Source organism: Mobula hypostoma, chromosome 20, assembly GCF_963921235.1.
Source record: "Mobula hypostoma chromosome 20, sMobHyp1.1, whole genome shotgun sequence".
NCBI classification, from domain to species: Eukaryota; Metazoa; Chordata; class Chondrichthyes; order Myliobatiformes; family Myliobatidae; genus Mobula; species Mobula hypostoma.
Window position 1 is genome coordinate 9,725,715 of NC_086116.1, and position 72,089 is coordinate 9,797,803.

At 41.5% G+C, this 72,089-nt stretch overlaps 1 protein-coding gene across 2 annotated transcripts; it reads left to right on the forward strand.

The window, feature by feature from the left end:
* The first annotated feature begins 6,059 nt into the window (after positions 1-6,059).
* On the forward strand, positions 6,060-34,238 carry LOC134359320 (N-acylneuraminate cytidylyltransferase-like). 2 transcript variants are annotated; one of them, XM_063072371.1, is made up of 9 exons: positions 6,060-6,550; positions 9,022-9,164; positions 9,538-9,690; positions 17,327-17,350; positions 20,499-20,632; positions 24,521-24,615; positions 27,609-27,750; positions 29,375-29,471; positions 32,318-34,238. In XM_063072371.1, the coding sequence occupies exons 1-9, from the start codon at positions 6,276-6,278 to the stop codon at positions 32,614-32,616; spliced, it is 1,362 nt and encodes a 453-aa protein (XP_062928441.1). In that variant the 5' UTR covers positions 6,060-6,275; the 3' UTR covers positions 32,617-34,238. The 2 variants fall into 2 exon arrangements, with proteins under 2 accessions (XP_062928441.1, XP_062928440.1); XM_063072370.1 differs by having other exon boundaries at positions 17,324-17,350; positions 32,318-34,236.
* Positions 34,239-72,089: the final 37,851 nt, after the last annotated feature.

Genomic DNA, 72,089 nt, shown 5'->3' on the forward strand with positions numbered 1-72,089 from the left:
CAACTTCTCCTTCCCGAAATAATTCAAAGTGCATGTAGTGTGCAGCACAGGGAAACAATAAACATCAAAGAGCTCGATGTCCTAGTGAAGAGATCTGGGTGGAGATAGGGTACTGATGAGTCTCACAGCCTGAGGGAAGAAGCTGATACCCAGTCTGTCAGTCCCAGTCCTGATGCTCTTGTATCTGTCTCCTGACCAACATTCTTTCTAATTGTTTTTTACAGCTGGGTGGACCAATCATTGCTCTGAGCAGGAAATTTTTGCACAGCCTGAAAACTGCACAGCACTTTGTAATATACATAACGAAAAAACACAAACAACAACTCACAAGTAAACAATATTAGACAGACAAATAAATTTTCCACCTAGCCATTCACCAATCCCACATATTCATCAAAGTTGCCGTGATGATCGTAGATAGCTGCCTTCCTCGGTACACTCCAGTCTGTACTTTCAAGACAGTCCTTCAGCGCTGAAGTGGCACTTTCTGGACAAGTCCAGATCCCTCTGTAAACTGGTTTGATTCATTTAAACAGTGGTCTCTGTGCAGGGTACGTGGTCTGAGTATATAATGAGAATTGGGAGGGGGGGCAAAATTTTAGGCTCCACAAGTGTTGGTCCAAACCAGGTCTAATAGATTCTCTACTCTGGCTGTGAATTTGACATGCTGCTAGAGCTTTGGCAGAGCTATTACGATTGAGACATTCACGCACCACATCTGATTGATACAGACTCACAGGTCTCCTCCATGGGTCTTACCGGAGATCGCAGTATTTCCAGCCACCCAAAAGGAGAATAGGACTGCATAGCCGAATCCGTAGTGGTGTCCTGGAGCCATGTTTCTGAAAGGACGAGTGTGTAGCAGTTCCTCATCTCTTACTGCTTCAAACACAGACGCAAGAAATCCATCAAATTTTTTTTTTAGCGATCAGACATTAGCGAGTAGAAATGTAGACATCTGCTTTAAGTCACGCAACACACATAAAAGTTGCTGGTGAACGCAGCAGGCCAGGTAACATCTCCAGGAAGGGGTACAGTCGATGTTTCAGGCCAAGACCCTTCGTCAGGACTAACTGAAAGAAGAGCTAGTAAGAGATTTGAAAGTGGGAGGGGGAGGGGGAGATCCAAAATGATGGGAGAAGACAGGAGGGGGAGGGATAGAGCCAAGAGCTGAACAGTTGATTGGCAAAAGGGATATGAGAGGATCATGGGACGGGAGGCCAAGGGAGAAAGAGAAGGGGGGGGAGCCCAGAGGATGGTCAAGGGGTATAGTGAGAGGGACAGAGGGAGAAAAAGGAGAGAGAAACAGGATGTGTGTATATAAATAAATAAATAACGGATGGGGTGCGAGGGGGAGGTGGGGCATTAGCGGAAATTTGAGAAGTCAATGTTCATGCCATCAGATTGGAGGCTACCCAGATGGAATATAAGGTGTTGCTCCTCCAACCTGAGTGTGGCTTCATCTTTACAGTAGAGGAGGCCGTGGATAGACATATCAGAATGGGAATGGGACATGGAATTAAAATGTGTGGCCACTGGGAGATCCTGCTTTCTCTGATGGACAGAGCATAGGTGTTCAGCGAAATGATCTCCCAGTCTGCGTTGGGTCTCGCCAATATATAGAAGGCCGCATCAGGAGCACCGGATACAGTATATAGAAACATAGAAACATAGAAAATAGGTGCAGGAGTAGGCCATTCGGTCCTTCGAGCCTGCACCGCCATTTATTATGATCATGGCTGATCCTCCAACTCAGAACCCCACCCCAGCCTTCCCTCCACACCCCCTGACCCCCGTAGCCACAAGGGCCATATCTAACTCCCTCTTAAATATAGCCAATGAACTGGCCTCAACTGTTTCCTGTGGCAGAGAATTCCACAGATTCACCACTCTCTGTGTGAAGAAGTTTTTCCTAATCTCGGTCCTAAAAGGCTTCCCCTCTATCCTCAAACTGTGGCCCCTTGTTCTGGACTTCCCCAACATCGGGAACAATCTTCCTGCATCTAGCCTGTCCAATCACTTTAGGATCTTATACGTTTCAATCAGATCCCCCCTCAATCTTCTAAATTCCAACGAGTACAAGCCCAGTTCATCCAGTCTTTCTTCATATGAAAGTCCTACCATCCCAGGAATCAATCTGGTGAACCTTCTTTGTACTGCCTCTATGGCAAGGATGTCTTTCCTCAGATTAGGGGACCAAAACTGCACACAATACTCCAGGTGTGGTCTCACCAAGGCCTTGTACAACTGCAGTAGTACCTCCCTGCTCCTGTACTCAAATCCTCTCGCTATAAATGCCAGCATACCATTCGCCTTTTTCACCGCCTGCTGTACCTGCATGCCCACTTTCAATGACTGGTGTATAATGACACCCAGGTCTCGTTGCACCTCCCCTTTTCCTAATCGGCCACCATTCAGATAATAATCTGTTTTCCTATTTTTGCCACCAAAGTGGATAACTTCACATTTATCCACATTAAATTGCATCTGCCATGAATTTGCCCACTCACCCAACCTGTCCAAGTCACCCTGCATCCTCTCAGCATCCTCCTCACAGCTAACGCTGCCACCCAGCTTCGTGTCATCCGCAAACTTGGAGATGCTGCATTTAATTCCCTCATCCAAGTCATTAATATATATTGTAAACAACTGGGGTCCCAGCACTGAGCCTTGCGGTACCCCACTAGTCATCGCCTGCCATTCTGAAAAGGTCCCGTTTATTCCCACTCTTTGCTTCCTGTCTGCTAACCAATTCTCCACCCACACCAATACCTTACCCCCAATACCGTGTGCTTTAAGTTTGCACACTAATCTCCTGTGTGGGACCTTGTCAAAAGCCTTTTGAAAATCCAAATATACCACATCCACTGGTTCTCCCCTATCCACTCTACTAGTTACATCCTCAAAAAATTCTATGAGATTCGTCAGACATGACTTCCCTTTCACAAATCCATGCTGACTTTGTCCGATGATTTCACCGCTTTCCAAATGTGCTGTTATCACATCCTTGATAACTGACTCCAGCAGTTTCCCCACCACCGACGTTAGGCTAACCGGTCTATAATTCCCTGGTTTCTCTCTCCCTCCTTTTTTAAAAAGTGGAGTTACATTAGCCACCCTCCAATCCTCAGGAACTAGTCCAGAATCTAACGAGTTTTGAAAAATTATCACTAATGCATCCACTATTTCTTGGGCTACTTCCTTAAGCACTCTGGGATGCAGACCATCTGGCCATGGGGATTTATCTGCCTTCAATCCCTCAATTTACCTAACACTACTTCCCTACTAACATGTATTTCGCTGAGTTCCTCCATCTCACTGAACCCTCTGTCCCCTACTATTTCTGGAAGATTATTTATGTCCTCCTTAGTGAAGACAGAACCGAAGTAATTATTCAATTGGTCTGCCATGTCCTTGCTCCCCATAATCAATTCACCTGTTTCTGTCTGCAGGGGACCTACAGTCTTTACCAGTCTTTTCCTTTTTACATATCTATAAAAGCTTTTACAGTCCGTTTTTATGTTCCCTGCCAGTTTTCTCTCATAATCTTTTTTCCCCTTCCTAATTAAGCCCTTTGTCCTCCTCTGCTGAACTCTGAATTTCTCCCAGTCCTCAGGTGAGCCACTTTCTCTGGCTAATTTGTATGCTTCTTCTTTGGAATTGATACTATCTCTAATTTCTCTTGTCAGCCATGGGTGCACTACCTTCCTTGATTTATTTTTTTGCCAAACTGGGATGAACAATTGGGATATCACCCCAACCGACTCATAGGTGAAATGTCGCCTCACCTGGAAGGACTGTCTGGGGCCCTGAGTGATAGTGAGGGAGGAAGTGTAAGGGCATGTGTAGCACTTGTTCCACTTACAAGGGTAAGTGCCAGGAGGGAGATCGGTGGAGAGGGATGTGGTGGGGGGGGGGGCGGGAACGAATGGACAAATTTAAGTCTCACTCCGGGAAATGCTACCACAGCATTAAAGCCAGGACAAGCAGGCTCCGGGACAGCTTCTTCCACCAGGCCATCAGACGGATTAATTCACGCTGACACAATTGTATTTCTAAGCTATATTGACTGTTGTGTTGTACATGCTATTTATTACAAATTACTATAAATTGCACATTGCACATTCAGACGGAGACGTAACGTAAAGATTTTTACTCTTCATGTGTGTGAAGGATGTAAGAAATAAAGTCAATTCAGTTCAATTCAATTCTTTTACCGGCATGCCTGCTGCGCGTCTGCATCCTCGCATAACACTTTCAATGTCTGCTTCTCCGAGTGTCCGTAGTATCCGAGGAGCGAGGGTTTGCTCCGCACGTTAGAGGTCATAACTGCAGAATACCGTCATTATCCTGATCACTATTGAGCTAGACCTGTAGATTTTAGTGGTCTTAATGATCAGCAGTGTTTTTCGGATCATAGAAAAGATGAACGGGAGAAGGAATCTCAGTGTTGATTAAACCCGGGGAGGCTGCTGTGTCTGGGCGCGCCGTCATCTTCCGACCTTGCCCGTGCTACCTGTGTGATTGAATATGTGACCGTTGCAACTGGGTGCTCCACCAGGTAGGTCTCCAATCATCTGAAGATCCTGCAACAGCAGAAATGTGAAAACTGCAAAACTAAATAAATATATAAAAATCATAAAGATCAAGAGCGAGTCTCTGCAACATGATTACAAACTAACACCCAATGAAGTCCTGAATTTCAAGGAAGAGAACCAAACGGCCTATTTAACTGCATTGCTACTCAGAACTTTTGGAAAGTAATGGAACCGATTTTTAGAAACATCGGTAATCATATTTGTGCATAATTAATTTAGTACCTAAACATCTGACATGGGCTTTAGAAGGTGAAGATTTGGCCCTAATAGCTTCTGTAAACGCTTAGAGGAAATGGCAGCGTGAGTGGATAGCATTTCGTTATATCTGATTTAGCTAAAACTAGTAATTTTGTGAATACTTTTGAGAGATGGTAGTCGGGATTAAGAAAACAACTTTACGTGAGCACCTGTTTATTGTGAGAACTCAATGAAACTAGTAAGCTTAATAAACGTGTGATAGTTTCATTAGATTCCGTAGCTACAAAGGTGAATAAGATAACAGATTTTTTTAAAAAAAACGGATAAACAGGACGCACTTGCTCCACTGTTTTTTAAACAAAACTGCGGAGCAAGTGCGTCCTGTTTATCTGTCACCTCACGCACCTTTTACCAGGTCATACATTGTAAGATCGCAAAATTTGCAAATGTCTACAGATGTGAAGAGCATTCGAAGGGTTGCATCACCGGCTGGTATGGAGAGGCCACTGCACAGGATCGGGAAAAGCTGCAGCAGGTTATAAATTCAGCCAGCTCCATCGTGGGCGCTGGCCTCCCCAGCATCTTGGACACACGCCTTCGAAAGGCGATGCCTCAAAAGGGCGGCATCCATCACCCAGGGCATGCCCCTTCTCATTGCTACCATCAGGGGGAAGGGGCGAGGGAGAGAAACCCGAAGACACGCACTCAAAATGTCAGCAACAGCTTCTTCCTCTCCGTCATCATATTTCTGAATGGACAATAGACCCATGATCACCACCTCAGTTTAATTTTCCCTCTCTTTTTGAATATATATATATATATACACATAATAAAACACTATAATATATTTCTTATTATAATTTATAGTGTTTTATTATGTATTGCAATTCACTTCTGCTGGAAAATAATATTTTTCTCCACAGATGCCTGTGAAATTAACCCTGACTTGATCCTGATTCTGATAAGGAATTTCATGTGATGTACATCTTTCTATATTAGTGCATTGTACTGCGGTCGCATAAAAATACAGCTCATTTTTCCACGTATAAGGAAGTCTAAGGGGATCCTGCTCCTGAATCTCTTCGTTCAGAAGAGCGCAATGAAAACTTGGGACAGCTGAGAGGGCGGATTCATTGGGGAGGAGACCGATGACGTAGGAACGGGGGGGGCGGGAGGGACTGGGACAGGGCTGAGGCCGGGATTGGACTAAGTACGAGTCAGTTAATTGGCTGTTCAGCCAATGGGCGCCGGAGGAGGCCTGAACCGGGGACGGATCCGCCTCCCGCCGATCTGAGGAGCAATGTTTGTCGGTGGACGCTCGGCCCATCCTATCCTGTTCTGTGCTCCTGCTGCTTCCGGGGGGCGTTGCTCCCCGCTGGGCTCGGCCGAGGGCGGGAGTGAGAGTGATCGTCGTTCCGGCCTTTCCCGGCTCACGGTTGCCTCTTGTGCCGGCGAGAGGGGTAAAGCCTGGACCCGAGGATGAGCTCAGAGCGCCTGCAGGAGGAAGCACGGCCGTGGCAGCCCCGCCAGGGTCCGGACTGGCGGATCTGGCAGCCGAGACAGTTACGGCCCCGCAAGAGACTGCCGGAGCCGGGCGGCCCGGTGACACCGGCTGGCAAGCGACACTTCGCCGCCCTGGTGCTGGCCCGGGGAGGGAGCAAGGGGATCCGGCTGAAGAACATCAAGCTGCTCCTCGGCCGGCCGCTCCTGGCTTGGGTGCTGATGGCCGCTGTGGATTGCGGGCATTTCGACAGGTGAGCGAAGCCGGGACGACCGTAGAACAATACGAAAGGAAGCTAGTCAATAACACTAAAGAGAATACCAGAGATTTTTTCAAGTACACAAAGTGCAAAAGAGAGGCGGGAGTGGATATCGGACCGCTGGAAAACGATGCTGGAGGGGTCGTAAAAGGAATCGGTCCCAACACAGACCCCTGTCGAACACCACAAGTCACAGGCAACCAGCAGAAAAGTTTCCTTTTATTACTATTCGTTGCTTCCTGCCAATCAACCACAACTTTATACATGCTAGAATCTTTACTATAATATCATCGGCTCGTAGCTTCTTAAACAGCCTCATATGTAGCACATTGTCAAAAGCTTTGTGAAAATCCAAGTACTGTATACACCAACCGATTCTCCCATGAAAAGATTTACCTTTGAGAAAACTGTGCTGATTACGGCCTATTTTATCATGTGCCTCGACGTACCATGGGATATCATCCTTAATGATAACATCTTCCCAACCACTGAGGTCAAACTAACTTGTAACTTTCCAGTCCTCTGGAACCATTCCAGAATCTAGTGATTCTTGAAAGATCATTACTGATCCTGTCCTGGTCGTCTGCCGGTGACTAGTGTTCCACAGGGGTCTGTGTTGGGACTGATTCTTTTTACGTTATATGTCAATGATTTGGATGATGGAATTGAAAGCTTTGTTGCAAAATTTGCATACAATATGAAGATAGGTGGAGGAGGAGGTACTTTTGAGGAAGTAGTGAGGCTACAGAAGGACTGAGACAGGTTAGGAGAACCGGCAAAGTGACAGATGGAACAGTGTCGGGAAGTGTATGGTCATGCACTTTGGTAGAAGAACTGAAAGGTTAGACTATTTTCTAAATGAAGAGAAAATACAAAAAAAGCTGAGGTACAAAGGGACTTAGGAGTCCTTGTGCAGGATTCCCTAAAGGTTAATTTGCAAGTTGAGTCTGTGGTGAAGAAGACAAATGCAATGTTAGCATTCATTGCAAGAGGACTAGAATATAAAAACAAGATGTAATGTTGACACCTTATAAAGCATTGGTGAGGCCTCACTTAGAGCATTGTCAGCAGATTTGGGCCCTTTATCTTAGAAAGAATGTGCTGAAATTAGAGAGGGTTCAAAGGATTGAATGGCTTGTTGTATGAAGAGTGTTTGATGGCTCTGGCCTATATTCAATGGAATTCAGAATAATGAGGGGTGACATTGAGACCTATTGAATGGTGAAAGGCCTTGAGACAGTGGACATGGAGAGAATGCTTCCTGTGGTGGGAGAGTTTAAGACCAGAGGACACACTGTCAGAATAGAGGGGCGTTTTTTAGAATGGAGTTGAGGAGGACTTTTTCTAACCAGGGAGTGGTGAATCTGTGGAATTCTTTGCCACAGGCAGCTGTGGAGGCCAAGTCATTGGATATATTTAAGGCAGAGGTTGGTAGATTCTTGGTTGGCCAGGGCATGAATGGATCCAGGGTGAAGGGAGGAAATTGGGGCTGAGGGGAAGATTGAATCAGTCATGAAATGGGCAAAGCAGACTCAATGGGCTGATTCCGTTTCTGTATCTTATGGGCTAATACAGCAAGATACAGGCCCTTTGGCCCATCCTATCAATTCTAACCCATGTGCTCGCCCAGTTAGTCCCAGTTTCCTGCATTCTGCTCATATCCTTCTCAGCTCAGTCCCTCTCTGTACCTATTAAAATACTTAATGATACTATCGTATCACTCTTAATTTTTACTTCTGGTAGCTCGTTTTATACACTCACTGCCTGCTGCATGAAGAAATTACCCCATTGCATCCTTTCCAAAACTTCTTCCTTTTATTCTAAATTTATGCCCCTTAGTTTTGAACTTGCGTACCCTGGGGAAAAAGACCTGCCATCCACTTTATCAATGCCTCTCATAATCTAAAACACTTTTATAAGATCGCCCCTCATTCCCCTATGTTCCAAGGTATAAAGACCTAGCCAGCTTCTCTCCATAACTCAGGCCCTCTCGTCGTGGCAGCATCCTTAAAAGACTTCTCTGCATCTTTCAGTTTAACCATGTCCTTTGTATAATAGGGTAACCAAACTGTACACAATGCACCAAATTTAGCCTCACAAACGACTTGTACAACGGCAACATAACATTCCAACTTCTCTACTCAGTGGCCTGATTGATAAAGGTTAGTATCCTATATTTTTCTCACCTCCCTGTCTACCTCTGACACTATTTTCAAATTATGTCCTAGTTCCATGAACATCCTTAGATAATGAATTACAGGTGTCCCAAGGGGAGTTTTAGGAATCAGTGTCTAAAGTTTAGGGGTGACTGGGGGTAGGAGTGCAATTTTTTTTGTGTGGAGTATTTAATTTTGGGTAGCTTTGCATGGACCTGAGATGCAGTACAAATCTCTAAAACTGTAGCATCATGGTAGTTGATAATGAAATGTTCTTCAACTAACCTCTTGTTTCTTTTTGCTAAATAGTGTATGGGTTTCCACAGACCATGATGAGATTGAAAAAGCAGCAAAAAAGTATGGAGCTCGAGTGCACCGTAGAAGTGCAGAAGTATCGACTGATACTGCAAGTTCTTTAGACACTATCTGCGAATTCCTTGAACACCACGAAGGTACAGTAATTGATAATATTGCCGATTATAATATTTAGCACATAATACTTGGCAGTTCTACATTCAAAGTTCCTGTATTGTAAAGATGACTCAAGTGATCTTCTTGTTGGATTTGTTGTTTGTATTATGCATGGGTCTTAGTTTGATTTCTTCACAGCACAAAATCTCTCTCTGTATTTCTCTTGGTACAATTGGTAAGTAGTGCTCTGTATGCTGATTTACTGTGTTATTCATACAGCAATACTGTTCACTCAAAGCTCCAGTGCAATGTGACCTGCAAGCTTCACGTGCCACACTGATGATCAGCTTGAAGTCCTCATTGCTCCTTGCACTTCACAAAGAATAACCATTCTCGTGTTAACTTCCATGACAGAGGTTGATGTGATCGCTCATATACAGTGCACTTCTCCCTGTCTCCATCCACGCCATCTCATCGAAGTGATAGAGATGATGAAGAAAGAGGGATACGATTCGGTGTTTTCTGTTATAAGACGTCCTCTTTTCCTGTGGCAGGAGATACCAGAAGGTAGAACAGTTTATTATTAGCTCAACAGTAAAATATGGATTTTGTAATCTACAGTTTGTGTATTTAAGGCTGTACTTTCTTAAAATGACATTAAACCAAAAAAAAATGTAAGTTTAGAGAGTTTGTTAATTAAAATTGCAAATGAGCTTCCTGATAATTATGTATGCTGAGAAATTTGATTCCATGATTCAGCGTGTTTTTCTGATTCTATGGAAGATGCCCATAACCTCAGTTAAGTGACTTCTGTGTTCCCTCTTTGCCCTAAACTCATAGAGGAAGCATTCGACAATCCATTCATTGCTGCCCTGCCTCACTTGTAATCCCAAAATGCTAGCAGATTTTGCATGCCTACTCATTTGTTGAACTTTTGAAAACTAGCACTGCAAAGTCAGGCAACATGTCCTTGTCCCTGTGATCACTCTTTCATTGTTAACAAACATTCTTTTCACAACTGTAGCCTGTATTCTCTCATTTCAGGAAGTTGTAATGGATACAGTGTAGAGGTTTAAAAACATGTCTGCAGTTAAAATGGAACTGTCAGCAAAGAGCATCTATGCTGAACAAGCAAGCTCATTTAAAAAAAGAGTAAATCATGTGGCTTTCAAGCAACACACACACAAAATGCTGGAGGAATTCAGCAGGCCAGGTAGCATCTATGGAAAAAGGTACATTAAGGGTGGGGGGTGGGGAGGATCACCAGAGGGAGGCAATGGGCGGGGAAGGAGATAAGGAGATAACACAAGGGAGGGATGAGGGTTTGGGAAATGGGAGGCGGGGCGGGGGGGGGGGGCTAGAGGCATTACTGGAAGTTTGAGAAATTGATGATATTCATGCCATCAGGTTGGAGGCTACCCAAATGGAATATAAGGTGTAGCTCCTCCACCTTATGGAGGAGGCCATGGATAGACATGAAGGAACGAGAATGGGAAGTGGAATTAAAATGGGTGGCCACTGGCAGACAGGGACTTCACCTGTCAGTCTGTTGGGGTCATATACTATGTTCGGTGCTCCCAGTGTGGCCTCTTGTATATCGGTGAGACCCGAAGTACAATTGGGAGACCACTTCACCGAGCATCTACACTCCGCCGGAACAAGTGGGATCTTTCAGTGGCCACCCATTTTAATTCCACTTCCCATTCCAATATGTCCATCCATCTGTGGCCGCCTCCACTGTCGGGATAAAGCCACACTTCGGTGGGAGGAACAACACCTTATATTCCCTTTGGGTAGCCTCCAACCTGATGGCATGGATGTCGATTTCTCAAACTTCCAGTGATGCTTCCACTACCCCTGCCCCCCACCATTTCCCATCCCCTGGTCCCTCTCTCATGTTTTCTCCTTGCCTGCCCATCGCCTCCCTCTGGTGGTGCTTCTCCCTCCTCCCTTTCTTCTTTCTTCCATGGCCTTCTGTCTCTTTCACCAATCAACCTTCTAGCTCTTTGCTTCATCTCCCCCACTCCAAGTTTCAACTATTGCCTGGCGTTTCTCTCTCCCCTCCACCCACCTTTCAAATCTACTCCTCAGCTTTTTTTTCTCCAGTCCTGCCGAAGGGTTTTGGCCCAAAATGTCAACCGTACTTAATTCTATAGATGGTGCCTGGCCTGCTGAGTTCCTCCAGCATTTTGTGTGTGTGTGTGTGTGTTGGTTGCTTGGATTTCCAGCGTCTGTATTCTCTCTTGTATAGGCTTTGAAGCATGCAACTGTGCAAGGACCCAATGTGGCCTCAAACCAGGAACATACAATAGTGGGATAAGAAGAGTGTCACCAGGACTAGCTCTGTCATCCTAGTGTAATTAATAAAGCCGATTTTCTGTTTTAAGCACACTGCTGTCTTAGGGCAGTGGCATTATGTGGGAGATCCCAATTACAGGAGCCTCTTTTTTTGGGGAAGCTTGTTGTCTCCATGTAATTAATAATTGAGCATGGTAACTTTTCTGCCTAAGCTTTCATCTCTCAATCCCAGCACTGAGGTGGTCCTCATGTAGCAACATGCCAATTCTGCTGAATTGTCTGTCCACCCCAGGACCCGAAGGGTCTTGGATTCTGGCCCTTTAGTCTTGCCCAACTCTTTTACCAAATCCTTCTGACCACACAATGTAATGGAATGTATCTAAGCAGGTTTCAGGGATTTGGCTGGAGAAACAACACGAACGGTATGAGGTTACAAATACTTAAATTTGTCATATATTTTCTGCTACCTTTAGTCAGGTCTTTTTTTGGTTCAATCATTTGATACACTTGCTGGAATAGAACAGGAACATTATAGGCAAAGTTTTGCAGATGATAGATCAGTTGTAGATATGGACAGAGTTGAAGTATCCAGCCATGTGTGAGGTATTGCATTTTGGGAGATCACGTCTAAAAGGGCAGTGTATAGTTAATATTAGGATCCTTAATAATATTGACGTACAGAAGAATCTTGGGGCCCAGGTGTAAACGTAACTTTGCTAGATCAAATAACGACAGCACAAAAAGATCATTACTTATCTTTCCACCCGTTTATTTCTTTGAGCTCAGCAGGTGAGTGAACTTGGACCCAACATCAGGGAAAGAACCTTTCTCATCTCCCCGGCGGTTCTACAAGTTCACTGCCCGATGTCAGAAATGTCAGAAATTATAAGGCCACTGATACAAAAGAACAATCGGTTTGATAACCATTCAGGCCAAGTCAATGGACTATTGATACAGAGAACAATCAGTTTGATAACCATTCCAGCCAAGTCAATGGACTATTGATACAGAGAACAATCAGTTTTGTTAACCATTCTGGCCAAGTCAATGGACTATTGATACAGAGAACAATCAATTTGTTAGACACTCCAGCCATCTTAATTAAAGAAAAGGATGTCCTAACCTGGTTTGCTGGAGCCACAACTTAATTACGAAGATAGGAACGTCCATCAAATTTATGCTTTAATTAAGAAATTAATTTCCGTCAGGTATTGCTTTTTGTCAAAATCAAAAGGTGTGAAAAGCCCAGAGACATCTATGTAGATCTGGGTGAACTTTAATCATCTTGCTCCAAAGAAGGCAGCTGTGAGACATTATTCAAACACACTGCAGTCACAGACATAGTCAGTACTTAATTCATTGTTTACAGGGATCTGAGAATCCCCCATTCCCTTAAACTTTATCACAGGTCCATAGCTCTTTGAAAGTGGATGCACAGGTTGATAGGGTGATAAAGAAAGCCATTGGCAAGCCTGATTTTATTAATTAGCAAGGTCCACTCCTTTCCTAGTGCCCTTCCTGGTACCTGGCTGAGCTCGTACTTTACTGGCCTCTGCCTGTGAGGCACTGCCAAGTTGTTTCCAATGAGCAGACATGGTCTCAGTCAGAACGCCTTCAAATTTTTGTCAGCTCCCGGCCTTCAACAGAGCATGAAACATTTTCTCATGGTAATTTTATTTGTATTCAAGTTCTTTCCTTCGCTTTGGTCTTGCTTTGTCAGGGATTTATTGTGACTACTTTAGGTTTAACCTATTCTCCTATCTCTTCTAGTTGTGAAGGTATGTTCACACTCCATGAACTCTATAAGCAGGCATCCGTTAGTCTCGTGAGACCATGGATTTGCGCCTTGGAAGGTTTCCAGGGCACAGGCCTGGGCAAGGTTGTATGGAAGACCAGCAGCTGCCCACGCTGCAAGTCTCCCCTCTCCATGCCACCGATGTTGTCCAAGGGAAGGGCATTAGGACCCATATAACTTGGCACCGGTGTCGTCACAGAGCAATGTGTGGTTAAGTGCCTTGCTCAAGGACACAACACGCTGCCTCAGCCAAGGCTCGAACTAGCGACCTTCAAATCACTAGACGAACGCCTTAACCACTTGGCCACACGCCAACACTATAAACTCTATAACCTCTGCTATGAACGTCCAATGCCTGCCCTAATAGTTGCTGTTTTTGCAAAAAGGGTACGCACGCAGCTGGTGAATCTTGGCTTTGGAATCCACAAAATACTGCCTGTACATCTTGCTGTATACAGCAAAATGTAGTGGGATCTTTCCCAGTAGATTTCGAGGATTCAGATCAATGATGGACATTACAAATATTAAAATAGTTGCAAGGTATTAACAAAGTAACAAGTCACTGGAGTGACTTTCCACCTAGTGATTATCTTGGACGTTTTTATTGGGATTGCAAGACCCTGTTAGACATTGGTAGCATAGAATATTTCAAGTTCATTCATTGGTGAGACTGATGGTGAGGGAGCTGTGTTTCCTTGCAGTGGCAAGGACTTGGTCTTGGCCAAGGGATTGCTGTGAACGTAGCGGTCTGTCACAGACCTCCAGGGGAGAGAGCAGAGGCCTTTGCTGGAATCGTGCTGGGTTGGGGCCTGGTCCCTTTTGTTGGTGCTGCCCTCCAGTGTTCACGCGGTGGAAGAACAAGCTGGATTAGCCGCAATCTACAGTTATGCCACTTGGATTTGGGCGATATTATTTTTTCCTGTGTGTGTGTTTTTTATGGGTTTCTAAAATCTTAAACATATGTGCTATTTACAGTGTGCTGTTAGTAATGTATTTTGCACCCAGGTCCCAGAGGGATGCGTTTTGTTGGCTATATTCATGTATGGTTAAATGATAATTCAACTTAAACCTGGAATGTTAACTAAGTAATGAGCCTGACACCGTTTTGCCTGCTGGTGATTCCACAGAGCCGGCCGATGGCTGGCTCAGAGATCTTAAATGATGGTGATCCCAGTCCAGGGAAAGGTCCAATGAGCTCATTTATAAGCTTGTCCTTACATACAGTAATCAATGAACAAACACTTAACCATAATTATCAGCTGCATTTTAAACTGCACATCAAATGATCAGTTTCATTACAATGGAGTTAGTTCCTCTGGGGAAAAAAAAACAAGTACTGCATGTACTATTCCCACACTGCATGTCCCTACAGTTCCGTGGTTTGAGAACCGATGATGTCCTTGCAGTTGTACGCTTCAAGGCCTCTTGATTTCATTACTTTTTTGACAACTGACAGCTCTGTTTTACCTGCAGGCATATTTTTAACTCTTCCACCACAGAGTGAGCTTTCAATTAACTTTCTGCCAAAATGCATTAGTTAATATAAACTGAACTTGCCAATATTAATGAATTCGAAATTAGGTGAATGTGCTCAAGAAATGCTGAGTATTTGGCATTGGGTTGGAATGCACTGAAACATACTTGGTGGACCCTCTGGCATTTTTCACCAATGGTACCAGCAGATTTAGGTCTCCTGTGTGAAAATGGATGGCCAACATTTTCTGCCTATCTCAGCAGTGGCCCTGCTGTGCTGTGTGGCTGGACTCTGTAAGGTTTCCAGAGTTTCAATTCAAACCAGTACGACTTTGGAATCTACTGGGTCCTATCTCAGCTGTTTCATAATAATAGTAACTTATTTCTAGAGTACTTTTCATACGAACGCCGTAGTTCAAAGTGCTTTACAATGGGCTAAAGTGCAAACATGAAAACAAAAGATAAAATGGTTTTAGTTAAAAGCAAGATTAAATTGGCTTTGAGCTGGTGTTTAAAAGTGTCAACTGAGTGCATTCCTTATAGTTTCAGATATTAAGTTCCACAGTTTAGGGACATTATTCAAAAAAGCTGACCTGCCAATATCTTTTGAGGAGATTTGTTTAAATTTTGGGGGTTGTGGGTGTTGTGGATAGACTTGGAGGGTTGACTGAGTTTACAGCGGGACATCGATAGGATGCAGAACTGGGCTGAGAAGTGGCAGATGGAATTCAACCCAGATAAGTGTGAAGTGGTTCATTTTGGTAGGTGCAACTTGAAGGCAGAATAAAATATAAATGGTAAGACACTTGGCAGTGTGGAGGATCTGAGAGATCTTGGGTTCCGTGTTGATAGGATACTCAAAGCTGCAGTGCAGGTTGAAGGCATATGGTGTGCTGGCATTCATCAACCGTAGGATTGAGTTCAAGAGCCATGAGGTAATGTTACAGCTATACAAGACCTTGGTCAGACCCCGCATGGAGTACTGTGCTCTGTTCTGGTCACCTCACTACAGGAAGGATGTGGATACTAAAGAGAGAGCGCAGAGGAGATTTACAAGGATGTTGCCTGGATTGGAGGGCATACATTAAGAGAGTAGATTGAATGTACTTGGCCTTTTCTCCTTGGAGCAACGGAGGATGAGAGGTGAATTGATAGAGGTGTGTAAGGTGATGAGGGGTATTGATCGTGTGGATAGTCAGAGGCTTTTTCTTCGGGCTGAAATGACTAACACAAGGGGGCACAGTTTTAAAGTGCTTGGAAATAGGTACCGAGGAGATGTCAGGGGTAAGTTTTTCACACACAGAGAGTGGTGGGTGTGTGGAATGCACTGTTGGTGGCGGCAATGGAAGTGGGTGGATACAATAGGGTCTCTTAAGAGACTCTCAGATAGATACATGGAGCTTAGGATAATAAAGGGCTATGCGCTAGGGAAATTCTAGGCAGCTTCTAGAGTAGGTTACATGGTCAGCACAACATCGTGGGCCAAAGGGCCTGTAATGTGCTGTAAATTTCTATGTTCTCTGTATGTAAATTTAAGAGACTGGCAGAAGGAGACTGAGAGTTGTTATTCTTGATCATTCACTCACATGACATGACCATCCCTACCAGCTAACAGGGTCCTGCCAAACAGATTGTGCATTCTCTTGATTAGTATGTTCATGCTTATAGTTACAGATAGAAAAGTGCAGGTTGATTGCTTTTTCTTTAACATTTTGGGTGGTGGGTGGATAAAAAAATGTCCCTCTAGAAAGTGACCACTCAGTCTCTTATACTTCAGGGAATAAAGTCTGAGAGTGTCCATACTCTCAGTAAAACTCAGGCCTGACAACACTTGTAAACCTTTGCCTTTTTTTTCCAGCTTAATAATGTCATTTCTATAACAAGGTAATGAAAATGGTATAGTATACTCCAGGTGAAACCTCACCAATGTCTTGAGTAACTGGAACGTAACATCCCATCTCTTATTCTCTGCCCTTACTGATTAACTCCAGCGTGTAATAGCTCACTTCACCACTGTCCACCCATGAAGCTACTTTTAGGGGGCTTAGTACTTGTACACCTGGGTGCCATTATTTTCAAATTCCCCAGGGTCCTATTGTCCACTGTGAAAGTCCTACCCTGGATTGACTTCCCAAAATGAAACACCTCACACTAGTCTGAATTGAATGCCATTTGCCCTCTTACCTAGCTGATCAAACCAGGTAGCAATTTGATGCCATGGTCACCCTGGTCCACAGGCGTAATGGGTAACTTTATTCTTGGTGCTTCATGGGACGCAAATATCACTGGCAAAGTTACAATTTTAGTAATCTCTAATTAAAGACAAGTAAACTGTCTTGAGGGACTGTTAAGAAACACCTTATCATCTTGCTGCAGTGTACTTGTAGAAAGGAAGGGCAAATTAGCAGATGAAGTTCACAAAATCACTGCAATTAGTGATCTAAAACAATAAAACTACATTAAAATGTTGCTTTCCCAGGGGGTGGGGCGGGGTGGTGTTAAACTAAAAATGTACCTCAGGATGTTTTTTTGTTGGCCTAAGTTTTACTTTGCTGATGGTGTTTATAGATTTGGGTGTGCTATCTGCATTGAAAATATTCTGAAATTCATCCTTTGTTCTTCTTTCTGATTCAGCAGCAAGAGGCGACCATAAGCAAAGAGGTACTGTATGCATATTCAAAGTTATAAGCAATTACTTTATTAGAGCAATATAAAGAATAAAATACAGAAAGAAAAATGCTTAATGAGTTAGTAAAAGAAACAAGATAATACTTGTAAATCAGTCACTGAGCCAAGCTATACACCCTCCCCTTCTTGATGTCTTTTTATCTGTCTCTGTCTCTTAGCAATATTTTTGACCCAACCTAAGAGAAGGTTCTCCCTTGCACAAAGAAATTGTCCCTTTTTTTTAATACCCTTCAAAAACCCCTTTCCCTAGTACTTCCCCATGGACCGATACCTGGTGGTACTGCACAATAATTTTTCCTTCCCAGGCAAACATATTTTTTATCAGCAACTCTGAGCTGTAGACTGGTATTTATGTTAGTTCTCAAAGCACTTGCTGTGGTCTTTTACTTTCTCAAAATATTCCCACATTCCTTCACAGCATTTTGTCTTACAAACTTCCATTTTGTGTTACACATTTTTGTATATACCAAGGAGGAATCAATTTTTTAGTTTTTTCTTTACATCACTTGAGTAGAATAGGCAATTACTTGCAGTGCACTTTTAAGAGGATTATGCTTGAAAACCATAGCCCATCAGTGGTAGAAAGAGGGATTGATGAGTGGGATACCACTTAAGTGAACTGCTACATCTAAGATAGAGTCTGGTCTCCTGCAGTTTATTGGAGCTGCACTCATGCCCCTTGGGTCTAAACCTAAGAGTCGATAGGTAGAGCTGGGGTGAATCTTCTCTTTCTCTGGTTTCTCATCTATTATCCTTATCTTGTCTGTGACATTTATACCTTGCTTGCTTGAACACATTCCCACTGGAGATGCCATTTCACTTCTAGGTCTTCATCTTAATGTCTATTTGAAGATTTCTGAAAGTGAGAGCAGACATGATTGAAATGGTATGGTGTCAGTTAAAGATTCGTCCGGCTTCAGGGGTACAGAATCCTCGGTGAAGAATAATGGAAAACAACAGGAGCACCGGTGTGGAAGCAGTTATTGTGGAGAAGGTGGTGACGCTGAGGAAATGAAATTGAACCTTTTCTGAGAACTGAAAGGAAGAATGTTGAACTAAGGTAGTTGCGACTCCAGGAGCTGCAGAGCTAACCGCTGCATGTGTTTGTTCTCAGGATATTAGTAGGAAGAGGATGAATTTGGGAAGCTAAGAACTTGTGGAGGAATGCATGAAGAAAATTGATGGAAGATTCCAGAGAAGAACAATTGATTTATCATTCTCAGATGTACTGAGATACAGTGGCAAACCTTTGTTTTGCATGCCACTCAGACAGACCATTCCAAAATAATCTAGGACCTCTCCCACCCCAGACATTCTCCCTTCTCTCCTGTCAGACAGAAGATACAAAGAAAAGCCTGAAATCACGTTCCACCAGACTTCCACATCTTTCGTCCCACTGTTATTAGACTTTTCTTTGTACTCCTTTATATATTGTTCTTGTGGAATGATCTGTATGGATAACATGCAAAACAAAATTTTTCATTGTGCCTTGTGTCATGTACACACAACCCTGTAAAAGTATCAGCAGCAATAGAACACACCTGGAGTCTGGTTTTGATGTTAAAATCCATTATCGTTACTAGTAACTACTAAATACAGTAACTTAACCAGGTGATCAAAAGTTAGCAGTGTTATGCATAGATAGGTGTATAGATAAAGTTCCCAAACTTATTCAAGCTCAGGTGGCAAGAGTTACAGTCTTACGATGGTATGTAAGAGAGTTCAGTTCAATCCTCAGGTTAATTAATGCGAGATATTTGTAATCCAAAGGCGAATGTTTTGAGAAGGCAATTACGTCGATATTCCACAGATTCCACGTCGGCAGTACAAAATAACAATAGCAGTAGGTTTTATCTCCGAAGTTGTTCCACTCCACACACGAAGTATCACCAACAGTGATCTTCAACGAATATCCTTTCAACACAAGTGGTACCACACCCGAATTCAGCTACGGGTCATCCCAAAGTGGTGGCCACAGGATACTCAAACTGAATCCATGTATGGATTATCACCAACAGTAGCTTATCACAAAGGGGACCCTCTTCCAGGGAGAACTACCACCCAGGCAAGGGTAGACACACCGGTAGATTCCACAAGGTTACCCCAACCACTCAACGTGATAGCCACTTATCCAGTTCCACGACATACGAAATAACTCCAACAGTGATTTGCCACAGGGGTTCCTTTTTCAGTGAACTACCACACCCAGACAAGGGTAAACACACATGTGGTATTCACAAAGGTTTTCCCTTCACCAGAGCACCCACTCCTGTGGATTAACTATGTGACAATCACACTTTCGTATTCAAATGCAATCAAACTCACCCCTTATGGGCTGCCTGGAGAGAGTCCAAACAGCGACCTTTTTGTCACTAGGTTTCTTCTGTTTCAAACCTTTCTCTCCCCTCTCTGCAAGTGCTTCTAGATGCAGCAATTTATGACAGTCATTTATCAATACTCTGGATCAATCTCAACTCACCCCTTTTGGGTTACTGAAAGTTTAAACCAGCGACTGGCTTACTGGTGTCTTCCATTGACCGAATCCGTCTTGACTCTGAGCATGTGTCTCCCTTTGTGTGTCTGTAAAATCTGACCCTGCTTATTCAAAACAAACCATGAGAAGCCGTAAACATTCATTGTCCATCAAATAACCCCACCTCTCTCACTATAGTAACCAAGCAATTTTGTGGTCAGTAGAAATCCAAAAGTCAGTCTCATTCTCTCGGCGCTTTAAAGTGACGGTCCACAGAAAAAAATGAACCCTAGGGGTACATAACAGTTGATACATGTAGCAATATTAAACCAATTGAGGCAAGAATGCAAGGACTGGTGCAGTTACAGAAGAAGGGCAGTGCAGGTGGACAAGAAAGATTGAGAGATTGAGTTTCTCTTCATCATTCACCAAGAGTTCATCTTTATAGACGTAAAAGTACCAGGGAGTTGTGTGTGTAGGCTGAACAGTATTGGAAGAAAGAATGTCTTGTGTCTCACATTAGTAGTTAGATAGTGTAAGGACGTGCATGTATGCCTGCAGTAATTACTTTGTTTTGTTTTTTTCCCCCCTATTGAAGTACAGTCAAAGGAGAAATTCCTTCAAACTGCTAACTTGGTTATCTTGCAGGAAATGAGATGACAAGACCTTTGAACTTTGATCCAAATAAGAAACCACGAAGAAGAGACTGGCCTGGAGAGCTCTGTGAAAATGGATCGTTTTATTTTACTACTACAGCATTACTTAGGAAAGGATTGCACCAGGTTTGTGACACGTATAAAATATCCACGAATGAACTTTACTAGGAACAATTTGACCTTTGATCTATTTCATGGCAACTGATTTTCTTTGGGCACAAGACAAAGGATATTGAAGTACAGCTTTATTATCCTCCACCCTGTTGTACTGCTCAAAGGTTTGAATGCTTTCTGTTTGTGATATAGTTGGATGTGCACTTGGAAAAGGTGCAGCTTTGGTGTGATGTGCTGTCTGGACTCTCCTCTCCTTTACCTTGAAACTGGAAGTGAAGATGTTAAGGAAAAAAAATTAGCTTGCATCCATGATTTCAAGTGAGCTATGTGGAGACGAGCTGTAAATATAAAAGAATATAAAAGAAAAAGATGTTGGAACCTTTGGCTATTGCACTTCGTGAAGCTAAAAATATTCAAGGAATTTCTATAAATGGGACTATTCATAAGATCTCCCTTTATGCGGATGATCTTTTGGTTTATGTTTCGAATCCCGAAGAATCTATTCCTAGTTTATTGAAATTATTAAATGAATTTGGATTGTTTTCAGGATATAAATTAAACCTGCATAAAAGTGAATTATTTCCTTTAAATGATTCTGCTTCTATATATGATGACATTCCTTTAAAAGTTACGGATTCTTTTAAATATTTAGGTATTATCATCACTAAAAATTATGGAGACCTTTATAGAGCTAATTTAGTTCCCTTAGTGGATTTTATGAAGCAATTTTTTTTCTAGATGGAATCCACTTACACTTTCGTTAGCAGGTCGAATTCATGCAGTTAAAATGATGATTTTACCAAAATTTTTATATGTACTTCAAAATATTCCTATTTTTCTAACTAACACGTTTTTTAATCAGGTTGACTCTATTATTTCATCTTTTGTTTGGAGTAATAAAAGACCAAGAATTGGAAAATGTCATTTACAAAAATTAAAAAAGGATGGAGGTCTTACTTTGCCTAATTTAAGAATGTATTATTGGGCGGTTAATATATGTTATGTGTGTTCTTGGTTATGTTGGACTGATAAAAAGGAACAACACCTTGGATTGATCTGGAATTGAAAATTGTGAAACAATTTCATTTCACTTCGTTATTAGGAGCTCCTTTACCTGTACAATTAGCCAAAATTTCTATTCTAAATATAAATCCTATGATTAATCAATCATTACGAATCTGGTACCAGTTTTGTAAGTTTTTTAATCTTAAAAAATTTAACCTTTTTAGTTTAATTTATGGATACTATTTATTTAAACCTTGACTTAGTCATCCTACCTTTTTTCTTTGGAGGAATAAAGGAGTTTATTCCTTCATGGATCTGTTTCAAGAAATTTGATTGATGTCTTTTGAGCAATTAGTAACTAAATATTCTCTCTCGCACTCACATTTCTTGCAATATCTTTACAAGAATATTTAAGTAATTTTCCATATATACAAGATTCTGACCTGTTAGACATTATTTTAAAAATAAATCCTTTAGTGAAAGGTTTTATTGGGAAAATTTATAATTTACTATTACAACAGTATAATTATCCTTTACTTAAGGTTAAGCAAGTTTGGGAAAGAGAGCTTAACATGACCTTGATAACAGAGAATTGGTTGTGAATGTTGAAGCTGATTAACTCTTCTTTGATTTGTGCCAGTCATTCTCTAATTCAATTTAAAATTGTACATCGTTATTATTTGACAAAGGAGAGATTGTCTAAAATATTTCTTAATGTAAATAGTCAGTGTGATAGATGCAAAACTGAGATAGCTACATTGACACATATGTTTTGGTGGTGTTCTGTATTGAAACAATTTTGGAAATCTATTTTTTCTACAATTTCTAAAGCTTTAAAAATCAATTTACAACCTAATAAATTGACAGTTTTGTTTGGTATAATTCCTCAACATATTCATGGTATTTCTTCATCAGACCAATACATAATTGCATTTGTCACATTATTGGCTAGAAGGGCTATTTTATTGAAATGGAAAGATGCCTCTGCTCTCACTTTGATACAATGGTTCTCTCAGGTGATGTTATGTCTTAGTTTGGAAAAAGTTAGAAGTCGAACTTTTGATCCTAGATTTGACTTTGAGAAAAGGTGGGGTTCTTTTGCCCGTTATTATCATTTGATTTGAGTTAATAAAGGTGGTCCTTTTCCGATGCTTGGATATATGGATTTGGTTAGTGGATTGATGTCTTTTTTTTATGGAAACTTGTATGGCGTACAGCTCCGGGTTTGTGCTCCAAATGGTTTTTTTTCCCCGTTTTTTTTGTTAATAGTTTTTTTTGTTTTAGTTAGTAGGGGCTCTTTTTTCTTTCTTTTTTCCAAAAAAAAGCTTTAACATTTTGTTTTTTTATTATTATTGATATACTGTTCAGTTTGGTTGATAGTTTAACTCTTATTCTACATATGGATATGATTATTTTGATGTATTTTTCTCTGTTGTTTTTCAATAATAATTAATAAAAAAGATTTAAAATAAAAGAATATTATTCAGCACAACCTGCAGATATGCTGAGATATGGTAAAGCTTTAAACTCAATGGGCATTAATGTTTAATGCTCATTAAACACACCAATAGCATTCTTTATTTCAATGTTTTTGGAGGTGTTCTTATAGTACTGTGTATTTACATGAGGAGCATATCTCAATTGACTATCTCTGAAATATTTCAGTTGAGAATTCAGATACCTAATAGAGCTTTTCTTTGCTATATTGTAGATGGATGGCTCTGTAGGTGACAGGCATTGATTGACAAAAGAAGTATGCCTACAATAGTCTGTTGAGTGGCAAGATGGAGGGTGATGACCCTCTCCTGAACATGTGCTGGGGCTTTCAATGTAGCCTAGTTAACAGATATTTGTCTGTTTCTCAGTGTGGTTTATAATGGCACAAAAGTCAGGGATGTTCTAGGGCTATTGGCTGATTACAGTATTGTTGGGTGTCATATTACTTAACTCAGTACCTTTATCGAAGTGAGAACAAAAGTTTCGAAAATTCCAAAATGCCGATCAGGCTCCAGCTGTGAGCCTGCTCTTTTTGCAGAGAATTTTGTGGTTTACTCGACTGTTCTTGTAATTTCAAAGTGAAGTATTGTGTGTTCCTTACTGCTAAAGATTATTTGAACCTGATGTTTAATATTACCGGCTGCTACTCCTGTAATCTCTGATCTTAAAGTTGCTTTCTCTCCAACAATTTGGTCACTATCACATTTCAACTTGTGGAAGCTTGATGTGTAGAAATGAACTGCTACACTTTTCCTTTGCAAAGGAAAATTTCATCCCCGCTACATGATTAATTGTTCAAAATTCTGAGTCGTGCGGGGTCTGGAGCAGGGGTTCCTGGCCTTTTTTATGCCATGGGCCAATGCCATTAAGCAAGGGGTCTGTGAACCCTAGGTTGGGAACCCTTGGTCTGGAGGGATGTGGATAGCTGAGACAAAGGCCTTTGGAAATCAGCATAAAACTAGCTTGCAGAAAGTGCAGAAGGCTGAATGAAAGACACGAGATCACTGAAAAGTCCCTTTCACTAATCAAGGGAAATTTACTTCCCAAGATGGATTTTGAAGTGATTTTCTTTTTAAGGGAATTTGCTGTGAAGAATTTTGTCTTAGCACAGCAAGTCGTTGTTCCTTTTTGTGCATTGTGGCTTATCAGGCGACATTTTTGCCGTTCCCGTAGCAATTGACTGTTTTTTCACTAGATCGCTTGATGCTCAACCCAGCACAGATAGAAAGCGTGCAAGGAGCCAGCCGTATTCAAACTCTGGACGATTTGCCGTAAAGTCCAGTGCTGATGCCACTAGACCACCGGCTGGCTAAGTGTAACAAGAAAAAGATAGTTACTTCAGGAAAAGGCTTTACAACATTGATTTTGTGATAACATTTCTCCCTTCTTTCTACCTAGGGTGCTAAAATGGCTTACTATGTGATGAAGCCAGAGCACTGTGTGGATATTGATGTAGACCTCGACTGGCCTGTTGCTGAGCAAAGAATGAGAAGGTAAATTTAACACATACAGTTGCAGTACCCTGCATCTGTGTGCACTGTGAATATTTTAAGTAGTTAAGTGAAGTATTTAATTCCTGTTACAGATGTTACTGAACTGCTTTGAGATGCCTTTGGGGAAGGAGCAATCTTCTGTTTGTAGATAGAGAAGTTACACATTGTATCGGAGGGATGGGAAGTTGGGCGGGGTGTGGCGTGGCTCTGCTAGTAAAGAATGGCATCAAATCAGTAGAAAGATCTGACATCGGATTGGAAGATGTTGAATCCTTGTGGGTTGAGTTAAAAAGCTGCAAGGGTAAAAGGACCCTGATGGCAGTTATATACAGGCCTCCCAACAGTAGCTGAGATGTGGACCACAGATTACAATGGAAAATAGAAAAAGCATGAAAAAAGGGCAATGTTATGATTGTTGTGGGAGATTTAATCATGCAGGTTGGTATTGGATCTCAAGAGAGTGAGTTTGTTGAATGCTTACGAGATGGCTTTTTCGAGCAGTTTGTTGTTGAGCCTACTAGGGTATCAGCGATACTGGACTGGGTGTTATGTAATGAACTGAGGGTGATTAGGGAGCTTAAGGTAAAAGAACCGTTCGGAGGCAGTGATCATAATATGAGAGTTCGACTTGAAATTTGATAGGGATAAAGTAAAGTCTGACGTAGTAGTATTTCGGTGGAGTAAAGGAAATTACGGTGGTATGAGTGAGGAGTTGACCAAAGTAAATTGGAAGAATATCCTGACAGGGATGACAGCAGAGCAGCAATGGTGTGATTTTCTGGGAAAAATGAGGGAGGTGCAGGATTGATGTACTCCAAAAACAAAGTAATACTCAAGTGGTGTAATAGTACAACCGTGGCCGGCAAAGAAATTCAAAGCTAATGTAAAAGCAAGACAGAGGGCATACAACAAAGAAAAGAATAATAAGAAGATAGAGGATTGGGAAGCTTTTAAAAACCTACAGAGAGCAAATAAAGAATTGTTAGGAGGGAAAATATGAAATATTAATGCAAGCTGGCAATCAATATTGAAGTGGAAAGTAAAAGCTTTTTCAAGTATGTAAAAGAAAGAGAGCTGAGAGTGGATGTAGGACTGCCAGAAAATGAAGCCGGAGAAGTAATAACAGCAACAAGGAGATGGCAGATGAACTGAATGAATATCTTACATCAGTTTTTACTATAGAAGATACTAGCAGTGTGCCAGATGTTAAAGGGTGTGAGGGAAGAAAAGTGAGTGCAGTTACTATTACAAGGGAGAAGGTGCTCAAAAAGCCGACAGACCTAAGTGTACATAAGTCATCTGGATCAGATGAACTTCACCCTAGGATTCTGAAAGAGGTAGCGTTAGAGATTGTTTAGGCATTAGTAGTGATATTTCAAAAAGCGTTGAACTCGGGCATGGTGCCAGAGGACTGGAAAATTGCAAATATCACTCCACTGTTTAAGAAAGAAGGAAGGTAGCAGAAAGGAAATTATAGACCAGGTAGCCTGACCTCAGTGATTCGGAAGATGTTGGAGTCAGTTGTTAAGGATGAGGTTATGGAGAACTGGGTGACACAGGACAAGATGGGACAAAGTCAGCATGGTTTCCTTAAGGGAGAATCTTACCTGATGAACCTGTTGGAATTCTTTGAGGAGATTACATGTAGGATAGATAAAGGAATGCAGTGGATGTTGTATATTTGGACCTTCAGAAGGCCTTTGACAAGTTGCCACACATGAGGCTGCTTACCAAGTTAAGAGCCCATGGTATTACAGGAAAATACTAGCATGGTAAGAGAATTGGCTGATTGGTAAAAGGCAGCAAGTGAGAGCGGAAAGATCCTTGTCTGATTAACTGCCAGTGACTAGTAGTGTTCCACAGGGGTCAGTGTTGGGGCCACTTCTTTTTACTTATGCTGTATATCAGTGATTTACATGATGAAATAGATGGCTTTATTGCCAAGGTGCAGATGGTATGAAGCTTGGTGGAGGGGCAGGTAGTGTTGAGGAAATAGGTAGGATGCAGAAGGACTTAGATTAGGAAAATGGGCAAGAAAGTGGTAAATGAAATACAGTGTTGGGCAATGCTGGTCATGCACTTTGGTAGTAGAAATAAGTGTGCAGACTATTTTTTAAATGGGAAGAAAATCCAACAATCTGAGAAGGGACTTGGAAGTCCTTATGCAGACACGCTAATGGTTAACTTGCCGGTAGAGCTGGTGGTGAGGAAGGCAAATGCAATGTTAGCATTCGGTTCAAGAGGTCTAGGATACAAGAGCAGTGATGTGATGCTGAGGCTTTGTAAGGCACTGGTGAGGTCTTGTCTTGAGTATTGTGAACAGTTATGGGCTCCTCATCTAAGAAAAGATGTGCTGGCATTGGAGAGGGTTCAGAGGAGGTTCACAAGGATGATTCCAGGAATGAAAGGGTTATCATACGAGGAACATTTGATGGCTCTGGGTCTGTACACGCTGGAATTTAGAAGGACGAGGGGGGATCTCATTGAAACGTTTCGAATGTTGAAAGGTCTAGACAGAGTAGATGTGGAAAGGATGTTTCCCATGGTGGGGGAGTCTAGTACAAGAGGGCATAGCCTTAAGATAGAGGGGTGTCTATTTAAAACAGGGGTGTGGAGAAATTTCTTTAGCCAGAATTGGTAACAAATTCCACAAATACAGAGGGTGGTGTATTTGTGGAATTTGTTACTACAGGCACCTGTGGAAGCCAGGTCATTGGATGTATTGAAGGCAGAGCTTGATGGGTTTTTGATGGGACACAGTATCAAAGGTTATGGGGAGAAGGCTGGGGAGTGGGGAGAAGGAGGGGAAAAAAGCATCAGCCATGACTGAATGGCAGAGCAGACTCGATGGGCCAAATGGCCTAATTCTGCTCCCTTGTCTTATGGTCTTATGAATTAGGAATGACGTTCTCTTAATAATATTTAATATTTCTGCTGGTTGTCTACCCAAGTTTTTGTTAGTAAGCTGAATATTATTTTTCTTTTCCGGATAGGCATGGTTACTTTGGCAAAGTGAATGAAGTAAAACTTGTAGTTTGTTCTCTGGACTCAGAGCTCAAGCGTGAATGCCAAGTTCGTGGATATGAGTTGAAAAACATGCCACAAATCAAAAAAATGAAGCAAAGTAGCATATGTGTAAGTTTTTTTTAATTGGACTGTTCTATGAAAAACTCTGATGCTTAATGGATAAGTTTCCAGAAGGCATTTGACCGCAAATAGAAACAGGTTTTGCTCATGTACACAATCTGGAAGTATTTATCTTGTGATAGGAGGGATCTGTGGGTAAAGCAATTGTAACCAATTGAGTGGAAGAGTTAGAATACTCGGGGGATCTTTTTACTTTGTACATTTGATAAATTAAAATTTTGATTATGGACTCAAAATGTAATTCAGTAGAATGAAAGAAAAAGGATAAAGGGGTTTGTTATACATTGGTTCCCACATGAACAAAAAGCTGTAATGCTGAATCAAAATTAAGTTTATTATCACTGCATATAGTGAAATTTGTTGTTTTGTGGAAGCAGTGCAATCCATTAAAGGTTACTATAAGTTGCAATAAGCATATATAAAAAACTAAACAGTGCAAAATGACAGCCATATATTGTCCAGAATTCTGATAGTGTAAGGTCTTCTGCATCCTGTACCTCCCTTCCGATGGTAGTAATGAGAAGAGGGTAAGTCCCAAATTGCGAGTGTTCTTCATGATGGATGCTGCCATAAGGCATTGCCTTTCCAAGATGTCTCCAGTGGTGGGGAGGTTAGTGCTCATGTTGGACTGGCAGAGTTTCCAATCCTCTGCATCTTTTTCTGATCCTGTGCTTTGGTGCCTCCATACGAGATAGTGATGCAGCCAGTCGCAATACATCTGTACAAATTTGCTGGAGTCTTCGGTGACATCTCAAAAATCCCCAAACTCCCAAAGAAGCATAGCAGCTGGCATGCCTTTGTACTTGCATCAATACGTTGGGTCCAGGATAGATGTTGACAGGAACCTGAATCTGCTCACCCTTTCCATTGCTGATCCTTCAGTGAAGACCGCTATGTGTTCTCCCAACTTCCCCTTTCTCAAATCCATAATCAATTCCTTGGTCTTATTGATATCAAGTACAAGGTTGTTGTGACACAATTCAACCAGCTGATCCTTCTCTCTCCTGTATATCTCCTCATCATCTGTGATTCTGCCAACAACGGTTGTGTCATTAGGAAATTTACAATGGCATTTGAGCTGTTTCTAGCCACACAGCCATGAGTATAGAGAGAGTAGAGCAATGGGCTAAGTACACATCCTCAAGGTGTTGGTTTTCAGTGAGGAGATGTTAATTCCTATCTGCACTGACTGTGGTCTCCCAGTGAAAATGACAACTTTGTATTTGTGTGTTCTACAGGTCTTTAAAGTTCACTTTCCCCAAATTGTAAACCTATGCAGATTCAGGGTGTCAATTCAGAAACATGATCACTTTTAATGTTGTGCCTGGAATTAGGTGAGAAAATGCAACAAAAATGGCCATGTCCAAAATGTTTGGCTACGCTAACAAATGGACGCACTGCTTCAAGTTGCAGTGCTCATCGAACTGTTGGTTAGTTGTCCTTATTGAAAACAGACTCCTTGGTCCATGGTGACAACCATTTATACTAGTTTTGTTTTATTTTCCCCACATTTCCTTTCATTCCCCCACATATTCACCACTTCCCTACACATTAGGGGCAACTTACCTTGTTTCATGAGATGTGATGTAGTTCTTTGTTCTGTGGATGACAGGTAGAATTGATTGCTGATTCTAAACAATTGAAGGAAAAGACAGTGGGAGAATGGATAAAGAAAATGGGCATTGGTTGGCAGAATGTGGCTTACTTCGGTAAGTGTTTCTTTCCTAAAACACTGTAAAGCCAGTGTAAATGGTTTGTCTATCTCGATTAAATGTTAAAAAATAGCAGGAGATTGTCATTTAGCACATAGAGTCTGCTTTGCCATTCAATGTGATTAGAGCTGTTTCCCAGTCTCGATGATATATATTCAGTCCTCACCTTTTTCTGTTCAGAAATCGTTCCACCTACTGTTGTAAATATATTTGGTACGTGAGTCTCCACTGTCTTCTGTGATGTGAATTCATTCGATTCAGCATCAAAGTGAAGAAATTTCTGTTCCATCTTGGTTCTGAATGTCTTACTCTGTTTCTTGGGACTGTGACCACCCCCCCCCAGTTTTTTAAGACCATCCTACTGTAACCCACAGCCAGTTAAAGCATCCTTCATTGAGTTCCTGTCTCTTTCTTCTGAACTCCAGAGATTACAGGTCAAGTCGACACTATCTCTCTCATAAAATTCTACAGCCTTTCCTGGAATCAGTCCAGTGAATGTTTAATACATTTGTTCCATGGCAGGTTAATTGTTTCTTGGGTAAGGAGATCAAGACTCCATGTGAAGTATCACAAAGCCATTTTATAATGGGAGTAAAACATCCCTGTTAGTGCTTGATTAAGTCATATTGAGTTTATTATCATATGCCCAAGTACATGAATGCACAGAGAAACTTACTTGCATCAGCATCATGGATGCATAGCAGTAGATACACAACATTCAGAAGTAAAACCTCAAGTTGAACATAAGTTATTCTATAAATTATGCAAAGCAATCACAATCAGAACAAAACTCCGTAATGGTGCAATGGCGTTACTGTACTGAGGTTGTGATTACGAACCTGCCATTTGGTTCAAGAGCCAAATGATTGAAGGGAATTCTTGAACCTGGCAGTGTGGAATTTCAGGGTACTGAACCTCTGGCCCGATGGGAGCTGCAAAAAGATGGATTTTCCCAGATCATGGGATTCTTTGATAGATGCTGTCTGTTTGAGGCAGTGCCTCTTAGATTGGTGAGGAGTGATATACCTGTGATTAGGGCTGAGTCCACTCCTCCCTGCTGCTTTCTGCATCACTGCACATTCATATTGCCGTAATAGGCCATGATGGAGCCAGTCAGAATACTTTCAACTCTGTATCTAATGGAGTTTGGACTTTCTGGTGATGTGCCAGACTTACTTGATCCTAGAAAGGAAAGATCAGCCGTCCTTCCTTGTGATGGCATCTATGTGCTGGGCCCAGGACAGGTCATCCAATTTTGTTAGTGCCCAGGAATTTAAAGCTACTGATCTCCCAATGAAAACTGGTGCAGGCAGACCTTCCTCCCGCTTCCTGGAAACAGCAATCCATTCTTTAGTTTTACTGATGTTGAGTAGCAGTTTGCTGTGGCCCTGGTCAACCAAGTGTCCTATGTCGCTCCTGTCTGCCTGCTTTTAGTGGATGTTGTCCATAAGGGCAGCTTAATTGACATTTTGCAGTCTCCTGGCATTAAGTAAAATGTCACAATAGTTTTTCCTACAAATATACCACCTTAACTTGTTCTCTTATTTATCTTACCAAGTTTTAGACTCAAAAGAAAAGCTAATAGGTTTGTTGAAAGTTTTTGTCCTCGTATAAATACCAACTGGTTTATCAATGTCATAGTATCACAGGTTATATTATAGGCGGTAATGTTTTCCAAGCTATTGATGTATTAAAGTCTACTGAGGTTACTTGGGGCATGTTTGAACTGAGCAGATTTTACCACATGACTGAGCTCACTGTCTTTAGTAAAAGTCGTACAAGTGTGCTAGATTGTCACTGGAAATTGTGCTTGAGGAATAATTATTGGGATTTTGAATGAATCACATTCACACTTGAAGTATTAAAAAGCCATATTGTATTTGTATTAGACAGGAGCTTGATCCTTCCAGGGGAGACAGTAATGAAGTCTCAATAGTTAATAAGTTTGGAAGGGTGCAACATATTTCATGGGAGGCTGGGTAAGAAGGTGCAGGAGAAATGCTGATGGAAATTGAGGAAGGGTAGGAGACGGATTGAGTAGAGCATTAGCATCAGCTTTGGATTGGCTAAGCTGGGTGCCATGGTAGAGTAGCTGTTAGCATGACACTATTACAGCTTGGGGCATTCCGGAGTTTGGATTTGAATTCTGGAATACGGAATCTCTGTACATCCTCCCACCCAGTTTCCTTCCACAGACCAAAGACCTACCTGGTAGGCTAACTGGTCATTGTAAATCGTTCCATGATGAGGTTTGGGCTCGTTGGGTTTGTCAGGGGTTGCTGGGGCGCTGTGGCTGGAAGGGCCCATCTGTCCTGTGTTGCTGTATAAAAATAAGTAAAATCAATTACCTGTGTCTGCAGCACGTGCTCCATTAGAAGGCATTGCCAATATACCCAGTGCCCTTGGAGTTGGGGCATGGGGTGCAGAGGATATGAGAGGAGGAAAGAAAGCTCATGCTGGTGGAATCTCAATCAAAAATAGACATACGGTAACAAGAGAAAATCTGCGGATGCTGGAAATCTGATCAACACACACAAAATGCTGGAGGAACTCAGCAGGACTGGATAAGGATCTCGGCCCAAAACGTCGTCTGTACTTTTTTCCATAGATGCTGCCTGGCCTGCTGAGTTCCTCCAGCATTTTGTGTGTGTTGCATAGACATATAGTACCTACCTCAGCTCCCAGAGAAGTGTATCTGGAGGCTAGAGAAATGTAATGAGAAAGATGATCCATGCTAGGAATGTGTCCTCTCAAAGAAGACTATGCTATGATTAAAATGTTCAATTCACAGGACAGTGTGGTGCAGATACCAACACTGACAAATCTTTGGTTTCCCACAAAAGGAAATGATGTCTCTGATCGCGAGTGCCTGAAGAATGCCTTCGTTGGAGGTGTTTCAAATAATGCAGCAGCGCAAGTTCGGGACGTGGCAGACTACATCTGCAGCAGTTCGGATGGAATCCGTGACGTGGAGGAATTTGTTGACTACGTGACAGTGTTGATGGAAAAATACAGAGCCGAGATCCAGGAAGAGAGCACAGCATCTAAAAACACTGACATTCAATGTACTGAAGAACATCTGAAAGCCAAAAAAAGTAAAAATGTGAATTTTAAGAACCAGAGGAAGCGGGGAAGGGTGTAGGAGGGGAGATGCTGAGACAATAGCAGAGGCAGGGTAGGATAGGTCTATGGCCATCATTCTAAATGCAGTAACTAGCAATTTGACTCATAGTGTCCATACTGGCCACAAAGTACTTGTCCAATTAATCCCATCTTTTTATTATGCATAGATCTCATATACACACCTCTATGACAGCATTTCATATTCATTTAAATTTGCTACGCCTCCTCTCACCCTTGCCTATGTTGGGTTTCTTCTCTTATCCCTACTCTACTACCCCCCCCCCCCGCCCCACTTCAATCATTTTCATTGACAGGCTAAGAAATTAGGCATTTAGAATAGTGGAAATCCAGGCCCCTTAGAAATTTCTCCCCTTCCACTTCTCTTCTTTCATTGTCATTCTGCTCCCCACTTCCTCCTCCTACTCACCCGCCCATCACCTCCCTCTGGTGCCCTCCTTCCTTCTCTTTCTCCCACGTCCACCTTTCTCTCACCAGATTAATTTTTCTGCCCTTTACCGTTTCAACCTGTCACCTCCCTGCTTCATATTTCATCCCCACCTCCCCCACCCCCTCACCTTCCCCTCATCTGGTTTCATCTATCACCGGCCAGCTTGTTCTCCTTCCCCTCCCCACACCTTTTTATGCTGGCTTCTTTCCCCCTTCCATGCCAGTCCTGATGAACGGCCTCAGCCAAAAACCAGCAGTCTATTCCTCTCCATCGATGCCAGAGTTCCCCCTGCATTTAGTGTGAGTTGCTTTGAATTTCTAGCATCTGCATTTTATCTTTTTATTGACCTAGGCTCAAGCATTCAGCAGATGCTGTTGGCATTCAAGACTGATTCGAGTTGCGACCAGGGTCTTTTATGTGCATGTGTGGAAGCATGCAAAATTGTGCACGAACGCAGGACTGGATATAGCAAGGTGATACCATAGTCAGTACTGCTGCCTTGCCATCCAGGTTCTGGTTTCTGGTGCTTTCTGCATCGTGCCTTTTGATTCTCTACCACATCACAAAGATGTGCTGGTCAGTTATTGACCACTAAATTTGCCTTAACTTGCCTTAATCTTATAAAAATGCTTTTATGTACGTGGGAGAATGTGATAATTTTTGGGAACTGATATAGGCCTTTTTCTGATGACTAGTTATGCTCCCTGAATTCGCTAAGGCTTTTATCTCAACGATGTTTTTTAATCTTGCTGAAAGAATGTTTTCCATTTACAATAACTGTTAAAAGATGCGGATGAGTATTTTTATACTAAATGCATTTAAATTTATTTTGCCATAAGGTTAATTATATAAATTGCTGCTAGTGCATGGGTGTGTGATAGAATTATTGGACATGTGGAGAGAATAAAATGGGTTGAGGTGAGGTTAAAGATTGGTGCTTGAGAGTTGGTATGGACTGGGGTGCTGAAAGCCTGTTTCCATTGTCTACCTGTAATAAAAGCAAATGCCTGGTACTCCCAAAGCAGGTCTCCTTTGTTGTGTGGCTTCTTGCACAGTAATTTTCAGTGAGCTTGATATGCAGAGTAAAATGTGGAAATAACTGATGCTTCCACAAGGTTTCCCAGAATTCTGACTGCCGTACAATACTACAATTTGTGAAGATTCCTTAAAACTGAGATTGTGAAGAAAGAAACTGGATTAAAAATACTCAAATCTTGCCACCCTCTTCTGCTCACTATTAATACGGAATACATCATTGATCAAACAAATTTAATTTCAAATGAGAATTGCCAGAAGTATGTAGATTTTTTGCATAATCTGAAGTTAGATAAATGTCTGACTTGTTTCAATTTGGTGATGTCATCATTTCATACTTAGGAATGATCATATATTCAATTTCACTGCAAGTGTATCTTCCATGGCCCTAGTCTCTGATACCATATTCCCACTGCTGCTGACCCACAATATCTCTAGAGCCCATTTCTGCCAAATTTGTAAACATCCCCTGAAACAGTTGCTATCCATGACATCAAATACCTGAAGAACAGAGATCTGGGACACACCTGATCTTCTCTGTTAAATTGTGTTACCGTCCATACCTCAAACCTATACCTATATGTTCAAGATCACTTTATATGCAAGTCTGTAACTTGATATGTGAGAATATAGGCCCTTGGCCCACAGTTTCCACAACACTAAGCTTTTCATCATTCTGTACCATCCTTTTTTAATTCTTTGTCACCAAATTCCTTAACATTTGGGTGTCTTCTTCATGTGCTGCCGACATTGAATTTGGTTTCCCTATGAAAAGATGCACACTTTCACTCGTTGCCCCTCCTTAAAATGTCCTGTCTGTCCTTTATGGTACTGTGGTTTTTCAACTGTAGATTTGTTTCTCTGCAGCACCCTAATCAAATTTCCTCTGTCTTCTGCTGCTCTGGCACATTATTGTTGGCTCATTAATAAGTGATACCTGCTCCTGGTTGTGCCTATAATGTGAATCTTTTTTGCTGCATTTGATCTCCCTGTACCTGATCTTTCAGCTATACCGATCTGCTTTGTTTACTCTTACCTGCCAGAAGTATATTCAGCACAGCCTCATCACCTTTCTTGTGAACATACTAACATTTTTATTACATCTCACTGTCCTAGTACAACTCTTCTTTTCAATGTACACAAAAGGCTAGAGGAACTTAGCAATTTAGGCACAATCTATGGAGGAGAATAAACAGTTGATGTTTCAAGCCCAAAATGTCGTATGTTTATTCTTCTCCATAGATGCTTTCTGACTTGCTGATTTCCTTCTTGCTTGTTGCTCAAGATTTTTGGCATCTATAGAATTCTTCCCCTCCCCCTACCCCCTTACTCTGGCTTCTTTCACCCTTCCTCTCCAGCCCAGATGATGTGTCTCAGTTCAAAATGTCGACTGCTTATTCCTCACCAGAAATGCTGCCTGGCCCGCTGAGTTCCTCCAGCATCTTGTGTGTGTGTTACTCTGGATTTACAGCACCTGCAGAATCTTGTTAATGATTTGCCTCTCCTCATTTTACCTTGATCGCGTCCAAAGGCAGCCTCCTTGGCAATAGATTTTATATTCAAGCTTCATATGGTTTGAATATTGATGGAGCTCTGCTCTTTGCTTTGTTGCAGGAAAACAAGCCCAGGGCTCCCACTGATTCAGTGATATTGGTGTGTTGCAATGATTTTATATGTTCATACAGGGAAAATATGTGTTGCGTGTTTAATATCCAAACGTTACTTAAAATGTTATGATACTATTGACTTATATAACTATATAACAATTACAGCACGGAAACAGGCCATCTCTGCCCTTCTAGTCTGTGCCGAACGCTACTCTCACCTAGTCCCACTGACCTGCACTCAGCCCATAACCCTCCATTCCTTTCCTGTCCATATACCTATCCAATTTTTCATTAAATGATAATATCGAACCTGCCTCTACCACTTCTACTGGAAGTTCGTTCAACACTTACTTCAAGCTCCCCTGTCCTTAATTGACTGCGAGGAAAATATGCGCTGTGTGTTTAATATTAAATTCGTTAGATAAACCCTTTTAGAAAGGAAATTGAGTGTATTAGCCACTTATCACCAATATTCCGGTCGTGATTAACAACACCCCCCCCCACCCCCCGGCCAAACAGAATCGCCAAAAACGGTTTGTAGAAAAAAATCGTACACGCATGCGCACTGGTGCCCGCGCAAGGCTTCATGGTGGTTGTAGTCTTTCTCGGGGTAAGCCCAACCTATTTAACTGCTACTCTTGTCCATTGGCATCCCTACCCCCTGGCTCCTCCCCGCCCCTGGTCGGCCGGTCCGTAAGAATATTGTCAATATGAAACCGTGAAACCAGTCTGCAGTGTGAAAAAGGTTGGGGACCCCTGCTGTATGGGACAAGCCAATTTAGCCCAATATACGGGATGTCCCGGCAAATACGGGACAGTTGGCAACCCTCTGTTCAAGTTCAATAGTGCGTGACAGGGAATGAGGAAAGGTGCAGCTGGCTCATATCGTTTCCTCACGGCCCGGTAGCACATGTTTTGCAGCCCGGTGGTTGGGGACCGCTGATTTACTGCAATAGGTTCCAATGTAGTTTTTAGGTTTTAAAGGTCACATTGAGTATGCAGATATGTTGCTGTTAGCTGCCAGGAAAATGTCACCTCTCTCCGGCACCAATTTGTGTTCAGAATCAGAATCACTTTACTGCCAGGATTGATTGTGGTTTGGTGCCAAGCACTAAACACAGGACCATACCGTAACAGCAACACAATAGCAACCAACAATTTCAGAGACAGTAGTGCCAACAGCCATGAGCAATCCTCTGTAATTGCCACAATTTTGCTTTATATCCGTTTCAGCAGCCTTACTCTCACCTGTACACACCCCTCCAGACCCTGCCCGTACCTATTCGGCATTGTTAATAATGTACTTGAAAAGTAATCACGTTTGAAAAGTAAAAACACTAGAGTGTATTTCCAGGTAGCAAACTCCCACAAGCAGCAATGTGAGAATGGGCAAATTGTTAGAAAGTAATTTGAATTCACAAGCTATGGGGGTAATAGTCTGTAATACAGATAAAAACCAGTTTCAAGCTGTCCTCAAATGTAAAGTACAAGCGCAACTGATTAAACCACAGGAAGCTAGTGGAGGATCTGTGCTTGAAGTAAACTATGTAATGGTGACTACTGGAAATACTTAATCACCTGCTGTTACTGTTTGCTTAAAGAACATGAAATCATAATGCAAGCCGAGTTCAACAATTTTTGTTCAGCATATCTGCTCATGCCAGTTCAAAGGTTCCCCTGCACACACAAAACAATAAGAAAGATTGGGTAAAAGCACAAAAATATATGAAGCTATAAGACTGGGGGAAAAAATCTTTAGCACCAAGTCCATGTCCAAAATGCAGAAAACGTGGGTAACATTCTCTGGTCTGAGTGGCAGGCCTTTCCCTCTCCGTAGCAGAGCGATCCCACCAGCGATCAAAAAGCACGCAGTCAGCGTTCACCGTACGCATCTAACTCCATGTTTCAGTCTTCCCCGTTGCTTCAATCGGTGGACAATGGAAGCTTTAATCATCAAAATGGAGTCAAAGAATCTGCTTGCGGGACACAGACTCCTCACCTCAAGGTTCCCGGAATCCTCTCGAAGACTGTAGAGTACCCGAGACGCCCAACTGATGTCCAGCTCCATCCGTTCCAGAATCACATTCAAGACCAAAAATAAACGGAAAAGACACTTTTTAAAAAAGTGAATGATTTTTTTTTATAACCACAGCTCTGGTCTCTGATGTCTCAGTCAAAGTCGTAACACAGACAACCTGAGTGCTTTGACATCATTTTGACCAATTTCAAGGCAAAGGAGAAGCTCGTCCAGAAAATCCTGTTCCAGCTTCTTACAATGATGCCACTGAAACTGCACCTTCTTCAGGTGCATCTCCAGCTGTGTCACAAATAGGAATGCCTCAAACCTCTGGGCAAGGCCTCAGGGAAAAGAATAAATAACTTAAATCTTGCTTTATTATCCTCCACCCCATGCCCAGTAGAAGACAGTTGTCATGAAAGAGATCTACAGCAAACCCTCTCTGTTAAGATTCATTTAATGCATTGGCACACTAGCAGCTCTGTTCAAGTGAGGTTTGGTATTTAGTTATTATTTATTGAGAGATACAGCACGGTAACAGACCCTTTCAAAGGTACATTTAATGTCAGAGAAATGTATACAATATACATCCTGAAATTCTTTTTCTTCACAACCATCCACGAAAACAGAGGAGTGTCCCAAAGAATGAATGACAGTTAAAATGTTAGAATCCCAAAGCCCCCCTTCCAGCTCCCCCTCCCATGCATAAGCAACAGCAGAGCAATAATCCCCCTCCCCCACCAGCAAAAAAAGCATCGGCGCCCCGCACCGAGCACTCAAGCGTGCAGCAAAACACCAATAAAGGCGTAGTACTCCAAAGACTACTCATTCACCCGGTAATTCGACATACTACAGGCTCCCTCTCTCTCCCTAATAAGGGAAAAAGAGGTTTCTCCCTTTCAGTCCAATGTTACCAAAGGCTTGCAAATTTCTATACGTATTCGGTAGAGAGCATTCTGACTGGCTGCATCTCTGCCTGGTATGGAGGCTCCAATGCACAGCTTTGCAAGAGGCTGCAGAAGACCGTAGACTTTGCCAACTCCATCCCCACAACCCTCCCCACAACTGAGGTCATCTCTAAGAGGTGGTGCTTCATGAAGGTGGCATCCATCAATAAAAAATCCTTGCCATCCAGGTCATACCTATTGAAATACAAGTTGGCAGTCTGAAGCATTTTCTCCTTTGACTCCCAACTAGAGAAAAACAAAACAAATGCAAGCACTTACCAATTTCCTTGTACCAGATAGTGGATACGTTGGACATTCTTTACGCCAGTCTTGTTCAAGTCCCCACCCACAAACCACCGGTATTTTTAAAAAATATAACTTTTGCAATCTTGACAGACTGAATATTTTTGTAACTTTCTTTTCAGATTTCTCCACAAGTCCTGACATTCCCTCTCAATTCATCATTTCCCTCCCAGTATCTCAAAAACAAATAGCAGGAGTTGACTGTGCATTATAATGTTGGTGATGATTTTATGGCTGCAAAAGGTTTAGATTTATTTATTACATGCACATCAAAACATAGAGTGAAATGTGTCCAACACATCCAAGGATGTAGTGGGAGCAGCCCAGAAGTGTCACCGGCATTGCATGCCCATAATGTTCAGCAGAACAACACAGACCACAACAAGTAATGAAATTACAATGGCAAAACAAGCCCCTATCCTCCCTCCCACCCACTGACATTCACACATGGACAGGTCTCTGGGTCTCCAGTCCCCAGTCATCAGTCTTCAACCTCCAGACCTCCGATCAACTCCAGGAATAGCTGTTGATGGTAGCCCAAACTCAATGAGCAGATATACTTATGACCCTCATGAACCCTCACATCTCTCGGTGACACTGTAATCTTAGTTTCTGAAGCTGACATCTGCACATTCCTCAGAGGGCGAAGCCAAGAAAGGTATCTGGTCTAGGCAGCATACCCGGCCAGTTGCTAAAGCTCTATGTTGTTCAGCAGGCTGGAGTATTTACAGACATACTCATCTTCTTGCTTCTGTGATCTGAGGTTTCCTCCTGCATCGAATAGGCATCTGTACACTGGTACCCAAGAGGAGCGTGGTGGCCTCTCTCAAGACCAGGGACGATGTGAGAGTCATATCAAAGAACCAGCTGACTGAAGGCGATATTAAGATTCAAGCTGGTGGAAATCAAAGGAAAAACACTTCAGTGGCTGGAATTGAACAAAGGAAGGTGGTTGTGCTTATTCATATCTGGCCCACTGGAGATAATCCGCACAGTGCCCCAAGGCCCAAGCACCTTTAATTGCTTCATCTTGATATTGTGATAAGAAGGTTCTGTGGATACAGCTATTGTTACCAGATACTGTATTAAGAACGAAGAGCAATAAATAAAGATTGAAAACAGATATGGAATTTTACTGTGAGGGGTTATATTTTCCATATATGAAACTCTGAAGTGTTAACGGCAGGTGCATCTTCTACATCGATCAGAGGGAACGAAGAAACAGAAAAGGCTAATATGATTGACCTTCAAATGAAAAAAGAAGCTATAATTACTGACAATGGATTTATCCCTGTGTGTTAACTGTTTTTTCCTACAGGACTTTACAGCTAATGTTCTGCAGTTTGTTACCCTCTGCAGATTCAGGGTGTCATTTGAGAAACAACCAGTTTTAGTGTTGCACCTGGAATTCGGAAATGGCTAAAAATATGCATGTAGAATGGCCATGTTTAAGATGCACAGTAATACCAGTGAAGAAAAAATGGATGCACTGCTTCAAATTGTTCATCAAAATGTTGGCAATGAGTCATCCGTATCTAAGAAAGGATGTGCTGACGTCGGAGAGGGTCTGGAGGATGTTTTAGAGAGTGATCCCTGAAATGAAGGGGTTAACGTTGCTACGTAACCGGCAACAGTGAATATTAATCGAGACAGGTTATATAAAAACAACCAAACATTCATTAAACACGTATAAACGATAAGGAAAAAAAAACAAAGGAAAACTTTAACCGGAGATTAACAGGTACGCAGCTGTTCACCAACTTGCCACTCAGCTCTGGTTCTTAAAGCGTTAAATGCGAAAACAGTTCTTAAAGCGATACAGTCAGATGTATTTCTTAACGCGATAACTTCGGAAGTCCAACAGTTTTACACATTCAATTGAGAGAGACTTCTCTGGAGAAGGATTTCTTCACCAACGCACCTTTACTGCTGGTTCTGTCCACAGGATTCACGATGCCGAAAATAAACAGTTTAAATCGACTGACCTTAAATTCCTTTACAGAGAGAGCAGCTTTGTGCATGAACTCATTGCCCTATTGCAAGAGTTATCTCAATGCAGCTTCTCTTCAACGAAGACTCAATAAGGTCGATTCTTTATTAAACTGCCAAAGGATACCGACTTCTGTCGATCCTTCACTTTGATGAATTCTTCACTCTCCCTTCAAAACTGTCGGAATTGAGCAAATTAGCACTTCCAGCCGCAAATTCCCAGTCCAAATACAATATCTTGTAAGAGAACGCACCTTCCGTTTTAGCAATGAAACTGCATCACAAAAACAAACACGCAACAGAAACGGAGATACAACACGTTCTACCTGGAAATCTACAAACTCAAAAACTAACTGCGTCACCTGGGTCGACCCTTATATAGTCACGGGGCACATGTCATCACGTGACCTCACATCGGCGGGAAAATCACATCAAGTGACCTCCAAAAGACCATTACATCATTCTCACAAAAAAACAGATCTACTTGAGCATGTAACACCTCCCTCCAAAAAAAATTTTGGTCTCTTGAAGAACAAAATTTTAACAGTTTATACAAAAAAATACAAAAGTATAAAATTTACAAAACACACAATATATACAATCTTATCTTTCAGCCCTTTACAAACTAATGTACAGTAGGAACGTTACAAATGATAAAATATCACTCCAAAAAAAAACAAATTTTCATTATACATTTAACATCTAGACAATCAGCGATCACATTGTCTTTACCCTTAAAATGAATGATAAAAATATTGTACTCCTGTAACATTAAACTCTAATTTAATAACCTTCTATTTTTGTTTTTCATCTTACTTAAAAACACTAATGGATTGTGATCGGTATAAACTGTGAGCGGTTTATGTGTAGAACCAGCATACACTTCAAAATGTTGCAAAGCTAAAACAAGAGATAACAATTCTTTTTCTATTGTTGAATAATTTCTTTGATGGGCATTAAATTTCTTAGAAAAATAAGCTACTGGACGATCGACTTCATCACCCTCATCTTTTTGAAGTAACACTGCTCCTGCAACTTCATCACTAGCATCTACAGCTAACAAAAATGGTTTTTCAAAGTCAGGAGATTTAAGTACAGGTTGACTACGTATTATAGCTTTCAGTTTATCAAATGCCTCCTGACAAGACTCTGTCCAAACAAACTTCTCATTTTTCTTCAAGAGTTTAGTTAATGGAAGAGCAATGTTTGCAAAATCCTTACAAAATTTTCTGTAATATCCCACCATACCCAAGAATCTTCTGACGGTTTTTCTACCAGTGGGAGTGGGTACTTCCAAAATTGCCTGAACTTTTGCTTGAACAGGTGCTAATTTCCCCTGACCCACAACATAACCAAGGTAAGTCACTGTGGCATGACCAAATTCACTCTTAGCTAAGTTAATAGTTGTTAGCTTTTGAAAGTCTCTCAAATAATTTCTCCACCGCCGCAATATGTGCTTTCCACGTATTAGTCCCTGTAACCAGATCATCAATATAGGCATCTGTATCTTTTAATCCCTGAATCACGCTATTAATCACCCTCTGAAAAGTATTCTTCATCCCAAATGGAAGAACATTATATTCATATAAGCCAGAAGGGGTTACAAATGCTGAAATCTTTCTACCTCTATCCGTCAATGGAACACACCAATAACCTTTTAACAAATCAATTTTTGTAAGGAATTTGGCCTGTCCAACTTTATTCACACAATCATCTACTCTAGGGATTGGATATGCATCAGTCTTTGTCACAGCATTCACTTTTCTGTAATCCGTACAAAACCTAATACTATTGTCTGGCTTAGGCACCATAACACACAGTGAACTCCAATTGGAATTAGAATGTCTAATAATATCATTTTCTAACATTTACTTAATTTCCTGTTCAGCAAGTTCACATTTTTCCCTGTTCATTCGATATGGATGTTGTTTTATGGGTTTTGCATCTCCCACATCTACATCATGGTGGTTCTTCTAGGGACGTCTGGAAATAAATCTCTATACTTAAAAATTAACTTTTTCATCTGCTCTCTCTGTTCCGGCTGTAAATAGCTACTTTTTCATCAATGTTTTCCAGAATTTTTGAATTTGGCAACCTGACTGAAATAATGTTGGGTTTAAAACGAGTATCAGATGAATCCTCTAGTAAGTTTTCATCAAGATCAGACTCATTATTAATCACAGCAGTCATAGTAGCAACTTCTCTTTCATAATATGGTTTTATCATATTTATATGACACAGCTGTGTTGCCTTTCTCCTATCTGGAGTTTTTCCCACATAATCCACCTCATTTACTTTAGATTCAATCTCATAAGGACCGTGGAATTTGGCTTGTAATGGGTTTGTTTTCACTGGGAAAAGAACTAACACCTTATCTCCAGGCTTAAATGACCTCATCCTAGCTTCCTTATCATACCACGTCTTCATCTTCTCTTGAGCTAACTTTAATTTTTCCTTGGCCAAACTACAAGCTTTGTACAATATGTCTTTAAATTTCAAAACATAATCTAACAAACTAGTGTGTACTTCTTTATTAATCCACTGTTCCTTCAACAAAGCCAAAGATCCTCGAACTCCATGTCCAAACACAAGTTAAAAAGGACTAAAACCTAATGATTCCTGTACTTCCTCCCTTACTGCAAAAAGTAGTAAATGTATACCTTCATCCCAATCCTTTTCATTTTCTACACAATATGTCCTAATCATAGCTTTTAGTGTAGAATGAAACCTCTCCAAGGCTCCTTGTGATTCTGGATGATAGGCTGAGGAAATAATCTGCTTTGCTCCCAGTTTATAAACTATCTGCTGAAACAACCCAGACATAAAATTACTTCCTTAATCTGATTGTATTTCCTTAGGCAACCCAAAATAAGTGAAGAATTTTATAAGAGCCTTTGTCACAGTTTTGGCTGTTATTTTCCTAAGAGGTACTGCTTCTGGAAACCTAGACGCTGTGCACATAATAGTTAATAAATATTGATGTCCAGTTTTAATTTTTGGCAAAGGACCTACACAGTCTACAATGATTTTTGAAAACAGCTCACCAAATACAGGAATTGGTTGCAGTGGAGCCACTGGAGTAACCTGATTAGGTTTACCAACAATTTGACATGTATGACACGTTCTACAAAATGTCACCACATCTTGTCTTAAACTAGGCCAATAAAAATGTTTAGAAACTTTGTTCATAGTTTTCTTTACCCCTAGATGACCACTCAAAGGAATACTATGAGCCATAGTCAAAATCTCATTCCGGTAAATTTTAGGAACAACAAACTGATGATTAACTTCCCAATCCTCACTAGCAGGAATTGTAGGTGATCTACACTTTCTCATTAATACCCCCTTTTCAAAATAGTATCCAACTGGTACTTTTCCAATTTCACTATCTGGAAGAGCTTGTTCTTTTAATTTAACTATCTCATGATCCCTACCCTGCTCGGCTATCATCTCCTTCTGAGATAGAGACAAATCTTCCTGATCAGACTTACCATCAAAATCCTGATCAAATAAGGTCGGTAAGAAAGTTTCTGATACATCCTCAAAATACGAATCTTGATTTGAACTGTCATGGGTAACAACCACATCCTTTACATCAGTCTTTTTAGCCATAGCTCTTGTTACAACACAGGAAGAACCTGCGTTAAAATCCCTCTGTGGTTGCTCAGAATTTGAATTTATTGTCAAATGCATTTCAGGAAAAACTTGTCCACTTGCTAAATCATTCCCTAACAAAAGAGAAACATCATTCACAGGTAAACTGAATTGTAGTCCTACTTTAACAACCCCTGTAACTAATCCTGACTTTAAATTTACTCTATGTAAATGTACTGGCATCCGTGTCAGACTTATCACTAAACCTTAGCACACTGTCAAATATTAGTGATGGTGAAGCTCCAGTATCTCTAAGTATCCTTATCGGTACTGCATTGGATCCTTCTTTCAAGGATACAAATCCTTCTGTTATAAAAGCCTCATATCCCTTTTTAACTTGGTCAGACTCTGACACATCTTCATTAATATTTTCTAAACCCTGTGGTTTTACAGGTTTTCCAACATGCTGCACACAGGCATCTGGGACCACTTCTTTCTCTTTCCGTTTCAATCGGAAGCAATTAGCCACTACATGTCCAGGTTTCTTACAATAATTACAAATAATACCAAAATGTCTTTCCTTCACATGTCTCCCTTCATCCTTACTTTTCTCAATAACTTCAAACTTAATTTCTGATTTACCTTGACTCTCCGTGCTAGTTTTCTTTTTAAAAGTTTTACCTGGAGAAAATTTATTCTTGTGAATTAAAACATACTCATCAGCCAATTTAGCAATCTCCTGCAATGTAGCAGTGTCTGTTCATTTAAGTATGTTCTCACTTCAACAGGAATGCTTCTTTTAAATTCCTCCTGCAAAATCAGCTCTTTCAATTTATTATACTCCCCATTCACAATTTTAGAGGAAATCCATCTCTCAAAACATACAGATTTCTCATAGGCAAATTCCACATAAGTTTTTTCCACCGATCTCTTTAAACTTCTAAATCTTTCTCTATACGCTTCCGGAACCATCTCGTATGCCTTTAATACTTTCTCTTTAACAATATCATAATCCAGTGCTTGCTCAGCATTTAAAGCTGTATAATCTTGTTGTGCCTTGCCTTTAATTACACCTTGTAACATCACTGGCCATTGGTCCTTCAGCCACTTTAAACTCAGAGCAACTGTTTCGAAATGTTGGAAATATGCATCCACATCAGCTTCATTAAATGGAGGAGCTAACAACCTCACGACTAGCAATAAACTGTTTCATAGAACCAGAAGACTGACTCCCGAACTTTAATTTCTGCATCTCTAGCTCGAATTTCCTCTGGTTTTCAGCTTCTCTTTCTACAAACTCCCTTTTTTTATTAGCCTCTCTTTCGGCCATTTCCATTTTAAATGTTTCAAACTTGAAATATTCAAGATGCAACTGCATTTCCAGATTACTCAGTGGAAACTTATCTAACACCTCCTGATCAAACAATTCCAAATTAATATAATGTTCAGCAATTTTTCTTTGTATGAAAGCCTTGGGAGAATTTCTCGTAATCCCTTTAATATCCAAACTCTTAGCAATCTCCAATACAACAGGTTTTCTCGCAGTCCCTAAAAATCCCCAGTCAGGCGCCTTCAAAAAACCGTCAATATCCATTGTTGCCGAATACATCACACACCAATCAAACCAAAAAAAAATCGGGTATTCCCTTTTTCCAAATCAAAATGGCAATTACCAGCACTTAAACTCAAAATCGGAACATTTCCTGGCCGAGCCCCCACAAATTATGTTACGTAACCGGCAACAATGAATATTAATCGAGACAGGTTATATAAAAACAACCAAACATTTATTAAACATATATAAACGATAAGGAAAAAAACAAAGGAAAACTTTAACCGGAGGTTAACAGGTACGCAGCTGTTCACCAACTCCACTCGGCTCTGGTTCTTAAAGCGTTAAATGCGAAAACAGTTCTTAAAGCGATAACTTCAAAAGTCCAACAGTTTTACACATTCAATTGGGAGAGACTTCTCTGGAGAAGGATTTCTTCACAGATGCACCTTTACCGCTGGTTCTGTCCACAGGATTCACGATGCTGAAAATAAACAGTTTAAATCGACTGACCTTAAATTCCTTTACAGAGAGAGCAGCTTTTTGCATGAACTCATTGCCCTATTGCAAGAGTTATCTCAATGCAGCTTCTCTTCAACGAAGACTCAATAAGGTCGATTCTTTATTAAACTGCCAAACGATGCCGACTTCTCTCGATCCTTCACTTCGATGAATTCTTCACTCTCCCTTCAAAACTGTCGGAATTGAGCAAATTGGCACTTCCAGCCACAAATTCCCAGTCCAAATACAATATCTTGTAAGAGAACGCACCTTCCATTTTAACAATGAAACTGTGTCACAAAAACAAACACGCAACAGAAACGGAGATACAACACGTTCTACCTGGAAATCTACAAACTCAAAAAACTAACTGCGTCACCTGGGTCGACCCTTATATAGTCACGGGGCACATGTCATCACGTGACCTCACATCGGCGGGAAAATCACATCAAGTGACCTCCAAAAGACCATTACATCGTTCTCACAAAAAAAAACCAGATCTCCTTGAGCATGTAACAACGTGAAGAGTGTTTGATGGTCCTGGGTCTGTACTCCCTGGAGTTTAGAAGAATGAGTGGGGATCTCATTGAAGCTTACCATATATTGAAAGGCCTCAAAAGAGTGGATGTGCAAAGGATGTTTTCAATAGCGCGGGAGTCTAGGACCAAACAGCACAGTCTCAGAATAGAAGCATGTTCCTTTAGAACAGAAATGAGGAGGAATTTCTTAAGCCAGAGGGTGATGAATCTGTGGAATTCATTGCTATAGACAGCTGTGAAGGCTGAGTTTTTGGGTATATTTAAAGCAGAAGTTGATAGCGTACTTAATTAGCAAAAGTGTCAAATGTTATGGGGAGAAGGGAGGAGAATGGGGTTGAAAGGGAATATAAATCAGTCATGATCAAATGGCAGAGCAGACTCAACCGGCCAAAAGGCCTAATTCTGCTCCTATGTCTTAATGGTCTTATGATTGAGGAGCCTGGTTCATCTTAACCATCAAGCTACCATCTACACTCATTGCCTTTTATTCTTCCCATATTTCCACTCTCTCCCACTGATTCCACCACTCACATATGTATTTTGGACAAATTTTTCTTGCTTAACCAATTGTCTTAGTTGTTCTACGGACTGCAGGTAAAAATTATTCCCGGTTCTGATGAAGAATTTAGATTTAGATTTAGATTATGAGAACACTCAGTCCTCTTTTATTGTCATTTAGAAATGCATACATGCATTAAGAAATGATACAATGTTCCTCCAGAGTGATATCACAGAAAACAGGACAAACCAAAGATTAACACTGACAGAACCACATAATTATAACATATAGTTACAGCAGTGCAAAACAATACCATAATTTGATAAAGAACAGACCATGGGCATGGTAAAAAAAAAATCTCAAGTCCCGATCGACTCCCGAGTCCCCGATAGCAGGCGGCAGAAGGGAGAAACTCCCTGCCATAAACCTCCAAGGCACCGACAGCTGCCGATGCCTTGGAAGCAGCCGACTACAGTCAACACAGAATGCAAGAAAAATATCATAGAAATATGGATGGAGAGAAGAGGCATCATTTGGAAGTCTTGTGTATTTAATATTTCAGTAATATTTGAGTAATATTGTAAATATATTGTTTGATTAAGCATTCTTTGTTAAAACTAATTCATTCTTGGTTATATGTAAAAGTATGTGAATGGCATAGGTTATCACACCACCACACTATAAGTGAGCATCTTACTAAAGTAAAAACAAAGTGCACATTTTATCCTCCAGCTCTGCGTTTTTCTTTCAATTAGTTTTCTGTTTTGGAGTTGTAATACATAATAGTGGTGATGAGTAAGTTTTAAAAAGAACTTGAGATGAACCTGAAGCACGTCAAGACATTTGAGTACAAAAGAATGTGCAACACATTTCTTCACAAGGAGAGAGAAATGAACAAGTAAAAGAAAGACACAGCATGTGGTTTCTTCGGGAGAGAAGGGCGACGGTTGAGTTAAACAAAAGGCAGAAAACACACAAAATTCATGGGTTCATAAACAGTGAGTACTGGGTGATAATGATCATAGCTAAAAAAGCAGAAATAGCTAGCTGCATTGGAAAGACAGACACACTCGATTGCACAAGAAATAACTGGATGTTGTATACTGTGCAAATTGAGTAGCACGTTGCTGCAAATGAAATAGCCAATGAAAAGCCAGTGCCAGTTTAACTGAATGCATTAGGTGGAGAGGCATACACTTTGCTTAGAAGTTTGCCCTCTCCAAACAAATCCGCTGAAATGAACTTTGCTAATATCACGAAAGTAATGCAGGAACATTTAGAACCAAAACTATTGTTGATCGCAGAACACTCTAAGTTTCATAAGAGGAATGAAAAGGAAGTGGAGTCCATTTCAGTGCACATAGCTGAATTGAAGAGATTGTCTGAGCATTGTCTGTTCAGTAATGGGTTTAATGATGAACTGAGAGATTGCTTAGTTTATCAAATCTTGCAAGAAAGCATTCAAAAATGGCTCAAAATGAAGCACAACTCACATTTGGAAGATCAATTGAAATCGGTCTATCCATAGAAACAGTGGCCAGAGAGGCAGTCAAGTTGCAGTCAGGAATGCAGGTTTAAGGATGAAACTTGCAGAAAATGCAACAACGTAGGACACATACAAAGAAGATGTTAGGTAGACAAAAATAAATAAACTGCACAGGGAAGAGAAAAATATAACAAGTCAAGTTGCAGTTTCCAAAAGAGCACTAATGTACATGCTGTTGATGAATAATCTGATAATGGTGAGTGTGACAGAGGGACTGAGTAGCTTTGAAATTTACAGTGTGAAAACTAACAAGAAATAAGCAATATGGCTTATACCAGAAGTGAACGGCAAATTAATTGAAATAGAACTGGACTCTGGCTCAGCTGTTTCAGTCCTTCCACAAAATGGGTTTGAACAGCATTTCAAAGATAGTGAAATGAGGCCTGCAGATATGCAACCAAAAACTTATACTGCAGGTAAGATAACTTCTGTGGGAATGATGTTCATAGCAGTGAAATGCAGCAACCAACAAACCACATTGGGCTTGTATGTGGTAAAAGCAGGAGGACTGGCATTGTGGGACATGAATGGCTGAGACAACTACAATTTGACTGGAGATCCATCCACCATTTGCATGCCATATCCCCTGTATTATAGTAAACTGAAAGCGAATTAAAGATATCGGATGAAGCCACAGCAGGATTCAAGGATGGCATTGGAAAACTCGAACATATCAAAGGTAAAATAGTGTTCAATGAAAATGCCACATCCAAGTTTTACAAATTCCGTCCCAATCCTTATACCGTTTGTGATAAAGTAGCCAGTGAGCTAGAATGCACAGAGGCTGAATGATTTCTTTCCAAGTTTTGAGTTGAGCCCATGGACAATGCCAGTGGTCCCAGTAGCTGAAAAGAATGGTTCTGTCAGGATCTGTGGTGATTTTAAGGTCACCATCAACCCAGTACTGAAAGTAGATCGATGTCTTCTGCCCAGGATAGTGGATATCTTTTCAAACCTTTCTAGAGGAAAACACATCAGCAAAGAGGACCTACTTATGATGAAGATGGAAGAAGAGTCCACAAAGTGTGTCTCACCATAAACTATTATCCCTATCGTAGGCTTATTTTTGGAGAAGCAGCTGCACCTACACTCTGGCAGAAAGCTATGGACCAGGCTCTCAGTATCACCCGGATGACGTCATTGTTACTGGTAACGATGACAAGGAACATGTCGAAAATCTCAGGACAGTGTTTAAAAATATCAGAAGATTATGGCCTCAGAGGATTATGCAACAAGTGTGAATTCTTTCAGCCAGGTATCACTTACTGTGGGCAAGCTATTGCAGAACAAGCATTACACGAGTATGCTGAGAAAATTCCAGTCTTGCTGGATATCCCAAGGCCAAGGGACGTGTCGCAGTTGTGGTCCTTTTTAGGTTCTGTCAATTTCTATAGCAGGTTCCTGCAAAACCTGGCAACTGTGCTCTACCCCTTTGACCCATTACTTCAGATCGGGAAGAAATGGCAATGGGCAGAGCAGTGTGAGGTGGCTTTCCAAAAGTGGTGTATCAGGCACTATACTCACACATTATGATCCACACCATCCAGTGAAGCTTGTCTGTGATGCCTTGCCTTATGGTGTAGGTGCAGTCATGTCACATGTTATGAGTGATGGAGGTGAACATCCCATAGCCTTTGGATCACGTTCCCTTACTGCTGCAAGGAAAAGTTATGCACAGCTTGACAGGGAGGACTTGAGCCTGCTTTGGGGTGTAAAAAGTTTCAATCAGTACTTTTCTAGGGGAGAGTTTACCTTCATTACTGATAATCAACCATTGCTGTCCATTTTCAATCCACAGAATGGTGTACCACTAACTGCAGCGGATTGAAAGCAGAGATGAGCTGAGTTTCTTGGAGGACACCCTTGGAAAAGGAAGTACCTGACAAATTTACAACAGCCTCTTGATGTGTGCTCCCTAATGCAAATCGAAAGTCTCCCGGTTATGGCAGAGATGATCCAATGGGAAACCAAAAAAAAAAAAGACTCCTACACTGTCTCAGGTCTACTTGCTAACCCAAAATGTCTGGAATATAGAACAGAAATCCCAGCTCTGCCACTTTTACTAGCATCAGGATGAACTTGCTCTTAATGGGGGTTGCTTTATGTGGGGACTTAGAGTTGTGTACTATCCAAGCTGAGAGCAAAAGTGTTTGAGGAGATACATGCCAATCATCTAGGCATAGTCATAATGGAAGAACTGGCTTGAAGCTTTGTCTGGTGGCCCGCTACAAATCAGCAGATCGAGCATCTTGCTATGCACTGTTCAGGATGTCAAAGCATCCAGACGAGAGGCATTCAGATCTGTCAGAACCACCTCCTGCAGTCCCAGAGTCAACTCCCACAACCACCATGGAAAAGGCCCCAGAACCTGAGATTGCTCCCCTGCCACAAGACTCACCTGTCAAGCAGATTCACCCCACTTGTCAGGAAAGATGTTATCCCATAAGAGTAAAGAATCCTACAACAGTGATTAATTCTTTAGGCCTGAATGGGACAACATAAAATTTACTATGTTCTAGATGTCGATATAGTAGTTGTATTATAGACATTACATTATATACTATACAGGTTTACAGATGACTAGAGAGCAATACATTACATATTTGAGTTGAAATGCATTCCATGCCGAGTTGGACTTTATAGCTAAGTAGGGGGGAGTGCTGTGTATTTAAAATTGCAGTAATATTTGAGTAGTATTGTAAATATATTGTTAGATTAAGCATTCTTTGTTCATTTAAATAATTCATTGTGGATCATATGTAAAAATACATGAATGGCATACGTCATTATGTCATCACATCATAAGTGAGCACCTCACTCAAGTAAAAACAAAGTACTCACGTTATCCCCTAGCTCTGTGTTTTTGTTTTGATTAGTTTGGTTTTGTGTTTTGGAGTTACAAAATAAGAGACCCAATGCTTACATTGATGAATATTTCTGTTATGGGATTTTGTACAACCAGTGCGAGCAGCTTAATTTGTCGACACTAAACATTAGAAAATTGAACCTCCTCAACCATTCAAAGCAACCATAGCTGATTCTTTGCCTCAGCCATATTCTTATTCTTCCCCATAATCTTTTGAATGTGACCCCCTTCTAAGCCTTTCTCCTGTAACCCTGGATGAGGAAAGGTTTCCTCTCTGCATCCAATCTACCTAGTTCTGTCAGAATTTTGTATGTTTCAATGAGATCCTCATGCATTCTTCTGGTACTTATGTGAACGCAGGTGTAAATCTCATGAAATACCTCTGTTTGGTGAATTTATTTTGCATTCCTCCATGACCAGTAAATCGTCCCTTGGGGACGGAGATCAAAATTGCATACAATACTTGAGGTGTGGTCTCACTAAATTTCTGTATAATTGGAGCAAAAAAAAAGAACAAAAATTAAAGTGGAATTAATGTACATTCTTTGCTCAAAACCATTTGCAACAAGAGTAGATGCAACAAGAGTAGATGCCCCCTTTGCTGTCTGGACTCCTGCCTGTTTGCTTTCAGTGCAACCATGACCCCTTTCATATTGACATATCCCAATCACCTTTGTTTATCCTACTATGATGGTCAAGATGGCATCGAGCTGTGGTCTCCATTATGGTTGTGGCTTGGATTTAGTTGTATTTTAAATTTGTACGGATGGTTTTGGGGACAGAGCTGGAAGTTAAGGATTAGCTTGTGGTTTAGGGTTCTGGATGTTGGAGTTCAGGTTGGGGTTTCAGGGATCAGCCTAGAGTCCTTCGTCTGTTGGAATTTTTTGAGGAAGCAACAATTAGGATAGACAAAGGAGAATCGGTGGATGTTGTGTGCTTGGATTTTCAGAAGGACTTTGACAGGGTGCCACACATGAGGCTGCATGGTATTACATGAAAGATACTAGCTGGAGAGAGCATTGGCTGATTGGCAGGAGGCAAAGAGTGAGAATAAAGGGAGCCTTTTCTGATTGGGGGCTGGTGACCAGCGGTGTTCCACAGTGACCGGTATAGGGACCGCTTCTTTTTACGTTGTATGTCCATGATTTGAAAGATGGAATTAATGGCTTTGAAGCCGGGTTTGCAGATGATACAAAGACAGGTGGAGGGGCAGGTCGTGTTGAGGAAACAGGGAGTCTGCAGAAGGATTTAGACAGATTAGAGAATGGGCAAAGAAGTGGCAGATGGAATATAGTGTCAGAAAGTGTATGGTACTGCACTAATGCATTTTGGTAGAAGGAATAAAAGCATAAACTATTTTCTAAAGGGGAGAAATTATAAAATATGAGGTGTAAGAGGGCTTGTGAGTTCTCGTGCATGCAGGATTCCCAAAAGGTTACTTTGCTGATTGAGTCAGTGGTAAGGAAAGCAAATACAGTGTTAGCATTCATTCTGAAAAGACTAGAATATAGAACAAGGATGTAATGCTGAGGCTTGTTAAGGCACTGGTAAGACCATAAGACATAGGAGCAGAATTAGGCCATTTGGCTCATCGAGTCTGCTCCACAATTCAATCTAAACTTTTTCTCCACCTCCTCAGCCACACTCCTCGGCCTTCTCTCCGTTACCTTTTAATGCCATGTCCAATCAAGAGCCTATCAAGCTCTGCCTTAAATACACCCAACAACCTGGCCTCTACAGCTGCCTGTGGTAATGAATTACACAATTTCACCACCCTATGGCTAAAGAAACCTCCACATCTTGGTTTTAAATGGACACCCTCTATCCTGAGACTGTGCCCTCTTTTCCTAGACTCCCATACCATGGGAAGCATCCTTTCTATGTCTACTATGTCTACACTTTTCAACATTTGAAAGGTTTCAATGAGACCCCCCTTCATCCTTCTAAATTCTAGCGAGTACAGACCCAGAGCTATAAAACATTCCTTGTATGATAACCCTTTCATTCCCAGAATCATCCTTGTGAAACTCCTCTGGACTCTCTCTAACGCTAACACATCTTTTCTTGGATGAGGAGCCAAAATCTGTTCACAATACTCAAGGTGAGGTCTCACCAGTGCCTTATAAAGCCTTAGATTACATCCTTGCTCTTATATTCCAGACCTCTTGAAATGAATGCTAACATTGCATTTGCCTTCCTCACCACCAAAAATACTGGCAAGTTAACCTTGCGGGTGTTCTGCACAAGGACTCCCAAGTCCCTTTGTATCTCAAATTTTTAGATTTTCTCCCCATTTATAAAATAGTCCGCACATTTATTTCTACTACCAAAGTGCATGACCATGTATTTTCCAACAGTGTATTTCATTTGCCGCTTTATTTCCCATTCTCCTAATCTAAGTCCTTCTGGAGCCTACTGTTTCCTCAGCACTATCTGCCCCTCCACCAAGTTTCATATCATTGCAACTTGGCAACAAAGCCATCTATTTCGTCATCTAAATCATTGATATACAGCATAAAAAGAAGTGATCCCAACACCAATCCCTGCGGAACGCCATTAGTTCTCGTTCGTTGCCTCCAACCAATCAACCAATTCTCAAACCATGCCAGTAACTTTCCTGTAATAACATGGGCTCTTAACTTGTAAAAGGCCTTCTGAAATTCCAAATGTACACCATCCACTGCATCCCCTTTATCTATCCTACTTGCATTCTCCTCAAAGAATTCCAACAGTTTTGTCAGGCAAGATTTTCCCTTAAGGAAACCATGCTGACTTTGTCCTGTCTTGTATGTGTCACCAAGTACTCCATAACCTCACCCTTAACAATTGACTCCAACATCTTCCCAGCCACTGAGGTCAGGCTAACAGGTCTATAATTTCCTTTCTGCTGCCTTCCTCCTTTCTTAAAGAGTGGAATGACATTTGTAATTTTCCAGTCCTCTGGCACCATACCCAAGTCCAATGATTTTTGAAAGATCATTACTAATGCCCCCACAATCTCTACCGCTACTTCTTTCAGAGCCCTAGGGTGCAGTTCATCTGATCTGTGTGACTTATGTACCCTTAGGTCTTTCAGTTTTTGGAGTACCTTCTCCCTTGTAATAGTAACTGCGCTCACTTCTCTTCCCTCACACCCTTCAACATCTGGCACACTGCTTGTGTCTTCCACAGTGAAGACTGATGCAAAATACTAATTTAGTTCATCTGTCGTCTCCTTGCCCTCTGTTATTATTTCTCTGGCCTCATTTTCTAGCAGTCCCATATCCACTCTCCTTTCACTTTCACTTTATACATATTTGAAAAAGCTTTTACTACCCACTTTGATATTGTTTGCTAGCTTGATTTAATATTTCATCTTTTCCCTCCTAATGACTCTTTTAGTTGCTCTCTGTAGGCTTTTAAAAGCTTTCCAATCCTCTGTATTCCCCCAAATTTTTGCTTTGTTGTATGCCCTCTCTTTTGCTTTTCCGTTAACTTTGACTTCCCTTGTTAGCCACGGTTCTTTTGCCATTTGCGTATTTCTCAAATGAATTTGTGACGAACTTTGTTCAACATGAGGCACAGCTGATGGTAAAATACAGGGTGAGAACACTAGAGCAAAGTGTCTGTAAGCATGAGTACTCCCAATCTTTAAAAAGGATGTGACAACCAAAACATTAAAAATGAGGACTTAAAGAACCAGAGAGAGGAGAAGAAGTTAATTGGCCTCTATATTTGTTCTCTAGATGTTGGTGTGTGGGTGAATTTGGCTGGAATTGATGTGAATGTAGGGAAAATAAAAATGGATTGAGGTAGGATTAGTGTAAGAGTAGGTGCTAGATAATTGGTGTGGACATAAAGGATGGAAGAATCTGTTTCCATGATCTGATTATATATAGAAGCCTGAAGCTTTCCCAGCTCATTCCTTCTGTTTTTTCTCTCATTCATTTGTACGCTCTTGTATGCAGGAGTCGTGCACTCAACAAGGAAGAGGAAGTTGCTGACACTCCCAGAAGGTACCTTTTAATTGCAATAGCTGGACTTTGACTGGCTGCAGCACAATGCTACCATTCTCAATATCAGGACAATATGGTGAATGTTCTAGAACTGAAAAACCTAATGCAACAAATACTTGAATCTCACGACCCTACCGCCTTCCCTCTCTCTTGACATTTAATATACAGTCTAATTAGGTATCTGAAGGATGTTGATTTCTTGTGTCATTTTGTTACATTTGGAGAAAGATAAATATAATTATTTATATTATTATTTAATTATATATAATTAAATTAATTATATATAAATATTATTATATTAATTATATATAAATATTATTATCTTAATTATATATAATTAAATATAAGAATTACTATTTATTATTTATGGTGCAACTGTAATGAAAACCAATTTCCCCCGGGATCAATAAGGTATGACTATGACTATGACTATAATTTTGACATATTGTGCTTTCTGTTCCCTTCAAATTTTATTGTGTATTAATATAATTAGTTAATAATTTGGATATGTTAATTTAAATTTAATTCAATCGTATATCTGTCTCCAACTACTCGGAGGTTTTTAGATTTTTGTTCCCCACAATCTCTCATCAGTGTCTCCAGTTTGGTGTAATAACACTTCCACTTTCTGTTCACCCTGCTCACCAATGTCCATGCATCCAACTCCTCTCTCCTGGTAAATTCATTACACTTGTAATAAATTACATAAGGAATGGATGTGCCATTATTTGGCACAGCGTTGTATTGCTTCTTCCATCAAGCAAAGGTGCTGTTACCTGTATCTTGTTCTACCAACTGTTCAAGATCACTTTATGATGTCAGTCAGTCTGTAACTTAAATGAGGGTTTATGGTCTTGGTCCTTTTATCCTCCCCCAACCCTAAACCCTCACCTCATCAGCAAAATGGTGCAAAGAATAACAGATTGGGGCAGCAGGGTATTGTGGTGGTTGGCACAATGCTTTGCAGTACCAGTGACCCAGGTTCAATTTCTGCCGCTGTCTGGAAGGAGCTTGACTGCATGAGTTTCCTCAGGTGCTCTGGTTTCCTCCCACAGTCCAAATGCGTACTGGTTGGTAGGCTGATTGGTCATTGTAAATTCTCCTGCGACTGAGCTAGGATTAAATTGGGGATCACTGGGCAGTGCAGTTCAAAGGGCCAGAAAGGCCTATTCAATAAATAAATAATTATTAGTTCAAACTGAGATCACAAAATTGCTAAAGTGACAATGATGGAAGAGGTAGAATTAAAGATTTGAGATTGCAGTACCACTAGGAACTGGAGGGGAAAGGGGTGAATGGTTTGCAAGTCTGATGGCGGTGGGAAAGAAACTGTTCTTGAGTCTGAATATGCAGGCATTCAAATACTTGTATCTTCCTCTAGAGACAGAAGAGAGAAAAGCGAATGGCCAGGGTGGCAGAACCTTTGACGATACTATTACCCTTCCTGATGCAATCATTCATGTATTCCCATAATTTATGGAAATAAGGTAGTGTGGGTATTGAGTGAAAAGTATTGAGAACAACATTCCTTTGGATTTGAATCTCTGTTCATCTGAAGCCAATACCAATGAAACAACAGAGACCCCAGTTGAAAGAAACCCTGAAGCATAGTGATTGTAGTTGACCCAAAAAACTCGAAAACTTCTACAGATATTCTATGGGGAGCATTCTGACTGGCTGCATCATTGTCTGGTATGGTGGGGGCTGAGGAGAGAGGGGCTACTGAACAGGAGGGAAGTAAGCTGCAGAGAGTTATAAAATTAGTCAGCTCCATCGTGGGTACTAGGCTCTGTAGTAACCAAAACATCTTCAAGGAATGGTGCCTCAGAAAAGCGGATTCCATCATCAAGGACCCCCACCACCCAGGACATGCCCTACACTACCCCAAAGTCACACACTTAGCGATTCAGGAACAGCTTCTTCTCCTTTGCCATCCAATTCCTAAATGGACATTCAACCCATGAACATTACCTCACTATTTTTTTAAAAAATTTCTGTCTTTGAACTACTTTTCTCAGTTTAACTATTTAATATACATATATATACTTAATGTACTTTTTCTATATTTATCATGTATAGCATTGTACTGTTGCTGCAAAGTTAATAAACTTCACAACATACGGTCTGGTGGTGATATTAAACTTGATTCTGATTCTCACCAAGGATGAAGAAGTAATGATGCTACCTCTGTGCAAAAACACAGAAGACAAGTGAAGAAAAATTTACTCGAAGGTGCTTCCTGCTACAAAAGCAACATTCCATGAGAGGAGATGGGCGAGGTAGTGAACTCTGAATCTTGGCAATGAGGACAAGTAAGAACTTGGCCCATTTCCCCAGCAGAGTGGCCCAGCATATTCCCAGCATACTCCAGCCTTTTCCACTTTCTCTCCTGCTGCTGCTCTGATATGCTTGAGAGTTCATTTTTATAAGCTTGCATCGTATTTTGTATCAAATTTCCTTGCATGTTCAGTAGGAAATAAATGATATCTGATTTTTATCTTCCATTAAGTCCTCTTTTTATCACTCTTTGGTGGAAAATAATGCTGCCTGTACGTTAGTCTCAGCCTGAGGGAAGAAACTGTTACCCAGTCTGTCAGTCCTTATCTTGATGCTCCTCTACCTCCTTTCTAATGGTGGTGGGTCAAAGAGATTGTGGGATGGGTGGGGGGGGGGTCCTCAACAATACTTGGGGCCCTTCATCTACCACGGTCCTGGTAAATGTCAAAGACAAGGGGGAGGGAGACCCCCGTGATCCGCTCGGTGATTTTTACTATCTTTTGCAGGGACTTGCAGTCCAGTGCCTTGCAGCTTCCCTGCCCCGCTATGATGCTGACAGACAGGATAGTCTCTGTGAAGTTCCTGCAGAAAGTGTTAGAATGGGGACAGGGAGACTTGCATGCCTCAACCTCCAGAAAGTGTAGATGTTGCTGTTGACTAACGAGGGAGTGTTGTGGATCCAAGTTAGATAGTTCATTATGTGCACAGCAAGGAACTTTGTGCCCTTCACTCTCTCCATGGATGTGCAATGGACCGTGGTCAACCTGTGCCATCCTGAAGTCCACAATCATCTCTTTTGTCTTGTCCATGTTGAGACTCAGGCTGTTGTTCACCCACCATTTGACAAGCCTCTCTGCTGACGCATCATTGCCGCTGGCGAGGCCAACCACTGTTGTATCATTGTAATTGGTCTCTGTATGATTGTCCTGTGTTTGGGCTGCGGTTAAATAGGTGAATTGCAGGGTGGTGCAGCTCGTTGAGGTGGAAGAGCCTGTTCTGCGCTGAATCTTTAAATAAATGAACCAGAACGGGGGCAAAATTTGGCACAATGAACCTCCACGTGTCTGGTACCAATTAGAATTCACCACATGGTGTCACTATAATACTGAATTGTACTTAGTGTTGAAATAGTCGGTACAAGCAGCATAGAATAAACAGTGTGGCTCCAAGTTTACAGTTAGTAATCCTACTGCTTTAATAAAGGTGCAGATATGCTTAAATGAGCACAGTCAAAATCAGAAAGTTGAAGATGTCTTTCAATTATTTTCCTCATAATATTATGTGATTATTGTGCCAGAAATATTTTGGAAGTTGGACTACACCACATGTAAACAAAGACTTTTTCTATTTAGCCACTTGAATCCAGAGCACACTGCCTGATAGGATTTTGGAGGATTTCAATGGAAACTTACAAAAGGGAATTGAAATTTTAGAATGTAGTGGTCTTTTGAGACTAAACGGGGCAGTATCAAAATTTGCTGATATTATTCTTGAAATATGCAAGGAATTGTTTTCCCTGCTTGAGACAATGCATAACAATTTATGAGGAATGAAGAATTCTTTTAAATTTACCACTCTTTGTATGCATTGACCTTAAATATTGGTGTTTTCCAATGCATTACAGGGCTCCCTACGTAAGTGACAAAATACATTGGGATTGTTAAGGAAACATCTGCCATTTTGTGACAAGGGTTCACTCTCCACTGAAAATAATGGATGTATCACCTGGTTTTGACTATTAACCTGGATGTTCTTCATTTAATCTCTTCTAAGTGGGAGTGGTGAGCTTGACAAGGATTCCAAAATAAGATGTTGGGTTAGATAATACATTGTGGCATTGGATGTGTATTTTGACTAAGAGCATCAGGGAATAAAAAGAGCTTTAAAGAGAAAGAAAGACATATTGTGAACGTACTGGCTGCAATCACTGAGTTGTTGTCTGACGGAGCGATTCATTTCATCAGTCAGTTCAGAGAATGGAAAAGGCCTTCCTGGCATCCAGGGAATTTGTCTCACCATGTGGAGCTGCTTTAAGTGATGCCTTGATGTCTCCCCACAGTGTTAGCAAGAGTTGTAAATCTGACAAGGTAGTGACACACTTTGAGACCTCAGGTGTACCAAAGCAATTTGCATGCATTGAATTACACTTGAAGTGCAGAAAAGGTTGTCATTATCAAAACTGTAGAGGAAGTTTGCAGACTGTGTCCTACAAACAGAAATGTGACAATATTGAAATATAGAATACGAAACTGTGATTTCAATCTCTTGTTTATTTGGAAACCATGAATGCCCTTCAACGGAGGACAGCCTTAGGGACTCCAGCTCTGGATTTTTCCTTTGGTGTTTAATTCCCAAAGCTTACCCCATAAGTGGGTATAGCCACAAGGCAGTGGAGGTTTGAGATCAGAGTTTTCCTTCACCTAGGTGAGCTGCCAATCATGGCTGACGAGCCCCAACTGCCTGAAGCAACTGGTTTGAAGGTGGTGGTAACCTGACTCCGCTCCTTCTCCTGTCAGTGAAAATGGTTCTGCTGAGCTTAGTGGCTAAGCCACACATGAAGGTCAGGAGCTGGACCTGGTTGTCAGAGGCCATTTGAAGTGCACACCATTGGGAGCATTTAACAGGTAGTGGGAGCCCAGTTATAACAGCCTTAAGAAAACAATTCCAGAGACCGTTGCATGTGAAAATCTCAGATCAGCATCTGAGATACTCAAATCACCAAGTCTAGAGACTGTGCATGAAAATCCCAGGAGATCAGTAGTATCTGAGATACTATAACCACCCCATCAGACACCAACAATCATTCCATGGTCAAGGTCACTTAGATCACACTTCTTCCCCATCCTTATGTTTATTCTGAAGAACGACTGAACCTCTTGACCATGTCTGCATGCTTTATACGTTGAGCTGCCGCTACGTGATTGGTTGACTAGGTATTTGCATTAACAAGTAGGTGTACCTAATAAAGTGGCCACTGACTGTAGATCATCACTGTTTAAATAATCGTGAATAACTTGCTGTTGACGAATGAAGTTTGTGACTGGTTTAAATCCAACAACTGAGCCAATGCACAGTAAGCCCAGAGTGTGGTCATGTGGGAAGGAAACACTCTGCATTGAATGTGATGCATATATCACTGGGGTCTGTGCATTCACTTGAAAGAAAGGTAAGTTATAGGGAGGAGGTAACTTCGAATTCATCTGCTTGCAATACCTGCAAATTGTTTCTTAGTGGTCAGTGGCAAAACCATTGAAAATGGGTCATGAAAGAGAATATGCCGTGGCAACAGGGAATAAGGCAAGGTGGAGTGGGTCAGATGGAATTGCTCTGAAAGGAGTTGCATGGAAACAATGGGCCAAATAGCCTCTCTAAATGAGTATGTATCACGTTCCTTAACAAGCGTCTTCTGATTTTATGCTGCATTTCACATGTTACTTGAATCAACAAACCCTCAATTGTTTTATTTATTCCCAGTGCATCATACTTTAATTGATTTTTTACTGATTTCAGATGTTAAGACTTTGTGGGAGCTGGGTTGTCCATGGATCTGAGGCTACAGGCAGGGTCAGGCTGGAGTTGCCTCAGTTTTTCCCAGAAGCACTTCTTCATTCCCTTTTCCCGGCTAGATAATTTTGAAATAGTGCTTTACGCTTTGGCTTTCAGAGGAAAAGTCATTGGTCTGGTTCCAGTTATGGGATAAGATTAGGGGAACAATTTGAGGTTGAGCTGATAATCCATTGGGAAATCTAAACATACACAGCTGTGGCTCGGGGACAGCTCCTTTCTCCAGGACAATATAACCAATACAACTTTCTCACGGTGTGAGCCAATGATGTAACTGACCTTAAACACATGCAAGCACTTGGCCCAAATTCAAACATTAAATTGAAATTTTTATTTAATTTAATGAGAATTGGACTACCAGATTTTGTGAGAATTTAGCTGTGAGACTCTACTCTACAATTCTGCTCCTGTCTTGACTTGCATTTTGGGTGGAATTTTAATCCAGATCCAAAGAACAGTGCATACATTTGAAACATTAGATTATGAGGACACACAGTCCTCTTTTATTGTCATTTAGTAATGTATGCATTAAGAAATGATACAATATTCCTCCGGTGTGATATCACAGAAACACAGGTTAGACCAAGACTGAAAAACTAACAAAAACCACATAATTATAACATATAGTTACAACTGTGCAACAATACCATAACTTGATGAAGAACAGGCCATGCCACAGTAAAAAAAGTTCAAAGTCTCTTGAAAGTCCCACATCTCACGCAGACGGGAGAAGGAAGAAAACTCTCCCTGCCATGCCCGACTACAGTCCGACTCTGAGTCGTCCGAAAACTTCAAGCTCCGATCAGCCCTCCGACACCGAGTACTGAGCACCACCTCTATCCGAACGTTTCAACCTCAGCCTCGGTCGCTAGCAGCAGGCAAAGCCGGGGATTTTGGGGCTTTCCCTCCGGAGATTCTCGATAGCACAGTAGCAGCAGCAGCGAACTGGGCATTTCAGAAATTTCTCCACATGTTCCTCTGCTTCTCACGTCTGTCTCCATCAAATCAAAATTGTGCATGGCATCCTACTTACAAATACGATATCATTTCACCGGAGAGCTGCGCGCGCCGCGTCGCGCCGCCATCTTCTCCTCCTGCCCTTATACAACATATACAACAGACTGACTATTTGTTGTAACACAGAAAATACTGGAGGAACTCAGCAGGTCAGGTAGCATCCCGATGAAGGGACTTGGCTCAAAATATCAACTGTTTATCCCTTTCCATAGATACTGCTTGATCTGCCAAGTTCCTCCAGCATTTTGTATGCATTACTCGGGATTTCAACATCTGCAGAATCTCTTGCATTCACTCTATTTGTTGTTGGAATAAGGTGAGAAATTTGAATTAAATGAGAGTAATTAAATAATTACGTTAAAATTTAATCACCTAATTCATTTAAGTTGCAAAGAGATTGTCCGAAATGAGAAATTACTGGCCTGTACTGAATAATTGTGTTGAATTCAGTAAAGTCAAATTCACAAGCAGATTTCATTTCATAATGGGCAAATAAGAGGAGATGGATAGTCAATAGATGAAGAAAAATAGAGAATAAGGTCAATGAGGAAAACTGAATAGAGCAAGATGCAGAGAAACAGCCATGCGTACATCCATCAAGGGTAGAATGACAGGGTTATTTGGAGAATTGGGGGAAAGCTGTGCAATCTTCAGGATTTATTGTCCCTTATTGTCCATTCACTTTAAAGCCGTCTTTCCAGTCCCGTCGCCCTTAAAAAACTAAACAACCATTTCCTCCCCGATCACACTCCCCACATTCCAATAAACCTTTAACACTGTTCTCTACCAGTCCTATTTTGTGTAATTGTTGTAACATTTGTTGCCTTTCCTGGGCAAATTTCTGGCATGAAATAAGGATATGCTCTACTGTTTCAGTATCCTGACATATAGATCGCAAAAACCTGTTGGATGCCTCTTTATGATGGCCAGAGTGCCATTAAGGTTGCTGTGCCCAGTTCTTAGTCTACTTATAATTACTTGCTCCTTCTGCTTTACTCCCCTACTTCTTCCCATATCTACCCTGTTCTGAATTGAATGCAAATGTCTTCCTTTTATTGGTCTATCCCAATCACTAATCTTAATCCTAACTACATGTCTTTGGAACGTGATAGGAAACCAGAGCATCCTGCAGAAACCCATGTGTTCATTGGGAGAACATACAAGCTCCTTGCGGTAGCAGCAGGCATTGATCTCCGACTGGTGATCGCCGGAACTATAATAATGTTACGCTAACTGCTACGTCGCTGTGCCATGTTGATTGTTGCTATGAAAAAATCCAAAGGTGCCATGTTCCAGAATGTCATCTGATTGTGGATGTCAATGGCTGTCTGGTCAACAGCGGTAAACATGTTGGAACTGTGAGTTCTACTCTGCTTCTGTAAGTTGGTTGCTTTATCCACATTGAAACTGAATCCTGAATAGACTAGGAGATGTAATAGTGGCGTATAGAGTGTATAGTGCTATCAGTAAATAGACATTTGCAAGGACAAAAGAGCAAAAACGTGTTCCTTACATAATCTAGTACTCATATCTAATACTAGCAGCAAACAGCAAAAATGAAAATCTATTCCCTTTGTTACCCTTGATCCCTCACATGTCATTCCCATTAGTAGACTCTATTATTTATATACAGTTTTACCTCAGGTAAACAGAAGAAATACATATAATGAGGATTTATTGCATGTGAGTACAGGCAAAAAAAAATGGTCACTTGCAGGTTAAAAATTAGTTCAGAATTAACTAAAAAGGCAACACTATTGATGCAGCAGAAATATCTGAGAACAAACTAATCTCTTCAATCATTGAAGCTTTGCTTTTAATATTCTTAGGATTTCAACATCCTGTATCTCTGGTTGTAGGTTCTGGATTCATAATGCTTGGGTTTTGTACAATTGTATACAGAATTTTTGAAGTTCAAAGAAAATTTATTATCACGGTTATATATCACCATATTCAACACTGAAATTCACTGTCTTAGGAGCATACTCAGTAAATCTATTGAATAACAGAAGAAGGTATCCGTTAGTCTTGTGAGACCATGGATCTGCACCTGGAAAGTCTTCACTCTCCAGGGCGCAGGCCTGGGGAAGGTTGTGTGGAAGACCGGCAGTTGCCCATGCTGCAAGTCTCCCCTCTCCACGACACCAATGTTGTCCAAGGGAAGGGCAAGGGCCGATACAGCTTGGCATCAGTGTCGTCGCAGAGCACTGTGTGGTTAAGTGCCTTGCTCAAGGACACAACACGCTGCCTTGGCTGGGGCTCGAACTCACGACCTTCAGATCGAACTCACTTGGCCACGTATTGAATAATAACCATAACAGAATCAATGAAAGACCACACCAACTTGGGCATTTAACCAGCCAGCGAAATAACAAACTGTGCAAATACAGAAAGAAAGAATAATAATAAATATTGAGAGCATGAGATAAAGAGTCCTTGCAGTTGAGTCCATAGGATGTGGAAACATTTCAATGATGGCGCAAATGAAGCTGAGTGAGGATACCTCCTTGTGTTCAGGAGCCTGATAGTTGAGGAGTAATAACTGGTCATGAACCTGGTGGTGTGAGTCCTGGGGCTCCTGTAGCTTCTTCTTGATGGCAGCAGCGAGAAGAGTGCATGTCCTGGGTGGTTGGGGTCCCTGATGATGGATGCTACTTTCCTGTAACAGCATTTCATGTAGATATGCTCAGTGGTGGGGAGAAGTTTTACCAGTGAAGGACTGGGCCGTATCCACTACTTTTTGGAGAATTTTCTATTCAAGGGCATTGGTGATCCAGCCAATCAATATACTCTAAACTACACATCTATAGAAGTCTGTTAACATTTTAGATGTCATACCAAATATTTACAAACTCCTAATGAAGTAGAGGGGCTGCCATGCTTTCTTCGTAACAATAACACAGAGGAATTTAAAGTTCTTGCCCCTCTCCACCTGATTCTCCCATGAAGATGGACATCTGGTTTCCTTCTCCTGAAGTCAATAATCAGCTCCTTGCTCTTGCTGATGTTGAGAGATTGTTGTTATGGCAACAGTCAGCCAGGTTTTCAATATTCCTCCTATATGTTGGTTCATCACCACTTTTGATTCAGCCTATGACACTGGTCATCAGCAAACTTGAAAATTGGAGTTGTGCTTAGCCATGCAGTCATAAGTGTAAAGTGCGTAGAGCAGGGGGCTAAGCACACAGCCTTGTGGTGCTCCTGTGCTGATGGAGATTGTAGAGGAGATGTTGTGGCCAGTCTGAACTGACTGGGGTCTGCAAATAAGGAAATTCAGGGTCCAATTACACAAGGAGGTATTGAGGCCAAGGTCTTGGAGCTTATTAATAAGTTTTGAGGGATGATGTTATTGAATACTGAGCTGTAGTCGATAAAGAGCATCCCGGTGTATGCACCTTTTCTGTCCAGATGTCCTAGAGTTGAGTGAAGAGCCAGTGAGATGGCATCTGCAGTGGGCCTGTTGCTCCACTAGGCAGAATGGAGCAGATCCAGGTCACTTCTCAGGCAGGAGCTGGTATGTTTCATCACCAACCTCTCAAAGCACTTCATCACTGTGGATGTAAGTGCTACTGGACGATAGTCATTGAAGCAGGTCACCACGTTTTTGTTAGGCACTGGTATAATTGAAGTCTGCTTGAAGCGTACGGGTATCTCATACTGCCAAAGTTAGAGGTTAAGTATCTCAGTGAACAGTCTAGCCAGTTGATTAGCACAGGTCTTTAGTACTTGTCCAGCCAACTAGTCTGAGCCAGATGCTTCTCGTGGGGTCACCCTCCTAAAGGCTGCTCGTACGTCAGACTCAGAGACTGAAATCACTGAATCATTGGGGGCTGTGGGAGTTTGTGATGGTTCCTCCATGTTTTTACGGAGAAAGTGAGCATAGGAGGCACTGAGTTTATCTGGAAGTGTCACCTTTGACCTGGCCCTCAGCAGATTACAAATCTCTTGGTTTATTCAGGACTTCTCATTTGGGAAGACTCCAAATGATTTTGTAGGGACACACTCATCTACAGCTGCTTTAATAAAGTCTGTGACAACCATGGTGGATTCATTCAGATCCACGGATGAGTCCTTGAACGCGGCCCAGTGCGCCGACTCGAAGCAATCCTATAGCCGCTCCTCTGTCTACAGTGACCACCTCTTTGTTGTCCACAGCTCTGAAGTTTTGCTCTTTACCCTCTGCCTGTATTCAGGTGGTAGGACAGTCAAGTGATCCAATTTCCCAAAATGGAGTCTGGGCACGGAATGGTAGCATTCCTTTTCTTAGTAGAACGGTGGTCTAATATGGGGGGCTCCAGTGCTACAGGTTACATGCTGTTGGTAATTGGGCTGGATTTTCTTCAAACAAGCCAGGTTGAACTTCCCGACTTTGATTTGAAATGCATAGGGATGGATTGTTTCTTGTTTGGATATGGCATCATGCATTATCTCAAGCACTTGTTTATAGTCAGCTAGTCAGCCACTGGTGGTATGGAAACTGTGGTCAGGATTTTGGAGGAGAACCCCCTTGGTAAATAGAATGGATGGCATTTGATTGTTAGGTATTCAAGATCAGGGGAACATGAGTTTGACAAAGCCACTACATCGGAGCACCACAGAGGATTTATCCTGTAACACCAACCTCCAGCTTTTGCTTTTCCCGAATCCATCCAGTAAATCGGGAAGCCTCCTAGCTTGGTCGCTGTATCTGGCATGCCGGAGCCAAGTCTCGCTCAGACATAGAATACAATAATATTCGCCTTAGATTCTCAATTTTGCTCCCCAACAACTGCACATTTTCTAACAAGATGCTGGGTAGACGGGACCTCATCCCTCTGTGTTTCAGCCTGGCTTAGAGTCCTCCCCCACCTCACTTCTGGCCATGACAATAGACTTTCATCCATTTAAAGGCGCTGCACCTGGGCTCTCCCCATAAGCAAAGAAATTCCTGCAATTGAGGACGTGCAGAGAAAGTCCACCAGGTTGATTGCTGGGATGGAAGATTTGTAGAAAGTGGATAAGTTAAGCAGATTGTGTTTAAGGTCTTCTGTGTCCAGAAGAACAAGGGGTGACATCGTTGGAAAAATAAGAACACTGTAACAGGCTTGACATGGAAGATGTAGAGTTGATGCTTCAGTAACTGCATTGACCAGGGTTACCATTTCAAAAGGAGTCACCAGCAACTCAGTGCAAAGATGTGAAAAAATATCTTTACCTAGCGTGGAGAGAATCTTTGCTATTCCCTACCAAACAGAACTGTGGAGGCTCAGTCACCGAATATATCTAAAGCAGAATCAGTAGACTTGTAGATGTCAGGAGAATCAAGCAATAAAGGATTAGCTGAGGGATATGGCCTGGAGGTAAAAGATCAGCCATGATCATTGAAAAGCAGAACAGTCAGAAGGGGCTTTTTTTGCTGCTTTGCTTTAGGCTCTGTTTGAGAAGGTCCAACAAAATTCTGTAGATAGGAGGGCCATGAGCACCTGGGATGCTCGGTTTGGTACCCCATTTGATATTTCCTTTGACCGCAGTCCCTAATTCATACCAGACCTCTGGGCTGCAATGGCCCAGAACCTCATTGTTAGACTACGCCACAATACGGCATCTCACTGGCAGTCCAATGGCCTATGCGAGCGGTTTCACCACTCCTTAAATGCTGCTCTGAGGGCTTCCCTGACAGATGAGCATTGGCATGATTGTCTCCCATGGGTCTTGCTGGGGCTCAGAACAGCTCCAAAAGAGGACCTTCAGTTGTCTGTGGTTGACTTGGAATACGGGCAGCTGTTACAAGTGCTGGGGATTTCATTCCTGATACCACGACAGCCTTGTCTGCCCCTCAACACCATTCCACCCTCCCTAGTAAATTCAATTCCTTTTCACCTATTCCTTCCTCCCATCACGGCATACAGCTCTCTTGGGTTCTTGTTGACCTACATTCCACCTCATCTGCTTTCATCCGCCATGATGCACACCAACATCTCCTTAAACCCCATTTCGATGGCCTCTTCCGCATTTTGGAGTGGGGAGAAAAGACTTTGATCATAGATAAGAGGGGTAAACCCTGAAGGTGTTTCTCCCTAAACCAGCCCACCAAGATTTAGGGGATTCCACTGCCATGCCCCTGGCGTCACAACATGACATGTCAGCACACCTCTGGACGAGCCAGGGTGCCTGTTGTTATTCCACCCATGGAACATAGGACCCAGGACCCAGGCCGGGCGGCTCAACTGAGCATTGGGCAGACTCACAATGCCAGTATTAGTGAAGTCTGGGGGTCCTGAGTAGGGTAATGTAATTGGTGGGAATGTTCTGGTTACATTGAGTTGAGGTTTCACTTTAAAAGGCTGGTCTGATGTGATGAAGTAATTACACAAAAGGCTTTGTGATCTGTTTTTTGCAAGTTCAGTAAATATAGAACATAGAACACAGAATAGTACAGCACAGTACAGGCCCTTCGGCCCACAATGTTGTGCCAACCCTCAAACCCTGCCTCCCATATAACACCCCACCTTAAATTCCTCCATATACCTGTCTAGTAGTCTCTTAAACTTCACTAGTGTATCTGCCTCCACCACTGACTCAGGCAGTGCATTCCACGCACCAACCACTCTCTGAGTATAAAACCTTCCTCTAATATCCCCCTTGAACTTCCCACCCCTTACCTTAAAGCCATGTCCCCTTGTATTGAGCAGTGGTGCCCTGGGTAAGAGGTGCTGGCTATCCACTCTATCTATTCCTCTTATTATCTTGTACACCTCTATCATTTCTCCTCCCATCCTCCTTCTCTCCAAAGAGTAAAGCCCTAGCTCCCTTAATCTCTGATCATAATGCATACTCCCTAAACCAGGCAGCATCCTGGTAAATCTCCTCTGTACCATTTCCAATGCTTCCACATCCTTCCTATAGTGAGGCGACCAGAACTGGACACAGTACTCCAAGTGTGGCCTAACCAGAGTTTTATAGGCCTGCATCATTACCTCGTGACACTTAAACTCTGTCCCTCGACTTATGAAAGCTAACACCCCATAAGCTTTCTTAACTACCCTATCTACATGGGAGGCAACTTTCAGGGATCTGTGGACATGTACCCCCAGATCCCTCTGCTCCTCCACACTACCAAGCATCCTGCCTAAACCACTGACATAGATGGCAAGTCACAATGTGCCCAACACCATCTCCTGAGACACACCTTGGTCACAGGCTGTTTAATCTAAGTGGAATTTTAAACAGAAGAGATAATACAGATTCTTGAAATCTGACCTGCTCCTTTCCTCCCCATCCTGTACTGATAAAGGGCCTTGGCCCAAAACCAACTTTACTCCCCTTCACAGAAGTTGCCTGACTTGCTGAGTTCCTCCAGTATTTTGTGTGTGCTGCAAATTTTGATTGCTGCCTCTGGAATGCTTTTTCACTGCTAGCTTTTCCACTTTTGTTCCAGTTCAAATGTCCCTTCCTTGTTGGGCTTAAAATTACTCGAGAAAAATTTGAAGTCTGCACTTCCTATGTCATTCTTAAGGTGTTCTTCTCCCAGGTCAGTTTTTTCCCTGCATCCCAACCTCATCCTGCACAAAACTTCTCAGCATTTAGACATCACTGGAAAAGGAAACATCTATCAGTCCTGATGAAGGGTCTCGGCCTGACACTTCAACTGTGCTTCTTCCTATAGATGCTGTCTGGCCTGCTGCGTTCCACCAGCATTTAGTGTGTGTTGCTTGAATTTCCATATGAGCTGTACATTTTTTCCTTAAACATAAAATGTCTCATGTCCTTTTATTTGCAAAAACCTACAGATTCAAAGTTGCATTTGTTGTCATGGGAATAAGAGCATGAGAGGATGGGTGCAGCGAAAAACTTGTAGCAGCATCACAGGCACATAGCATCGTAAGTAGCATTTCAACATAGCACACTCTATTCACAAGAAAAACATAAATTAAAAATATTTTTTTAACAAAAAATAAACAGGAAAGAGAACAACTAGAACAAAAAAGTCCACTATACTGCAAAGTGGCTGCAGTTTTGCTATTTTGAGGTACTGATTAGGGTTGGCTGCAGAACTGAATGGTTGAAGGGAAGTAGCTGTTCTGGATCGCGGTGCTGTTGGACTTCAGGCTTCTGTACCTCTTGTCTGATGGATTCTGTGAGAAGATGGCGAATGTTGCCGTTAGGCAATGCCTCATTTAGATGTTATTGAAGGTGTGGTGGGATGCACAGTACAAGTGACGTGCACTTCTCTCTGCAGCTCCTTGCATTTCTGTACAATTGACTTACCACATCAGGCCATGACACACAATTAGCTCTTTGGTTTTACCGACGTTTACCAAGAGGTTACTGCAGCTCCACTCACCCTATTTTGCTCTGTATTCTGACTCATCGGCATCCGTGATCTGTGCAAGAACAGTGGGGCATTCAGCAAACTTGTATATGGGATTTGAACTGTGCTTAGCCACACAATCACAGGGAACAGGGAAGAGAACAGTGGGTTCAGTAAACAACCTTCAGGTTCACCTGTGTTGTTGAGAGACTCCAGAGGATATGGTGTATGTGGAGTTTCAAAAGGCTGCTTTCTTTTATAAAGTCCCACAGAGGAGGTTACTGAGCAAAAGTAGAGTACATAGAGTTGGGAGAAATAATGTAGTGGGGATTGGGAGTATGTTAACAGATGGAAAACAGATCAGGAATAAACAAATCCTTCTCTATCTGGTAGATTCTGACCGGTAGGATATGACTGGATTCCAATTATTAAAAGCTGACACCAACATTTGGGCCAGGGAATCAAAAGTAGAATTTTCAAGTTTGCTGATGGCAAGAAACTAACTAGGAGAAAGAGGATGCCAAGAAAGAAGCTGGGTTGGGTGCACTCTGGTAAAATGGGAGGTTATGCACTTCAAAAAAAGAAATACTGAGTAGACTGGCTGTAAAATGTTGATATTCAGAGGGACGTGGGCGTCCTTGTACACCATTCAAAGAAATCCAACAAGCAACTGTACAGAGTGCGGGGTGGGGGAGGTGGGGACAGTGTTAAGAAGGCAAATGGCATTTTGGGTTAATTGCTAGAGGGTTTCCGTTTAAGACGGTAAAGATATCTTACTGAAGTTATACAATATAGGGTAGATCACACAGATATAGTGTGCAGCTGCTCCTGCTCTTGAAGTCAGTGAAGATTTAAATGGTTGGTTCCTGGGCTGTGAAGGAAGACTGAATAGGTTGGGCTCTTATT

Coding starts and splice junctions, on each gene's coding strand:
- LOC134359320 (XM_063072370.1), top strand. CDS start 6,276: ATGAGCTCAGAGCGCCTGCAGGAGGAAGCACGGCCGTGGCAGCCCCGC. Junction 20,633..24,520: donor TTAGGAAAGGATTGCACCAG/GTTTGTGACACG, acceptor CTTTCTACCTAG/GGTGCTAAAATGGCTTACTA. Junction 27,751..29,374: donor TGAAGCAAAGTAGCATATGT/GTAAGTTTTTTT, acceptor TGTGGATGACAG/GTAGAATTGATTGCTGATTC.